Source organism: Squalius cephalus, assembly GCF_949319135.1.
Source record: "Squalius cephalus genome assembly, chromosome: 1".
Taxonomy (NCBI): domain Eukaryota; kingdom Metazoa; phylum Chordata; class Actinopteri; order Cypriniformes; family Leuciscidae; genus Squalius; species Squalius cephalus.
Genome location: NC_137122.1, coordinates 63665988 through 63738076, shown reverse-complemented (window position 1 = coordinate 63738076; position 72089 = coordinate 63665988). Strand labels below are relative to the sequence as shown.

General features: G+C 40.5%; 2 protein-coding genes across 2 annotated transcripts in view; both read right to left on the bottom strand.

Annotated features, from left to right (window-relative positions):
• Window positions 1–14293: 14293 nt before the first annotated feature.
• LOC307169844 (sterile alpha motif domain-containing protein 9-like) lies at window positions 14294–55425 on the bottom strand. Its single transcript, XM_079890686.1, has 4 exons — window positions 55301–55425; window positions 55140–55222; window positions 21083–21146; window positions 14294–19901 (listed from the first exon to the last, which is right to left on the bottom strand). The coding sequence occupies exons 3-4, from the start codon at window positions 21084–21086 to the stop codon at window positions 15319–15321; spliced, it is 4587 nt and encodes a 1528-aa protein (XP_079746812.1). The 5' UTR covers window positions 21087–21146; window positions 55140–55222; window positions 55301–55425; the 3' UTR covers window positions 14294–15318.
• A 5976-nt stretch (window positions 55426–61401) lies between these two features.
• Window positions 61402–72089, bottom strand: part of ern1 (endoplasmic reticulum to nucleus signaling 1) — a 41204-nt gene continuing 30516 nt past the window's right edge. Inside the window, exons 16-22 of the mRNA XM_079892218.1 lie at window positions 70856–70955; window positions 69686–69885; window positions 68133–68280; window positions 67752–67879; window positions 64847–64970; window positions 64600–64667; window positions 61402–63941 (exon numbers count right to left, since the gene is read on the bottom strand). Coding sequence (XP_079748344.1) covers window positions 63084–63941; window positions 64600–64667; window positions 64847–64970; window positions 67752–67879; window positions 68133–68280; window positions 69686–69885; window positions 70856–70955 — 1626 coding nt within the window. The 3' untranslated portion in view covers window positions 61402–63083. The remainder of the gene's footprint in view (window positions 63942–64599; window positions 64668–64846; window positions 64971–67751; window positions 67880–68132; window positions 68281–69685; window positions 69886–70855; window positions 70956–72089) is intronic.

Sequence of the window (72089 nt, the reverse complement as noted above, 5' to 3'; positions counted from 1 at the left end):
AGGAATTTGCTGTAACTCAGGCATGGAATGTCCAATCTGCCCCAAACTTCACACTTTTGATAAGAGTCATGGCCTGAACACATCTACATGAGAATGTTCAGTTATAGTAATAGCGCCACCAACTGGCAACAGGAAGTGACATGTTTAACACGTTGATGCCGTTCTAGCAACATGTTAAAACATGCTAACAATGCTTAGCTAAGTTCTAAAGAATGCTAATTCAATGAAACATGACTTTGTTGTTACTCAAGAAGGCAATGTCCAATTTGCACCAAACTTCACATGTTTGATAAGAGTTCTGTCCTGAACACACATCCATGCTCATATTCAGTTATAGTCATAACGCCACCTACTGGCAACAGAAACTGACATGGTTAACACAGTAATGCAGTACTAACCACATAATTATTGTGTACTAAGCATGCTAGAAACAGACTGAACATGCTAGCAACACTTAGCTGAGTCATGAAGCATGCTATTATCACCATTATACAAAACATTTTGTAACTGACTTTGACATACTCTTACTATATATACCTCCTTAAATGTACATTTCCCAACCATGCTCTGCCTTCCTAAAGCCACCGAGTGTTGATGGCACGGGTGCGAGGGCCCTTTCATCGCTGCTTGCAGCTTTAATTATTATTATTATTATTCTTCTCCGCATTTAATTGCATTTTTGATGGCCTAAACATGCTCGAAAACTCACAAAACTTTGCACACGCGTCAGAACTGGCGAAAATTTACATCTGATATAGGTTTCAGAATTGGACGGGGCAAAATGGCTCGATAGCGCCACCTATAAAAGTTCAACGGAGTGCGCCTCCCGCAACGTTCCACGTACGTGCACAAAATTCGGTACATACATGTAATGACCTAATACCTACAAAAAAGTCTCTTGGAGCATAGCCCTAAACACAACAGGAAGTCAGCCATTTTGAACTTCCTCTCAGATTTTTGTGCAGTTTTTGCCATTTTCAGGCCTCGTACTTTAACGAACTCCTCCTACAGTTTTAATCTGATCATCTTCAAATTTGGTGAGTGTAATCTTAAGGCCTTTGTGACGTTAAATTGCGAAGATCTTGAGTTTTCGTCGAAGGGCGGGTCCTCGGCGGCCTGACAAATTTCGATGTTTCGCCATGAAACAGGAAGTTGCTGTAACTCAGGCATGGAATGTCCAATCTGCCCCAAACTTCACACGTTTGATAAGAGTTCTGTCCTGAACACATGGCCATGCTCATATTCAGTTATAGTCATAGCGCCACCTGCTGGCAACAGGAAGTGACATGTTTAACACTGTTATGGACTCCTAATAACATATAAAAAAGTGCCAGCAAGTGCTAAACATGCTAACAACATACTAGAAGCATGCTAAAACATGCTAGCAAACTCTTAGCTAAGTGCTAAAGCATGCTATTATTGCAATTAAATAGGAACTTGCTGTAACTCAGGCATGGAATGTCCAATCTGCCCCAAACTTCACACGTTTGATAAGAGTCATGGCCTGAACACATCTACATGAGAATATTCAGTTATAGTAATAGCGCCACCTGCTGTCAACAGGAAGTGACATGTTTAACACTGTTGTGGTCTCCTAATAACATATAAAAAAAGAGCCAGCAAGTGTTAAACAGGTTAGCAACATACTAGAAACATGCTAGCAAACACTTAGCTAAGTGCTAAAGCATGCTATTACTGCAATTAAATAGGAATTTGCTGTAACTCAGGCATGGAATGTCCAATCTACCCCAAACTTCACACGTTTGATAAGAATCATGGCCTGAACACATGTCTATGCTCAAATTCAGTTATAGTAATAGCGCCACCTACTGGCAACAGGAAGTGACATGTTTAACACGTTGATGCCGTTCTAGCAACATGTTAAAAATGCCATTGAGTTCTAAACATGCTAGAAACATATTAAAACATGCTAGCAATACTTAGCTAAGTGCTAAAGCATGCTAATTCAATGAAACAGGACTTTGTTGTTACTCAAGAAGGCAATGTACAATCTACCCCAAACTTCACACGTTTGATAAGAGTTATCTCTTGAACACATGTCCATGCTCATATTTAGTTATAGTCATAGCGCCACCTGCTGGCAACAGGAAGTGACGTTTAACACTGTTCATGACTCCTAATAACATATAAAAAAATGCCAGTAGGTGCTAAACATCCTACCAACATACTAGAGAAATGCTAAAACATACTAGCAAACACTTAACTAAGTGCTAAAGAATGATATTACTGCAATTAAATATGAATTTGCTGTAACTCAGGCATGGAATGTCCAATCTGCCCCAAACTTCACACTTTTGATAAGCGTTCTGTCCTGAACACATGACCATGCTTATATTCAGTTACAGTCATAGCGCCACCTGCTGGCAACAGGAAGTGACATGTTTAACACTGTTATGGACTCCTAATAACATATAAAAAAGTGCCAGCAAGTGTTAAACATGCTAACAACATACTAGAAACATGCTAAAACATGCTAGCAAACTCTTAGCTAAGTGCTAAAGCATGCTATTATTGCAATTAAATAGGAATTTGCTGTAACTCAGGCATGGAATGTCCAATCTGCCCCAAACTTCACACTTTTAATAAGAGTCATGGCCTGAACACATCTACATGAGAATGTTCAGTTATAGTAATAGCGCCACCTACTGGCAACAGGAAGTGACATGTTTAACACATTGATGCCGTTCTAGCAACATGTTAAAAATGCCATTGAGTTCTAAACATGCTAGAAACATGTTAAAACATGCTAACAATGCTTAGCTAAGTGCTAAAGAATGCTAATTCAATGAAACATGACTTTGTTGTTACTCAAGAAGGCAATGTCCAATTTGCACCAAACTTCACACGTTTGATAAGAGTTCTGTCCTGAACACACATCCATGCTCATATTCAGTTATAGTCATAACGCCACCTACTGGCAACAGAAACTGACATGGTTAACACAGTAATGCAGTACTAACCACATAATTATTGTGTACTAAGCATGCTAGAAACAGACTAAACATGCTAGCAACACTTAGCTGAGTCATGAAGCATGCTATTATCACCATTATACAAAACATTTTGTAACTTACTTTGACATACTCTTACTATATATACCTCCTTAAATGTACATTTCCCAACCATGCTCTGTCTTCCTAAAGCCATTGAGTGTTGATGGCACGGGTGCGAGGGCCCTTTCATCGCTGCTTGCAGCTTTAATTCCTTATGTGATGCAATGGGGAATTGACAGAATCTGATCTTGAATAGGATCCATATTAAATATGTATGACATATTTACCATTCACACCTCACCTTTCTAATGGCGAATATGCAGAAATATTGCAATAATAAAAAAAAACTCTGCTAATCCGGTATTTATGATGACAACTTTATGATTGTGTAACTAATTTTCATGATGCATCATCATGTATTTTCCTTCATAAGAAAATTTCATGTAATTTCACCATAAAAGTGTAATTTCTAGGGCTGGCAATCAATTAAAAACAGGAATTGCATAATACACAGATTAAACAAATCACAAATAATCACATGCATTAAAATTTGCTTGAGAAGGGTCTCCAAATGAAGATAACTCAAAAAAACATTAGATTATTGCAGATAATTGATAGGAAAATGCTTTACTATTGACTCCATTGAATCGCTTATCCTCAAAATGACAAATCCCACAATTACTAAATTCATAAATATGAATCAAGTTACCAGATCATTTCTTTAGGGAAAGCAAAGAAATATTTAGCTATTTTTATACAGAAATAAAATTGCATAAAGTCTCCAAGTATAGTGACGAATAAGTGAATTGATTGGATTGTTTTCCACCACACCAGAATATGGTGCTTTGCGAGTGTATCTATCAGGCTGAATATATACAGTGCCCTCCACAATTATTGGCACCCCTGTTTAAGATGTGGTCGTGGACTTCTAAAAATTCTCCTTTTTTTTTTAAACAACAATGCAAAAAAAGAGAAAAATCCAACCTTTCATTTAAGTACATTACTTTGGTGGTAAAAAAAAAAAAAATCACACATTTAGAAAAAAAAACCTTGAAATCATGTGTCCCACAATTATTGGCACCCCTAACAATTCCTAGACTAAGACAAGACTAAGATTGAGCTTTTTGGCAACAAACACTCTAGTGGGTCTGGTGTAAAAAAAAAGATGAGTATGTCGAAAAAACACCTCAGAGAATTTTTAGAAGTCCTCGACCACATCTTAAACAGGGGTGCCAATAATTGTGAAGGGCACTGTATATTGATCATCATCAGTGATTTCAACTGTTACAACATCTAAAATATGATGTATGTTAATAACATATTTGTAGTAAAATGTCAGCAAATGACTTGACCCTTGTGCAACCTTAAGGACATTTTTGTCTTTTTCAGTTATTTATTTATCATTTTGCCTGTGTTAATGTCAACTGCATAGATTTTGGCACAGGTGTGTATTTTTATTGGAATTTTACTATTTCAACCCCATTTCCTTTAATAAATCTATTTTACACTAGTAACATAAAAGACTTTTGGACAAAAATATCCCCATTGAAGCCCATTAAAACTGCAATTTTGAATCACAGGGCCAATAAACTATAAAATGATGCAATCTTTGTTAACAGGCTTTCATTCTTTTGGCAAGGCTTCAAAATTAAAATTTTTATTATTTTTTTAACAGATGGTGCCATTTTTTCAGGCTTGGCCTATAAAGCAAATTATCGCTTTATTCCTGTTTTCTGTTTATGCATATTATAGAGCCAACTGGATAAATTATGAAGCTATAATTGTGTGTGTGTGTGTGTGTGTGTGTTGGTATGGATGTCAGATTGTGGTTTATATGTGTGTAATAAAAAATTGTGTGTGTGTGTGTGTGTGTGTGTGTGTGTGTGTGTGCATGTAATATTTGAGAGAGAAAAACTCAAACTGTAAATCCCAAATCCGGCCACTGTGTCCCAGTGAGTTTTGCTGCATCTAATGGGGAAAATCTGGTTCTGCGCCAAAACTAAATCTCACTGAAAGCTCATTTTCTGAGATATCAACCTCAAACTTGAAACACAACTTGTTCAGATTTTCTAGCAGTTTTAGAGTTCAACGTGTTTCATAAATTATGTATTTTATATAAAATATTGTTCATAAATCATTTTCATAAACTTAAACCTTTTTTTTTTTTTTGGTTTCACTTTTTAAACTTTTTTTACTTCAACAATAATCTGTCAAGGGTCTTCTTTAAAATTAGACCAAACTTAAGTCTGTGCTCCCGAGCTTCACATTTTGATGACAGTTTTTTGACAGACATTTTTGTCCTCTATGGACCTATGTGTAACTTTTTTTAATTGATGCACAAGGGTTAATTTGTTTCACTATAGTACTTTCTAGATATTTACTTCCCTGCCCTTACCTTCCATTCCCATTGGACAAAGACCAGGGGCCTCATTTATAAAACTGTGCAAAGGAACCTTACTAAAAGTGTACGTGCGCCCAAAAGCCAAAAATGGCGTACGCAAAAAAATATTCAGAATTATAAAACCGTGCGTACGCCAGAACCTGCGCAGAATTCACTTTATAAATCCCAGTCAGCGGAAGATTGTGCGTACATGCGTCTCCACCCGAAATAACCATATATGGAGCTTACAACGCCTAGTTTTACTATGCAGATCCTCATCTACATATCATTTGCATATGATTATTCATCCACGTGATAACTTAAACGTTATCACGTGGATGAATAATCATATGCAAATGATATAAACGGTACAAGAAACATTACATTAATACAAATCAAGTAGTTGTCTATCCTTGCCTTGTTTTTGAATAGCCTACATAAATCAAATAGTGTAAAATACATTTCAGAGAAAGTTTTTCTCAATCTTTTCCACTTGCCGAATTGTATTTTTAATTGATTTATATTTTTAATGGAAACAGATAGGCCTTGGGCATTATTTGCACAAAACTATTTTCTCAGACAATCTGGTATTATCATGATAAGCAATTATCTCTGTGGTTAAAACATTAAAGCACGCCACAGGAAAAGTGTTCAAAAACAATCGCATCCACAACAAATATTTCTAATGATTGAATTTAAAAAAATGTTGTAACTTCAGTAATGATTTCATGTTTAAGTGTTTAACTCCATTAATTTGAATGGCATATTTAATATAAATGTTTATATCAGAAGTATTTTATTTATTTAAACTGTTATTTGCGTCAGTTTCACTAAACGGCTCAACGCGCTCGTTGCCGCGGACATTTAAGAAGGAATGGATATTTGCTTCAAGTGACAGGCTTGGTGATTGAAATTGTATTTGTATAATCTTTCTGTATATGTTTAATTTTCTTTAGATTTTCTGTATAAAAGTGACCAAAAATACATTTAACTCCAGCTCACCATCGGTGTCGCCAAACTGCTCCATCTCCAAAACGTTCGTACGCATGGGTCAGAGTTTGCGTGCAGGTGCGCAAATTTTCCCGTCAAGCTTTTCTTTATAAATCCCACCTTTTGCGCAGGAACTGGCGTACGCATGTTTTCAGCCCCGTTTTGTGCGTATGCAAGCTTTATAAATGAGGCCCCAGAACTGCTCCAGAAGAACTGAACAGAGGAGAAAGAAGGATCCCCATCGAGTCATGTGATCATTTCCAATTTGAAAATGATCAATTCCAATTTGGACAATAAATCTACAGGGCATGTTTCAGAAAACAGGAAAGAATGGGTCACTTGTGTCAGCTTGTTTGTTACCCTCAATGGCATAGTCAACTTATCAACCAGATAACCCATATGTTGTTTGAGTTTTGCTAGAATAAGCTAAATTTTGAAGTTTTGGAGCAAAACTCTGCAGTGATCATAGAAAATGTGGCACCTGTGCTCAGCTAATGAAATCCTTCAACTTTCTTTTGTCTTGGGTTGTCGGCTATTTGTAGTAGTTGTTTTGGTTGAGTGTCTCCCGCCTTATCCTATTCATGGTCTCTGACATTTGATGATGGAAACCAAGGGCTGTTAGAGGGAAGGAGGAGATAGTTCATGTGTGAGATATTTTTTCTCTCATGGACAATCCTTGATCCAATGTTCTCTTTCGAAACTGAAAGGACTGGCGTTGAAATAGCGCAATGGCTGCTTTCATATGCTCATAGTCTCCAAATTATGACCAGAAATGGATAAATATTAAGTCTGCTGTTTAAAACAAATAAAGAACCAATATAGGAGAATAGTTATTATGTGCAATAACAGCAGGGAACTCTGTATATTCGTGCAGTGTGCGCATGTCAAAAAAATCTATTGAAGCTTGTGACATATAAACGTGCACTTCAACCCGATCACGTTTAGCGTTCATGTAAACACTACTTTCGGATTCAGCAATCGGAATGAATTCAGTCCGATTGAAACAAAAGTTGTGCATGTAAACATAGCCTCTGATCGGCAGCAGTTTTCCACTGATATGATGTTCCTTGATGGTCTCTTGGTAATGGCATACTGTCTGTCTTTTTGACTGTTTTTACCTCCGCTTCTTTTCCCAGTCCAGCGAACTCGGCCTTGGCCTTTGACCTCTGTTCCTCTAAGTATCAAGGTTGCTCCACCCATATTTCCTTCTCCAGGAAAACTGAAGCATCGGCAGGTTGAGGGCTTCTTGACTCCCCAGTCTGGCCTTGGATCTTGTTGTTATGTTTCTCATCAAGGTTCCTCACTGTGACTCCTTTTTATCCGAAAAGAATGGATAAAACGAAAGTCTGGACACTTTGATCAGTCAAAAGTCTGTTGGTAGGTGGGCAATGACTTGTGCAGGCCGTATCTTCCTCTTCCTGTTTCTGCTTTGTAGTTTGTACAGCATTAAGGACTGCACTTTCTGTGGAAGATTTTCTTTGCTGTTTTTTTGTTGCTCTGCCCCTCTCTACCACTTGTTGAACAGGATCCACTCTACCCGCTTTTGCTTCTTCGAACTGCTTTCTGGTTACTTCTAGAATTGAAACACTCAGAGAAGCGCATGAGTCAAAATACTCTTTGGTCAATTTTGACCACCATTGTATCTGTTTGTTCATTACTCAAATTCCCACTTTTTTTTCCAGGTTCCCTTCAATTCAGGGACCACATCTGGTTTACCACAGCAATTCCCCATTCTATTTAAGCTATTTTTCTTTGCAGAAAGAAAAAGATAGAAACTCACAATCTTATTTTTTTTCAGAGTGTGAGAGTAAGCAAGTTGTTCTGTGCAAGATGCAGAAAAAGAAAGATACTCACAATTTTAGAATGATTGTGAAAGCAAGTAAATTCTGTTTTGCAAAATGTAGAAAAAACAGTAGCGATAGTGATAATGAAAAGCAAGCAAGTTCTTCTTTGCAGAAAAACAGTAGTGATAGTGATATTATTTTTCAATGCCTCAGTGTATTTCCACAATTCTCCTGGTTCCCATTTGAGTAGGAATTTCTACACATAAGTGTAATATTACAATATTTTATGTTTTTTTTTCCTGGTCACCCAACTTCAGACATTAAATACAATTCATACTCTATGATACATCAATATATAAAACAATATTAAACTATAATTTAGTTAATATTTTCTTAGGATATGTGATATTTCTTACTATATTTAATTCATAAAATCCTATTTCTGAGATCTCAGTTCTGATATTACAGAATTGTTGTTATCATCATTATTATTATTATTATTTTATTCAAACAAAGAGCAAGTTGTAGTCTATCTTACCTTACAAGTACTTTGAGGCTGTGGAAGGATTTGGTATCAGGATGAACAGAGGACCCAATAGCGAATGCAGGTACAAACAGTTTTAATGAAAAGAGAACAAAGGCAGTCAGCCGCCAGACAGGTGCAGAACTGGTTAACAGAAATATTCTTGACTTGGCTTAATGAAACGGAAATAGCAGGAGTCCCTGGGCTAGATAGCAGCGATCAGCGAAGGAAACTCAGTTCTGGACCAGTAGTTGCTGGACGGCAGGTTGAGGAGTAGTCGAAGGCCACAGGCAGCAGGATAGAATAGCAACAATAATCTGGCACTGAAACAGGGAGAAAGGTAGCTAGAAGTAGCAGGCAAAATCAGGAGGAAAGAGAAAACAGGTGTGGAGAAGATCAGCGCAAATGCTGATTGCGATACGGATCAGCTGAGAGAGTGAGTGGGTGTGTGTGTGTGAATATGTGCGCTTGAGCGTGTGAGAGAGAAAAAGGAGAAAGATCAATTCTGGTGCATGACAGTACCCCCCTCCCTCGACGAGTGCCTCCTGGCGCTCCCAAGGGTGGAGTCTGGCCAGTACGGTAGAAATCCTTGATGAGCAAGCGGTCCAGGATGTCCCGGGATGGAATCCAGCTTCTCTCATCAGGACCGTACCTCTCCCAATCGACCAGGAACTGATGCCCACGGCCCCGGGGACGGACATCCAGCAGTCTCCGGATTTTATAAACAGGGGAACCTTCGACAAGAACGGGAGGAGGAGAGGGATGGGAGGGCATCCGAAATCACGGGTTTGATGCATGATACATGAAATACAGGGTGAAGCATCGTAGATCGCAAGACAACTTGACTTCCACAGTAACCGGACTAAGAACCTTAACGATGCGAAAGGGTCTGATAAAACGGGGTGCTAATTAACGGGAACTTGACTGAAGAGGTAAGTTAAGGGTCGAAAGCCACACCTTCTGGCCGCAAACATATCTAGGGGCCTTGACGCGACGTCGATTGGCGGCTAGTCATGTATGTGCTCTGGAGCGACAAAGAGCAGATCTTACGTTGCGTTGGATAAACGCAGGAATCTGGAATTCTCAGGAATTCTGAGACGGGAGTAGGGGAGGTTGGTAACCAAGGCAACAGTGAAACGGGGATAGCCCTGTAGCGGAAGATGGTAGAGAATTATGCGCATACTCAGCCCAAGGTAACTGTTCGGACCAGGATGCGGGATTCTGGAATGCCTGACTACGGAGCATGCGACTCAGAATTTGATTGGCCCGTTCGGCTTGACCGTTGGGTTGTGGGTGGATTCCTGACGACAGACTGGCGGATGCTCCAATCAGCTGACAGAATTCCCTCCAAAACTGAGAGGCAAATTGGGGCCCCCTATCCGAAACAACATCAGAGGGGAGCTCATGGAATTTAAAAACATGATCGAACACAGTCTGAGCCGTTTCTATGGCGGAAGGCAGCTTAGGAAGCGGAATAAAGTAAACTGCTTTAGAGAAACGATCGATGACAGTCAGGATTATAGTATTCCCAACCAACGGAGGAAGTCCTGTAACAAAATCTAGGGCGATGTGAGACCACGGACGAGACCGAATAGGACGAGGTCTGAGAAGAACAGCAGGTGGAGAGTTACTAGACTTGGTCTGAGCACAGATAGAACAGGATGCAACGAAACAACGGATATCACGTTCTCTTGTAGGCCACCAAAAGCTTTGGCAGAAGGTGGCAAGAGTGCCCCTTACCCCGGGATGAGCAACCAATTTAGAGGAATGACCCCACTGGAGGACAGCTGGACGCACAGACTCAGAGACAAATAATAGCTCCTTAGGACAGCGTCGTGGTGTAGTGATATGAGTAAGAGATCGTTTGACTAGTCACTCGACTCCCCAGACAGTCGCTCCAACCACACAACCCCGAGGTAAAATCTCCTCCTTGGTCGAAGCGCCTTCTGATGAGCCAAACTGATGTGAGAGGGCATCAGGTTTAACGTTCTTAGAACCGGGTCTGTATGAAATGGTGAAATTGAAACGACCAAAGAAAAGCACCCAGCGTGCCTGAGCATTCAACCTCTTGCCTGACCGAATATACTCGAGATTTCTATGGTCAGTCCAAACTATGAACTGAATGGACACCCCTTCTAACCACTGATGCCACTGCCACTCCCCCAAGGCCAAGCGGATAGCCAGCAGTTCGTGGTTCCCCACATCATAATTGTGTTCTGAGGCTGAAAGTTAATGAGAGAAGAACGCACAAGGATGAATCTTATCGTCGTACGAAGAGCATTGTGAAAGAACCACCCTCACGCCTACTTCTGAAGCATCCACCTCTACAATGAATTGTCTTTTAGTGTCAGGAGTGGAAATAGGATAGGATAGGATAAAATAGGAGCGGTGGTGAACAGGGTTTTGAGACGCTCAAAAGCAGTCTGGGCTACTTCTGACCAGACAAAACAAGACTTGACTGAAGTGAGTGCTGTCAGGGGGGCGGCGACCTGGCTGGAACTTTGAATAGAAATTGGCAAACCCCACAAATCATTGGAGCGCAACTCGAGACTCAGGAACTGGCCAATCCGTGACAGCTCGTACTTTAGCAGGGTCCATACTGATCCCTTCTGCCGACACGACCGAACAAAGGAACGTAACAGACTGGGCATGGACGGTACATTTCTCCGCTTTAACGAAAAGGCGATTCTCTAAGAGACGTTGAAGAACGCGCCGAACGTGCTGAACGTGCACCTGGAGAGAGGGTGAGAAAATTAGTATGTTTTCTAGGTAAACGAAAATATTAAGCATATACAATATTATACCAATATTAAGCAATACCCCCCAGCTGCATGGGCTCCGATTCCAGACCACTCATTGGAGAAGAAGTAACAGTGGCTGGGGTTGTTTGCTGCTCGGTCATCATGCCCCGAGCGTGACGTTGCAGTTCAAAACGTTTATCGAGGCGAATGGCCAATTCGATCAGTTGATCCAGATGGGCTGGAGTAGGGCTGGATGATTAATCGAAAAGTAATCGAAACCGAAATTCAGAGCCTATAACCGACGTAATTTAACCAAGTCGGTTATTTCGTTTTTTTAATCCTATTAATATTTCCGCCCACTGTGTGTTAATGTACTTTCCCCTTAAAACATATTACTGTGTGTGTAGTCATGTGACTCCACCCCGTCCAGTCTGCGACATTGAAGCAACATGGAGGAGAACTCAAACACAGAAGGTTTGTTCGACTTGAACCGGCGCTGCACAGACCGATCGGTTTATGACATCAAAGAACCGCAAGAGCAATTCAAAAGCATAAGGAGCCGTCTACTTTCTATTCGCTCTCGCAGTACTTTGATGTCATTCACCGATCGGTCTGTGCAGCGCCGGTTCAAGTCGAACAAGCCTAGAGTCAACTCAGCAACAGCCGGAGCCGCTTGTACCAAAGAAACACGCAGTGTCCGTCGTTTGGACACATTTTGGCTTCAATAAAGACGACACCGAACAAACTCAAGTCAAATGCAAACACTGCAGAAAAACTGTTATAGCGACCAAAGGTAATACCACCAATCTGTTTCAACACTTGGAGCACAATCACATTACCGAATATAATTTATTTTGTTTACAAGAGATACAAGTTATATTTTACTTTTAAGATGGCATGGCAATATTTACAATAATTTATTTTGTTTACAAAAATAACTATTTTTAAAAGTTCTTTATTTTCTACATTTTTAGGAAAGTTTCTTTTTACATTAAAACTTAAATTACTTTTTTATAAGACGTTTTTATTTCAAGCATTTTTTTTTTTAATAAAAAAGCATTAATAGCTATCTGTGTGTTTCCTTATTTTAGAATCACAAAGATAGGATTATGCAATCTTTCATTAGAAAAAATAACCGCAAACATATTTACAGTATAAGACTTGCCAGTGACATATGAGAAAGAAAAAAGAAAGAAAAATAATCGTTCAATAATCGTAATCGAGGTAACTTGTTAGATTAATTGCGATTATGATTTTAGCCAAAATCGTCCAGCCCTAGGCTGGAGGTTCGCGGGAGAAAATCTCATCCTTGAAATCCGCATTCAGCCCTTCGAGGAAACGTGTGACTAAAGCCGGTTCATTCCAGCTGCATGTAGTAGCTAGAGTGCGGAATTCAATGGAGAAGTCAGCAACAGTCTGCTTCCCCTGACGCAGCACAGCGAGAAGGCGTGAAGCTTCGCGACCGTAGACCAATGGTCGAACACCCTGATCATCTCCTCCTTAAACAGTACATATTGGTCACAGCAGTCAACCCGCGAATTCCAGATGGCCGTTCCCCACTCACGTGTTCGACCAAACCACAAAAGCAACTCTGGCGCAATCCTCAGCGTAGGTGATGGGCTGAAGAGAAAACACAACCTCAAATTGTGTTAACAAAGAGCGGCATTCGGTGGGCTCACCGGCATAACAAGGTGGATTATTGATCCTGGGTTCGGGGATACTGTGAGTCTTCTGGGAGGACGGTGGATCCAGGCGAAAGTGATAAAGCTGCGTGGACAAGTCAGTCACCTGGGCAGACTCTCCATAGCATGTCTGGCCGGAGACAATTCCTCCTCGTGTCTGTCCAGCATGGCTCCCTGAACTTCGACCGCTGAATGGAAAGGTGCCTCCTTCGCTGGGTCCATGATGGCCAGATTATTCTGTCAGGATGAACAGAGGACCCAAGAGCGAATGCAGGTACAAACAGAGTTTTAATGAAAAGAGAACAAAGGCAGTCAGCCGCCAGACAGGCGCAGAACTGGTTAACAGGAATATTCCTGACTTGGCTTAATGAAATAGAAATAGCAGGAGTCCCTGGGCTAGATAACAGTGATCAGTGAGGGAAACTCAGTTCTGGACCAGTAGTTGCTGGACGGCAGGTTGAGGAGTAGTCGAAGGCCTTGGGGAGCAGGATAGAATAGCAACAATAATCTGTCACTGAAACAGGGAGAAAGGTAGCTAGAAGTAGCAGGCAAAATCAGGAGGAAAGAGAAAACAGGTGTGGAGAAGATCAGCGTGAACGCTGATTGCGATATGGATCAGCTGAGAGAGCGAGTGGGTGTGTGTGTGTGTATGTGTGTGAATGTGTGCATGAGCGTGTGAGAGAGAGAAAAAGGAGAAAGATCAATTCTGGTTCATGACATTTGGTCAAATTGAAATGGAAGGAAAATGTCTCCTCTTGGGATTTTAAATCAATGATAAGAGAGGAAAAAAAAAAGTCCCTTTCCCACCGATAAAGGGAGGAGATCCTTATGCCTCCTGGCTAGGCTCACCAAAACTGTTGTGGAAATCCTCAATAAGAATACAACCAACTAAATCTGAATTCTTTAACATGGACAATTCAAACAACTTCCAGTTGTTAATATAATAAAATAATATAATATACTACAGTACCTTGAGGTAATTCCCTGAATGCTTACTATATAATACAATATTCCCCTGAAGTATGGTGACGGCATCCTGATAAGAAGCTACTATCACTACCTCAATCACACATCAGGTCTTTAGCATCTATACACTCTCCGTCCTTTTTAGGTGTACGCTGGGCCGACACAGGATCATTAATACTAACTAAGAGTTTTACAGCCTCACCCCAAGGGCTTCTCTATAGTCTTCCAACACTATCACTGTCTCTGCGGTGGTCTTTTGAGCGTAAGAACATTAGTACTTCTATTCCTCAGCTGCGCAGCATATACCTGACACGACTCCCAAGTTGCTCTTTGCAGGAATGAAGTTTTATTCACGGCCGGGAGATCACTGGTCACAACAACCAAGTGAGTCTCCCTGAACAGAAAGATACATGAACATTTGTCATTTGTTCAAAATCAATGTCACAAAATTCTTCTTCACTGTGATTTTTTCTGGTGTTTGGTTTGTTATGATCTAATCATATGTCTGGTAGTTCTACTGTGTTAAGCTATTTTTGGGTAAGTCTACATGGTCTCTGACCTGAGCATCCTTAGTCTGCATTATTTTTTGTTTTGTTTACATTTTATGTTGAAAATACCTTTTTGACCACTTGTGAGGCCATTACATAAAACATTTCTACCACAATCCCTTTAACATTTAAGGCATGCAACACTTCCTGAACTTTTAAATATAAAATCCTTTATTCTTATACAAAGCACCATCATTCATGAGATACAATAACATCTTAAATTTAAAACAAAAGTTAAAAAATAACATTACAATTTTTTAAACAAATACCTGCACAGATGAAAACAAACAGTAAAATCAACTGCCCTCAATCCTTATTAGTAGGTTTTTAATTTCCCCAGAAACAATTCCATACAATATCAAAAAAGAGCTACAATAAATATTGCAATAAATCAACAACATCTTGCATTTAAAGTTTCACTTTGGAATACAAATCTCAGTGTATTTATGATATCTGTGAGGGAAATACAGTAAATTATACACAAAATATATCAAGTTACCAATCACATTGAATAATTGAATAACAAACTAATTCTCACTATCAATGTACAGTGCTGATGTTAATATACCAGGGAAAATGGCTTTTCAGCTACTCAGGACTTAAACATCTTCTCAAACTTAGATGTAATTTGCACCTAAAGACAGATATTGGGCCATCTGCCTTGTTTATCCCAAACTTACATACGTTTGTCTATGTTTGTACGGTAATGTTGTATGCAACAGGTCCTTTAAAAGTGAAGCCCAGGTAAAATGTGACATTCTCATTGTTATGGGGTACTAAGGATGACTTGAGAACTGGGATATGAAATTTCATTCCTTTGGGACCCTCTAGAAAAACCTTCTCATCCTCCGTCCAGCCTGTGACACATCTCAGCAATTTAGAGATTTCTGCCATTTTCCATACCTCTCCACTAAACCATTTCTGGCGTTTTTCTGAAACAGACAATAGTTTTGTGATTGTTTCAACCTTGCTCTTGTGGACAAACTTATCAAATCCAGTTCCATTGCTCAGGAAGAAATGAGTGTAGATCCTCTTTTTCCTTGGAGGGATGTCCTTCAGTTTCTCGTTGTAGTTTCTCTGGAGATGTTTAACAGCAGAGAGAACAGTTTCATACTTGTGTTCTTTCTCCACTTCTGTGTCATGCTCTTCTGGCCAGAAAAGTAAGACAAGTAAGAAAAGAGCACTTGGCAAGCATCTCAGTTTCTCTTTAGGAAATTGGTGACTCAGTCTTTGCAGATCCTGAAATGCAGCCAGCTTAGAAGACTGAGCTGAGAGGCAACTTAAAGCAAAGTGCGATGCTATGTAGTTGACAAGGTCCGCTTGTGGCATTTGTGCCCTCATAGGATTGCTTGGGTAAAGTGAAATAATGTGCTCCAGAACGCTCACAGGGTTGCTATCTTTCTGGTTTGTTAGGAGGGAAAAAATTGTTGTGAAGTTTCCCCCACCATGATTATAAATCAACATGCGTTTCATGAGAGGATTTAACTTCTCTTGGTTTTGATCTGTACCAAGAGAAGCACCACTGAAGTATTTGCCATAATCAGAAGACTTATTCACAAGCCAGTGCATGGAATTCTTTATGGCCCTCTCAACAGTGTCAGATGTCTTCTCCTCATCGGTTTTCAGGTCAGTCTGGAAGTAACTCAAGTCTTCCGAAATCCATTCCAGTGCTTCCAGCATTATTTTTTTGAGGTTTTTCAATGTACAATGAAAATGTTCCCATGGTTTTTCTATCTCAACAGGAATGTAATCTGTAAGGAGGTATTTAATTAATTCTGAAGACTTTCTTCTTGAGAACACATGAAGAGTGCGCATTAGATTCAGCAATGCACATCCTACCTCTACTATTCCAACAAATCCAGCATTGTTGATGGTGTCATTGTCCTCAACTGCTGCTTTCTTGCATTCCTGGAAACATTCAATGGCTTTTAGTGCCGTTTCCAAAGCATCTACTGTGTTTTCAGGTGTTTTTTCATTCTGCTCCATGGCTTTACATTTCGCTGCGAACCACTGCCTGTACACCTGACCTCTGGTATCAAGAATGTAGGAATTCTTTGGCCTTTTCTCTACTGCTGTTTTAGCCCACTTTGCCGCTTCTTCAAATCTGTCATGTTTGTAATTGAGTCGAGCCAGATGTTGAGCAAAAAATGCATCCTCATTAAAACGTTTGTAAGCCGCTTTTAGAAGCTCAATGGCTTTATCTGGACACTCTTTCTCTCTCACATGCTCAATTAGGGGAGAGAAAAAGCTGTCAAATTGATCACCTTTGCTGATCCTGTGACGTGTCATGAACAGATCTCGCAAGAACTTCATGTACTGATCTTTACCAAACCTGTGCTCAAACAGCATATCGTTGTTGAGAAGATCCAATGCAAGATCACTTTGTTGTTGTTTGTCACCCAGAAATTGTTGAAGGATTTCCTTTGCGACCAGTGGATGAATGATTCTGATGGAGTTAATGTAGGTGTTTTCATCCCTCAAGTGTATCAAGACCAATTTAGCTTGCTCACTTAGAGAAGTCTCAAAGGCATGTCGTTGAAACCTATCCACACAGATGGACAGAGCCAGGAGAGCTTCGCAATGTGACTGAGAGATGAATGAGTTCTGCACATAAGTGTTGAGCAATGCCACATACAGAACAAGCTTAGTAACCACAGACTTGTGGTCAATGTCTTGCAGTAAATGCTTGACAAACTTCTTCACATATTCAGCAATTTTGTGGCTCTCGAATTCCTCACTCATCAGGACAAATGTTAGAATGAATTCTGGCTTGAACTGCTTTTCAAGACTTTGTCGTTTTTTGGAAAACTGCTTTTTTTCGGTCTCTGAAAGTTTATGAGTAATAGAAACATTCTGTTGAGGTGATTCCTTGCACATCTTCTCTGGATTGTGCGATCGCCTACAACTTAGCAGAATGAAGCAGAGAGTTCCACGTGCTATTTTCTTGGTATTGACAGCCACTTCCAATTCATGCTTTACATCTTCTAAATACTCTTGATCACAGTCTTCAAACAGCAGGAGAACAGGGAGGCATTTTTGGGGATCTTTTTCTTCGTGTTCCCGAAGCCAAACTGCATCTTCTGAAACAACCGATACTGAGTATGAAGGTTTTACAACGGCACACCTTAGATCCCTTCGGTTATTCCATAATACCTGCCTTGCCACTGTACTGCCACCACTGCCAGGATGATGGTATATGTTGATGCAGCTGATGGGTGCCCGATCCAAACTCCAAAAAAGACAGTCTTTCACCATATTGTTGACTTCATTGTAAGCATCTCTTTGAATAACCTCCCCAATGATTTTTTTATCCGCAAGCCAGAGATTCATCCAAGTTACTTTTCCTCCATGGTAAAACTGCTGCTCAATCTTCTCCTTTTCAGATTCCATGTCATCGGGACTAGTTTCTTCGCAGTGGTTTAGACTCAGAATCTCCAATGAACATCTTGTTTCCTCCTCTCGAGTCTCAAGGAAACACTCCCCTTTGGCATAGATCGGTAATCGTTTGGTGACCCGTGTAGTAGTAGGCTGGACCTGTTGGAGGGTTGCGTTTACCTGACTTATTGTCATCCCAACAACACTTGAACTGTTTACTATTTCCATGTCACAAGATCCTAAAGCAAACCTCTGCCAGTCCTTGAAATTCTCCTCTGATTCAGCAAGGCAGATAATGTCCTCATGTCCTTCCATGTCAGTGAAGAACTCATAGAACGTGTTTAGGAATGGTGTGTCAACAGGGGAAGTAAGAAGGAAGATCACTTGAAAGATTCCTTTTGGCAAGATATCTTTGCAGATCAGTGACACACAATCTTTTAGAAGGGTTCTTTTTGTTTTGACCCAGGTCTTCTCATCACAGGGAGGCTCGTTGCCTTTGAAATCACTCCGGCCATTGCAAAATATCCAGCTGGTTTGATCAAACAGACGCAGATGACTCTCGAAGTCTCGGATGCTCAAGCCACTGGGAATTTTGTAGTTCTGCATGAAATGGCGATTTACTACATGGTGCTTATTGTATTCATGGCATAACCCTGACACATTGGAATCTGGATCAAAGTCAAATACACAGAAGATCTTCATGTTCAGCAAAAAATCAATGTGTTGCAGATCCTTCTCCTGAAATCGATTGGTGACAAGTATGTGCCATTTTTCCTTGTCCATTGTTTTCTTTCCACCTGTTATGAGTATTTTGAGCTTTTTTCCCAGGTTCTGGCACAGTTTTGGTGCTGTGAAATTATGCGTTTTCTCTGCCTCTTCTCTCTGAGCATCCCTAAAATTGATCTGTTGGTAGAACTCATTCAGGTCAGCCACTGGTTCTGTTTTAGAACCCACTCTCCGATAAGCAGTTTTCTTCTCAAGCTGAACTTTGTTTGCCTTCTCATTAAAATTTGGCAGGCTAACAGAGAACACCTCATTTTTCACTATGCTCACTGCTGGCTTAATATCAACCTCCACAACATAGTTTTCCACGTTGCTGTTTGAACAAACTACTTTAACAAACTGAGGTTCACCAATACATAGTCGTACAAGTTCGCTATTACTAGAGAAACTCCTCTCAATGTAATCTAATGAATCATAGTATACATCTTTTTCCTTGACAGGAACACCAATGATTTCACCATGTTCATAACAAGTGTCACCTCTACTGTCCATGACACCAAAATGTATTGTGCCATTTGTACGAACATTCATACAACCAGTAGCAAACTTCAGAACTTCCTTTGCAAACTTGGCCTGTAGTCTTTGACGGTCCAGTGTTGCAGCAGTGGCAAATGACTTGTACTCATGACATGGACTAATAAAATCACTAACCCCTGATTCTGGTAAGAGTACACTGTTCTTAACATATGTAAAATCAACACCTTTCATATCAAAAGGTCGTGGTTTGGAATCTCTCTTTGTTGTTACCCCAAGTACAGAATCTTCTTCCCTGTTATTCTCTTCATTGACATCGGCTCTTGTGTCAATACTTTTAATTGCACTTGCTCCATGGTCATTTTTTCCAGAAGACTCTTTGTGTACATTATCATGTTGTCGTTGGGCTTTTTGTGAATTAATTAATAACTCATCTCTTGTTTTGATTATCAAAAGCGCAGGCCCAAATTTCATTCCAGTCTCTTTTTTCAGATTATCTTCTGATAGTTCACGTAGGATCCGACCATCTACTTCCTCTTCATGAAGTTTTTCGATGTATTTTTCTTTAATTCCTATTGATCTTAACCAGATGCTCACCATAGACTCAGTCCATGTCTCCAGTGGATAATCCTCTGGCTTTTCTGCAAACCAAAAAAATAGCTCAAGGTGAGATATTTTACTTTAAAGGGGACATATCATGCTAAATCCACTTTTTTTAGCCCTTAAATGCATTTAGTTGTATATTTGGAGTGTTTAGAAGTACAGAAAAGTTGAAATTATTCTCTTCAGGTGCTTCGTTGATATCTTTATATTCAGTTTTGGCCTTATTTTTCAACCTGTTCCGAATTTTTCTGTTCTCTATGACGTTTTTTGAACTATTACGTCACAGTATTTGCAGCGGAACTGCCAAATAAGGACATTGACTTCCAGCCCAACACTTCGAGCAATCCGCCATTTTTATTTCTCGCTGCAATTTTGTAGTCCAAGCTAAAGGATGCAGAAGTTACGAGAGGGTAAGTTAAAATGTTCGGTTGTTGGATGTAGTAACCCACACGCTTCATTACACCGTCTAATGTAGATGAACTGCCGTGCTTGTGACAGGGCGCATGTTTAACTGAAAGAACGAGCAGAGAGAGAGAGACCCGGTCGCGCGCACGCACTCTCTCTCTCTCTTCGGAGCCAGGCGAAAGTGTAAACAAGACTTCACCGTCTCCAAACTAGACGCTGTCTTGCTCTCTCTCCCTCGCACATATTAATCAAAATAAATCGACACGGTGGTAAAAGGTCGGAAGACCAAAGTTTCATGTGTAAATACAGTAATACACCATTGCGATACATCCATATGAAGACGTTGTTCTGCAGGTTCGTCGTCTTCATTTTCATCTCGCTCCTGCTCCGACTCTGGCTCGAACATGTAAGGCTGACTGGACAAGTCTTCCGTTGTTGACATTTTGTTAATAACGTGTGAATAAAAAGTTTCTGTGCCGCTAGATAATCGTATCTCTGCTATCAAACTACAAAAATGGCCGAACGGGATGGAGTTGAACCTCTACAACCTGGAGAGGGGGCGGGGTATGAAGTGTCTCAATTGTATTTAAAGAGACCGCACCAAAACGAGTTGCTCTCAGATGCACATCAGAAAAGGGGTAGAAAAGGGGCCTGTGGAGCTATAATAATGAGGAATTCAGACCCAAGCATTGCAGTTCTGCTTTATATAGACTACAAATGTATGATTTATATGTAAAAAGGAACGATTTAAAAGCATGATATGTCTCCTTTAAAACAATGGCTGGTAAGTGCTGTAAAACAACATTATACTTGCCCATTGTTTAATGGCTTCTAATGATCATTCACAGGACAAATGTAGACACCTTTACATTGAAGACCTTGAAGAATAGAAATGACATTGTTAAAGCAGAGACACTTTTAAGCAGTCAACAATACACTCATCTGAATTTTGAATTTCAGATTGATTTCATCATTAAATAAATGTACAATAAGGGGAGTGAGTAAACAAAAAGTTGCATTAATTTATTTAACATGCTATTGTCATGATTTGGTCTTGTCTTGTCTTGGTCACGTTTCATGTCATTGTCATGTTGCTGTGTCTTGTCATGTGATTCCCCTGTTAGCACTGGGCTGCATGAGCTCTGATGACGACACAGCTGTTCCACGATTGGCCGGATTCACCGCATGACAACGATCATGTGTGTTTCTTGTTTTTTATAACAGTTTTTTATAACAGTAAACACTCTTTTCATGTAGTTGCGATGTTATATTGTGTCATGTTTATCAAATTAAAACTGATTAAAAAACATAGACTCCACTTCATTGATAGTAGCTTATGTTTAACTTTATTCTTGTTCAAACAGACGCTGTATGAAACAGTACATAAAGTATTAAATGAAAATGTCTCTGCAAAATCTGTGTATTATTTGTCAAATATTGCATTTATTTCACTTCAGCTGTGGTAAAGTATGCAAACACCACGTGAGCGGTCACTACGGGAACCAGAAAGTGTCCGACTTCACGTCTCCATTTGCAGCTCCTCCTGCTTGCACACGGCTACTCTCGCCGATCGGTTACATCCAGCCGCAGCCGATGTCGAACACACCTTCAGTCATGTTGTCATTGGTTCATTGTCTTGTCATTAGTCTGTGTATTTAAGCCCTCATGTTTGCCATGTGTCTTTGTCAAATATTGTTTCCTGTAGTCTGTTGTGTAAATTCATGTCTTTATTTTTTGTTTTCATGTCACGCCATGTTTTTGTTTCATGTTTTGTTTTATTTGTAATAAAACTGCACTTGGGTTCATTACAACTTGTCTCCAGTGGAATCCCTTTTACAGCTACAGATTCATAAATAGTCCATAAACAATAAATCATAAACAAAGTATGAACATCATATATCAATTATTCAGGTGATTGCATGGACATGCACAGGAGCATGGATAACTTCTGTCTGAGATGCTACTTCAAGTAGTGAAATATATAAGTATTGGTAATGGCTAGACGAGTCAGAGCATCTCCAAAACGGCAAGTCTTGTGGGTTTTCCAGTGGTTAGTACCTACTCTTCCGTTCCGATTACCATAACAAATCGATTTGCCCCGCTCAGTGAAACACCCACTGAGAATGATTGTGCCCTAGTTATTTGCGATTCTATTACACGGAACGTGAAAATAGAGACACCAACCACTATAGTCACATGTTTGCCGGGAGCCAGAGCGCCTGACATCAAAGCAAATTTAAAAGTGCTGGCTAATGCTAATCGTAAATTCTCTAAGATCATTATTCACGTCGGCACTAATGATGTTCGACTCCGCCAGTCGGAGATCACCAAAATTAATATTAAAGAGGTGTGTGAACTCGCAAGTACGATGTCAAGCACTGTAATTTGCTCTGGCCCCCTTCCTGTTCGCAGGAGTGATGAGATAGTTAGTAGATTGTGTTCGCTTAACGGTTGGCTGTCTCGGTGGTGTCCGCTTAATAATATAGAATTCATAGACAATTGGAAAAGTTTTTGGGGCAAACCTGACCTGTTGAAAAGAGATGGTATTCATCCCTCCTGGGATGGTGCTGCTCTTCTCTCTAGTAATATGGCACATAGTCTTAGAGCTCAAACATGACAATCTGGGGCTCAGGTCAGGACGCAGACAGACTGGCTAAACCGACCGTCTGCTAGCGGCCTCGCGTCACCAAGGTCAGATAAATCCCATCACATAGAGCCTCTTTCACCTAGATATCATCATATAGAGACTGTGTCTGTTCCCCGAATTTGGAAATCCAAAAAAACGTTTAAACCCATCTAAGGTTAAAAATTTAATTGATGTTCAACAAATAAAAAACAGCTATAATACAGATGAGCAAATGCTAAAGCTTGGGTTGCTGAATATTCAATCGCTTACTTCAAAAGCACTCATTGTTAATGATATGATTTCAGATAATAACCTAGATATGCTGTGTTTGACAGAAACCTGGCTAAAACCAAACGATTACATTACTTTAAATGAGTCCACCCCGCAAGATTACTGTTATAAACATGAGCCTCTTCTGAAACGCAAAGGGGGAGGAGTTGCTGTAATTTATAGTAATAGTTTCAAAACCACTAAGAAATCAAGTTTTAAATATAATTCTTTTGAAGTGTTAGTACTTAAAGCTAGGGTAGGTAATCCTGTTCAGAAACACTTTTTTTTATACTGGGTGAAATGGTCCTTCCATCCTGAGAGTAGTCAATACATTATGTGTTCAGAAAAAGGAATGAAAACAATCAGACCTCTGTAGCAGCTGCAGGACAGTAAAAACTGACCAATCACTGCCACTCGGTCCGAGGGTAAAGAACCAATCAGATGCCTTCAGAGCCAGGAGGAGTGTCTTAGCAGTGTCAATCAAGTTCGCGTATGCGTGACGCGTACCGTCATTCAAAATCAAGATTGCCGGTGTGCCGAGCAGCTGTGCTAATGGCGGACAAACAACCAAAACTACCAATTTCTCGAGTGGAACCTGCTCATACAACAAAGACAGGTAAACGGGAAAAGACCGATGACGATAAACAAGCCCGTCGGAGCCCATTGACTCAGTGTTAAAACTCTAGCCGCATAACATACAGATAAAATGTCACGCACTGTGCAAAGCAACAATTGAAACCTGCTAATTCACTGGCTTGTCATGTTGCTAAAATAATGTACTAGCAAACCTTATTTAGAATTACATATCGCTAGAATAATTATTTACATAGCCTACTGCAACGTTAGTTACCGTTATATTATCTTACTGGCTATTTATAACTCATAGAAAGAGTGCAACATTATAAAGTTACATTACATGTGATTCTGACATGATACTACATGCACTGCGCTCCTTCCTCTCCGCTTGTCTCAGGTAAATAATGCGTCTTCGGTCGGAGTCGCACGTTCATGTGTTTTGGGGGCGTGGCTTTGAAAGGACCCCAGAAGGGAGAGGGTGGACTGAATGGAAATAATGAGCTGTCTTTAAAACAGTCGTTAGAGGTCTACATACACTCGATTTTTATACTTTCTTTTTCAGAATACTTACATTTTAATTATGTATTGATATATACATAAAGTTTAAACAAATTTGAAAAATAAGTTTTTTAGACCATTCTTACCTACCCCAGCTTTAATGTAAAAATATATAGTATAAATGATAAATCACGTTTGAGATTTGTGCTGGCTACTGTATACAGGCCACCAGGGCACCATAAAGATTTTATCAAAGAATTTGTGGACTTTCTATCAGAATTAATATTGACTGCAGATAAAGTACTAATTGTTGGTGATTTTAATATACATATAGATAATGAAAAAGATGCATTGGGATTGGCATTTAAAGACATTGTAAACTCTATTGGAGTTAGACAGCATGTGTCAGGACCTACTCATTGTCGTAATCATACTCTAGATCTAATATTATCACATGGAATAGATGTGGATGCCGTTGAAATTCTGCAGCAGAGCGATGACATCTCAGATCATCATCTAGTCTCGTGTAAACTTCATTTAGCCAAGGCTGCAAAGCCAACTCCGTGTTTCAAATATGTGAGACCTATCACTTCTGCTACTAAAGATTGCTTTATTAATAATCTTCCTAATCAGTTTCACCATCTCAGCATCCCAGATAGCTTAGAAGAACTCGATATTGCAACAGAAACTTTTAACTCTCTCTTTTCCAGCACTTTAGACACAGTTGCTCCATTGCGCTTAAAGAAGATTAAAGAAAATAGTCCAACGCCGTGGTACAATGAGCAACGAGAGCAGAGAGAGCAGCCAGAAAAATGGAGCGCAACTGGAAGAAAACAAAACTAGAGGTATTTCACATTTCATGGAAAGAGAGCTCAATTGCTTACAGAGAGGCCTTTAAAGCTGCTAGATCTGCTTATTTTTCAAACCTATTAGAAGAAAATAAACATAATCCTCCTAGGTATTTATTTGAAACGGTGGCTAAACTAACGAAAAATAAAGCTTCAAGCACCGAAGTTTCCAAGCAACACAGCAGTAATGACTTCATGAACTTCTTCACTTATAAGACTGATAATATCAGGGAGAAAATTATAACTATGCAACCGTCTACTACAGTATCACATCAGGCAGTGCATTGTAGTCTCCCTGAGGAAAAATTTGATTCGTTCGTTGTTATAGAAGAGGAAGAATTTACTAAACTCGTTAAATCATCTAAATCTACAACATGTATGTTAGACCCTATACCGACTAAGCTACTGAAAGAAATACTTCCAGAGGTCATAGATCCTCTTCTTAATATCATTAATTCATCTTTGTCTCCAGGATACGTACCAAAAACCTTTAAGCTGGCTATGATTAAACCGCTGGTTAAAAAAACGCAACTTGATCCTACAGAATTAGGCCACATTTACACATAGCCGGGTATTTAGAGAAACGAATATTTCTCCCCCTCCGTTTTTAAAAATAACATCGTGCACACAACATCGTTTTCAAAAAAAGTTGTCGTTTACATCAACCCGCATAAATACAATGGGCGGCAGTGTAGGGAGAAGGATAAAGCCATGCAAGCCAATCAGAATCCTCAAAATCGACAACAACGAATAGCACGAACGACTTCCTGTTCCTTTCAAAACAACAGGCAAGGTTCGTTCGTGTGAACAGACAGCGAAGCAAATGCAAACAGGCCAAAAGCGTTTGCACAAAAGTAAAAATGAGTACCACCTTAACAGAATCCATGATCAAATAGTAGCCAAACAAACTCTAAACATAGGGCACTCACATGACGTAAGCATTTTCTGGCGCATAATGTGACGTTTGAGAACCTAAAACCCCGTTTCTCCCAGTTGACACGGCAACACATAACCGGCGTTTTCAGAAATCTCCACTTTGGCCGGAGTTTTTAGAAATAATCGTTTTCTGGGATAAAAACGGCGTTTTCGTGTAAATGACAGGCCAAAACGCAGGGAAATATCTGCGTTTTCCCATCGTGTAAACGGGGCCTTAGTCAATTACAGGCCGATCTCGAATCTACCTTTTCTGTCAAAGATATTAGAAAAAGCAGTATCTTCACAACTGTGTTCCTTTCTTGAAAGAAATGATATCTGCGAGGATTTCCAGTCCGGATTTAGACCGTACCATAGTACCGAGACAGCTCTCGTTAGAGTCACAAATGATTTGCTCTTATCATCCGATCGTGGTTGTATCTCTCTATTAGTGTTACTCGATCTTAGTGCTGCATTTGACACTATCGACCACAACATTCTTTTAAATAGACTCGAAAACTATGTTGGCATTAGTGGAATTGCACTAGCATGGTTTAAATCATACTTATCTGACCGTTATCAATTTGTAGCAGTAAATGAAGAGCTGTCTCATCGATCAAGTTCAGTATGGCGTACCACAAAGCTCAGTACTAGGACCGCTGCTGTTCACTCTGTACATGCTACCCTTAGGAGATATCATTAGGAAACATGGCATTAGCTTTCACTGTTATGCCGATGATACTCAGCTCTATATTTCTTCAAAACCTAACGAAACTTACCAATTCACAAAATTAACGGAATGCATAGCGGATATAAAAAATTGGATGACTCGTAATTTCCTACTTCTAAATTCTGAAAAAACAGAGTTTCTAATTATTGGACAAAAAACTTCCTCACGTAATAACCTAGAATACTGTCTAACACTTGATGGCTGCTCTGTTAAGTCTTCGTCATCGGTTATGAACCTGGGTGTGCTCTTTGATACCAGTTTTTCATTTGAAAGTCACGTGTCCAGTACCTGTAAAACTGCATTTTTCCATCTTAAAAATATATCTAAATTACGTCATATGCTCTCATTGACAAATGCGGAACAATTAGTTCATGCGTTCATGACCTCAAGGCTAGATTATTGTAATGCTCTACTGGGTGATTGCCCTACACGCTTAATAAACAAACTACAGCTAGTTCAAAACGCAGCAGCTCGAGTTCTTACCAGAACCAGGAAGTATGACCATATTAGCCCAGTTCTGTCAACACTGCACTGGCTCCCTATTAAACATCGCATAAATTTTAAAATATTGCTGATCACTTACAAAGCACTAAATGGTTTAGCTCTGCAGTACTTGAGCGAGCTCTTAACGCATTATAGTCCTTCACGTCTATTGCGATCTCAAAATTCCGGCCAGTTGATAATACCTAGAATATCAAAATCGACTGCTGGCGGTAGATCCTTCTCCTATTTAGCACCAAAACTTTGGAACAGCCTTCCTACCATTGTCAAGGAAGCAGACACACTCTGTCAGTTCAAAGCTAGACTAAAAACACATCTCTTTGACCTAGCATTCACATAATACATTATAGACTTCTATAATTTAATGTTAGGCTGCATAGATTAGGTCAGCTGGAACCGGGAACACTTCCCATAAATCCTGATGTACTCGTTACATCATAAGAAGAATGGCATCTACGCTAATTTTAGTGTCTTTGTTTATCCCAAGGTTTTCCCGCAGCCTGCCGGATCCAGGCCGTATTCACCTGGACCCGATGACAACGCAGTGCTGAAGTGCCAACTAGTCTCTCCATATGGAGGATCCCTTTACCACTCTACAGATAAAGCGTTGTCGGGAAACTCAATTTGCGTATCTACCCCGAATTGATAAAATAAAATAAAATTCTGTATCAAAAATTATAAGGAAACACCAGTACTTTGTTTAGGCTTGGTTTGTAGGGAATTACAAACCTGCGTACATATATTCAAACGCACATAACTATAGAACCGATTCTTAATGCGCATGTGAACGCCATCAGCGTTTCTCACAGGTTCGCGTTTAAAAACTATGTAGAGAATGGTGTCGTCTTAGCGGCCCCTAATTTAATAACAAATGATTGTTGCGACGGAAGCGAATCAATCAAAACTAACCTTAGCTGGAAAATAACTTTACTAAAGAACTGCTATAAAGCTAAAACAATCTCTGTTACCATAAATTATATGTTTATCTCTGTAAAGCTGCTTTGAAACAATCTACATTGTTAAAAGCGCTATATAAATGAAGATGACTTGACTTGACTTGACTAAAAGTGGAGCAAGGAAGGACAACTGGTGAACCATTGTCAGGGTCATAGGTCATACTGATGCATGTGGGGAGCAAAGGCTCACCTGTCTGGTCCGATCACACAGAAGAGCTACTGTAGCTAAAATTGCTGAAAAATTGAATGCTGCCCACACTCTTAAGAAAAATGTTTCTAAACAGTACCAAATTAGGGTTCTTCGGCTTGTAACAATAGCAGAACCCTTTTTACATGGTTCCATAAAGAACCATACTTTGAAAGTGCTATATAAGACCTTAATAGTTGTATAAATAACCTTTTCAACAATATTTATTTTCATGAATAAATATTTATATTAGTATCTTCATATTATTAAAATTACTATGATTATTATTATTTTTAATAAATTATTTATTAACATTGTTTTTTTAGCCCTCTATCTGCCTGGTCTTAAATCTTGTTGCCTCTATTTGGGTTTTACATTTTTTTTTTTTAAAAACAGCATGTTGTTTCAATTAGCTACTTTAATTTTTTATTGACATGGAAGATTGTAGCAAAAATTACAGTGCTCTTAACAACAGGGGTTAGCTGAATATATTAATAAATAACAATTGACATTGAACACAATTTAGATGTAATGAAGACCGTCTAAATCGTGTGAATTTTCCAGTGAAATATCTTCACAATCCCATATGATGTCTTTACGTCCTTCATTATGTGTGCATTCTGAGAGGCAGTTGCTCTCTGCAGATGATGAGGTTATGGTACTGTATTTGACAGCATCTGAAATAAACAATTGAGTTTAGTTATATTGTGTCTCTTCCATTTGTTCATGAAGGCCAAAATTAGCAAAAACGGACAGCCCTTTACCATATTAAAAGGAAAAAGTGATATAAAGTCAAGATTTTTTTGTGTGATTTTTGCAATTAAAATGACTGATTTTGTGGTGGTAATTTCCAGAAATTTGTGAAAAAATTTGCAATTTTTATCTTTTATAATTAGGACATCACATTTACCATAATAGTATTATGTCAGATGCACAATAGTCATACATGACACAAATCACAAACAAAATGCATAAAGCTTGTTTATTTTGGTCTAATAAAATTATCATCAAATTAACTTTTAAAACAACCTATGGGAAATTTTTCTACCTGACCTATGTAAATATTAACAGCAGGTAAAGTAATATATACTGTAGAACTGTGTGTAAATCCTGAGTTGAGGGGTCCAGAGCTGCAGAAGGCAACCACTTACTTATAGTGCGGCGTTTTGCATGGCATCCCCACTGCGTATAGCTACGCAATACGAAGTGACCGTTCGAAAGGTAACTACTCGGTGAGTCGGTTACTATCGTAACCTCAGTTCCTTGAGAGTAGGGAACGAGTATTGCGTAGCCGGCCGCATTATAGTAACCTGGCAAGTTGTCGCTTCAGTCGTTAAACCTGCTAAAATGGCGTTTTTGGGGACTAGTATAATAGACAGTAAAATAATAATATAGGCTAAGGCCGCACCCCCTTGGCGGGCTCTGACGTGTAATGGCGTGATGTTAGCTCATTGGCGCACACGTCAGAGGCGCCCGCGCCATTGGATGTGCAGTTGCCGCAGCACAGCCAATGAGTGAGCCAGACACTCGCTGTGTTAGCTGTGCAGCTGCAACAATGCGTTTTACATTATGGGCTTCAGTAAATCGAGGAAAAGGAGTTTCCCCTTTTCCCGCAACATCTGTATCCACGTAAAAATGCCTTGAAACTTTAATTAAACTAGAGATATTTCAATTGGGTGATTATAATTTCATGTTTTGTGAGGTATTTTTCATTTTTGCGATTATTTTGCGGTTAAATTAGGAATTATGCAGGATCGCAAAAAAATTCGACATTTTGTTGATTTTGCGTTGTATTCAGCGATCGCTGAATCGCGAAAAACTGGAGGGACTGTTTAATGTTTTTTTTTTTTTGACTGGGTATGTGTCAGGCTTCCGGGTAGATGAAGTAGGAGACGAACACGAAGATTATGAATTCCAAGATTTTAATTCTCAATATAAACAAATACAAACACAAAGGGAGCGTGTGCTCAGAACATAGATAACCTAACATTAAACATTGACCGACCCAGAAGACTGAAAGACAGGAACTTAAATACACAGATGACAACGAGTGAAGACAGGTGACGGTGATGAAGAACAATGGCTAATAACTAAACACAGGTGACAGATGATGATGATGATGAAGACCAGGTGCAGGTGATGATGACTGGGAATTCTGGGAAGTGTAGTGCAGACAGGACGATGACAGACGGTGAATGTGACATTACTCCCCCCTCCCGGTAGGCGCGTCCTCGCGCCGTAGAAAGACCAAAGGGGTGGGAGGGTGGGCGCCCTGGAGGCTGACGGGGAAGACAAGGCAAGGGAGACAAGGCAGGAAGCCTCCAGGGCGGAGCAGACTGTGGGTGTGGTCACGGTGGAGCAGGCTGTGGGCGTGGCCAGGACGGAGACGACCCCTCGGGCGGCCACGGCGGTGAGGACCCCTCGGGCGGCCACGGCGGAGCGGACCCTTCGGGTGGCCAGGGCGGTGATGTCCCCTCAGGCAACCACGGCAGTGAGGACCCTTCGGGTGGCCATGGCGGTCCGGACCCTTCGGGTGGCCATGGCGGAGAAGACCCTTCAGGTGGCCACGGCGGAGAAGACCCTTCAGGTGGCCACGGCGGAGAAGACCCTTCAGGTGGCCACGGCGGGACCCTTCAGGTGGCCATGGCGGAGAGGAGACCCTTCAGGTGGCCATGGCGGAAAAGACCCTTCAGGTGGCCACGGCGGAGAAGACCCTTCAGGTGGCCATAGTGGTGAGGACCCCTCAGGTGGCCATGGCCCCTCGAGTGGCCAGGACGGAGCCCTATGGCCCCCCCCCCCAAAAAATACTTGGGAAAAGTCCCGGGTACCAGAGAGGGCTCGGTGCTGGGCAGTGATGAGGGCTCGATGCTGGGCAGATCCAGCGACGAGGGCTCGGTACTGGGCAGATCCAGCGACGAGGGCTCGGTGCTGGGCAGATCCAGCGACGAGGGCTCGGTGCTGGGCAGATCCAGCGACGAGGGCTCGGTGCTGGGCAGATCCAGCGACGAGGGCTCGGTGCTGGGCAGATCCAGCGACAAGGGCTCGGTGCTGGGCAGATCCAGCGACAAGGGCTCGGTGCTGGGCAGATCCAGCGATGAGGGCTTTGTGCTGGGCAGATCCAGCGGTGAAGAAGGCTCAGTGCTGGACGGGACCAGCGGTGAAGAGGGCTCTGGGCTGGACGGGACCAGCGGTGAAGGCTCTGGGCTGGACGGGACCAGCGGTGAAGGCTCTGGGCTGGATGGGACCAGCGGCGAAAAGGGCTTTAAGCTGGACGGAACCAGCTGTGAAGTGGGCTTTGAACTGGACGGAACCAGCTGTGAAGAGGGCTTTGAACTGGACGGAACCAGCTGTGAAGAGGGCTTTGAGCTGGACGGAACCAGCGGTGAAGAGGGCTTTGTGCTGGACGGGACCAGCGGTGAAGATGGCTTTGTGCTGGACAGGACCAGCGGCGAAGAAGGCTCTGAGCTGGGCAGGACCAGCGGCGAAGAAGGCTCTGAGCTGGGCAGGACCAGCGGCGAAGAAGGCTCTGAGCTGGGCAGGACCAGCGGCGAAGAAGGCTCTGAGCTGGGCAGGACCAGCGGCGAAGAAGGCTCTGAGCTGGGCAGGACCAGCGGCGAAGAAGGCTCTGAGCTGGGCAGGACCAGCGGCGTAGAGGGCTCTGAGCTGGGCAGGACCAGCGGCGAAGAGGGCTCTGAGCTGGGCAGGACCAGCGGCGAAGGAAGCTCTGAAAAAAGGTCAATTAAGTCCTTCTCGTCCGGACTCTGGCTGAGGACAGGAACAGGAGACACTGGGCGGACAGTCTCTGGCTTGGCGGGCACGGCGCATACTGCTTTGGACTCGGCAGATCTAGCGTGAAGTGCGGGCTCGGCTGGACTGGCGTGAAGTGCTGGGTTGGGTGGTGTTCTGGACCGGGTCGCAACACTCTCCAGACACCGGGTTACCGTCTCCTTCCAACTCAGTCCGGTGGTGTCTGGGAGGTTGAGAGGACGATGGAAAGAGGCCCCGATCCAGAACAGGGTGCTGAGGGTTTCGTCCTTCAAAGAGCTTAAGAGGGCGAGCTGCCAAAACTCCTTGGCAAAGCTCAGGATGTCGTGGTTCTCCTGAGCCACGAGGATGAATTTGAGGTGTTCATCCATTACCTTGGTCGGTCAATCTGTCAGGCTTCCGGGTAGATGAAGTAGGAGACGAACACGAAGATTATGAATTCCAAGATTTTAATTCTCAATATAAACAAATACAAACAAAAAGGGAGCGTGTGCTCAGAACATAGATAACCTAACATTAAACATTGACCAAGACTGAAAGACAGGAACTTAAATACACAGATGACAACGAGTGAAGACAGGTGACGGTGGTGAAGAACAATGGCTAATAACTAAACACAGGTGACAGATGATGATGATGATGAAGACCAGGTGCAGGTGATGATGACTGGGAATTCTGGGAAGTGTAGTGCAGACAGGACGATGACAGACGGTGAATGTGACAGTATGTTTAGGCATAAAGTCATAATTTAAATTTTTTTTAACAATATGGATCATAAAATATATCCATATCCCTGTCCACTTACTTTGTGAATAAGAGAAGATGAGTATCCTTTAACTGAACAGAGCTGCTTACTCATACATGCTTTGTTTAATTAAAAAGAGAAAAATACATGATTGTTAGGAAATTATTGTTACAGTTTTTAAAAAGTTATATTTTATAGACATTTTAAGAAAGAAATCATTTACCTGTTGAGAGTATGTTGACTGTGTAGGAACTGTAGTTGTTTAGCTGAGCTCCAGAAAATCAGTATTGAGGTGGATTTGACAGTTGTAGATTTGAAAAACAAAAAGGCGAGAATAAAGAACCCTAAACTCTAACACAAAGAACCATTTCAGGTCCAGTTGCAAGGTGTTCAGAACCATTGAGGGAGGTAGACAAGGTGTAGTTGAGGTGGTTTGTGAGATCATCAGGTGATATGAGAGTTGAGTCCAGGTGGAGAGTGGTGGAGAGCAGGTCAGAGAGATGGTGGGGATCGATAGATTTAAGATTGCAGAAGGTGATTTCTCTGAGGAGGCTGGGGCGTGGGGTTGGAGAAGGGATGGTGAACTGTCCCAGTGCATGCTGAAGGTCCTGGTCTGAAGGGGCCAACACGACAACATCATCTGCAAAGAGCAGAGACGAGATCGTGTTGTCCCCAAACCTGACACCCTCCGGCCCCTGGCTGCGCCTAGAAATTCTGTTCATAAAAATTATGAACAGAACCGGCGACAAAGGGCAGCCCTGACGGAGTCCAACATGCACCGGGAAGAAATCTGACTTACTGCCGGCAATGTGAACCAAGCTCCTGCTCCGGTCGTTCAGGGACCGGACAGCCCTTAGCAAAGGACCCCGGACCCCATACTCCCAGAGCACCCTCCACAGGCCGCCGCAAGGGACACAGTCGAATGCCTTCTCCAGATCCACAAAGCACATGTGGACTGGTTGTGCAAACTCCCATGAACCCTCCAGCACCCTGGAGAGGGTATAGAGCTGGTCCAATGTTCCACTAACCCGGACGAAAACCACACTGTTCCTCCTGAATCCGAGGTTCTACTATCGGCCGTATTCTCCTCTCCAGTACCCTGGCATAGACTTTCCCAGGGAGGCTGAGAAGTGTGATCCCCCTGTAGTTGGAACACACCCTCCGGTCCCCCTTCTTAAAAAGAGGGACCACCACCCCGGTCTGCCATCCCAGAGGCACTGTCCCCGACCGCCATGCGATGCTGCAGAGGCGTGTCAGCCAAAACAGCCCCACAACATCCAGAGACTTGAGGTACTCAGGGCGGATCTCATCCACCCCCGGTGCCTTGCCACCGAGGAGTTTCTTGACTACCTCGGTGACTTCAGCTTGGGTGATGGACGAGTCCACCTCTGAGCTCTCAGCCTCTGCTTCCTCAACGGAAGACGTGACGGCGGGATTGAGGAGATCCTCGAAGTATTCCTTCCACCGTCTAACGACATCCCCAGTTGAGGTCAACAGCTGCCCACCTCCACTGTAAACAGCGTTGGTAGGGCACTGTCGGCAGAACCAAGCGTACTGTGAGGGTCTGCTGGGAACGTTTGGCCGTTGGGCCTGGGAGGAGTTTGGTGAGGCCCTGGAGAAGGACTATCGGCTGGCCTCGAAGAGATTCTGGCAACCGTCCGGCGTCTCATGAGAGGGAAGCAGTGCCCTACCAACGCTGTTTTGAGATCGGTCTATAGTTGCCTAATATGGTATTATCCAGATTGCTCTTTTTCAGGAGGGGCTTGACAACTGCAGTTTTTAGGGAGTTTGGAAAACTCCCAGAGAGAAGAGTTCACCACTTCTAGGAGATCTGCTTCTCAACAGTTTAACACACTTTTGAAAAAAAATGTGGGATGATCCAGAATGATCCAGAATGCTGCAGCTCGTCTTGTCTTCAACGAGCCCAAGAGGGCCCACGTCACTCCTCTGTTCATCTCTCTGCACTGGCTACCTCTCGCTGCTCGCATCAAGTTCAAGGCACTGACGCTTGCTTACAGATCTATCACAGGCTCAGCTCCCTCCTACCTTCACTCACTACTACGAGTCTACATCCCTACCAGACACCTACGATCGGTCAACGAGCGACGTCTCGTGGTTCCATCACAGAAAGCCACAAAATCACTTTGCAGAACATTCTCATTCACAGTTCCATGCTGGTGGAACGCTCTCCCCACCCTCTTTCGGAATGCAGAATCCCTGACAACATTCAAAAGACAGCTGAAAACCTATCTATTCCATGAGCACTTAACCTCATAATAAAAAAATAAAAAAAAATAAAAAATCCTTTCCCTTTGAAACATCACTTATCAGGCTTATGCTACTCTGAATAATGCCTGAACTTCGTATTTTGAGCACTTCTTGCGTTGTTTTTGTTTTTGCCTCTTCATGATGACTTGCTTAATTTAGTCCTAATTTGTAAGTCGCTTTGGATAAAAGCGTCTGCTAAATGACTAAATGTAAATGTAAATGTAAGTGCGTCAAGGGCATAAGTTGATTTAAGGTGCTGTACGGTTTCTTCCAAATTGTTGCCATCAATTTCTTTTGAAATCAGACATAGTGACTACTTTCTCAGGTTGTGGTCTGATCTGTCTGACATTTAAGCATCTCTTCTTGACAGACACAGATCTAGCTTCAATGGCAGGAGAGATCAATATATCAAAGAAAATACAGAAATTATCAGACAGTGCTACATCCTTAAACCTAAAACTGGCAATGTGATCTGGGTGTAACATAGTTTTTGTCATCTTTTTTGGGGCGTAAGAATGATTTTTTCATCAAATCTTTTTATCATTTATCACAGCCTGGTCTGTCTTGAGTATGCTGGTCACATGATTTGTTTAAAAAAAATTGTGATTAACCCTCTGGGCTTCTTCGCCCGAAAACGAATTTGTTTTATTACCTATATGAACACACAAAAAAATCAAGGAGATGATTCTGATATGTTAAAGGGTCGTAAAAAAAAAAGTCACACTTAGCTTCCTCCCGCCCGAAAACGGGCGACATAGGAAATGAATGGGAAATACGAAAAAATAGGAAAACTCAGAGAAACTTTTGGTGGTACAAGCTACAGATCAGCCACTGTGCTGAAAAAAAGTGTACAGCAATGAAGGGGTGACACTCTAAAACATCAAGGGCCCTATTTTAACGATCTGAAACGCAAGTGTCAACGCGCAAAGCGCAAGTAACTTTGTGGGCGGGTCTTGGCGCTGTTGCTATTTTCCCGGCGGGATAAATGACTCTTGCGCCAGGCGCAAATCTAAAATGGGTTGGTCTGAAGAGCTTCATTATTCATAGGTGTGGTTTGGGCGTAACGTGAAATAAACCAATCAGAGCGTCATCTCACATTCCCTTTAAGAGCAGGCGCGCTTGTTCTAAAGCGGATTCCTATTATAACGGCGGGTTTGCCAGACGCACGCGAGGAGCGGTTCACAGCCGAGGAGAGCAACGCTCTCGTCAGGGACGTTGGGGATGGAGAAACCCACCCAAATTAACTTCGGTTAAAAAGGCGTATGATAATTTGGGTAAATGTGTAAGCTAGATGTATGCTTTTATAATAAATTATCTATCTATCTATCTATCTATCTATCTATCGTAATAATGTATGATTTGCAAAAATGAAAACTGCTGCTTCTGTGTAGATGAGAGAATCAAAGTGTATGCGCGTTGTGCACACGCTACATTGATTATGGCCAAGCATGCGCCCTTAAAATAGCATATGAATAACATGCGCAACGCGCCACTGACTTTAAACCATTTTTTCCTGGTTAGTGGCGCAACTGTTTTCTAAACCTGCAAAATAGCATGAAGGAACGTTTGCGCTGGAACACGCCTCCTTTTTTGCGCTGAACCGCCCAGGGAGCGCAAGTTCATTCCCTAGTTTAGCGACGTGCTTCTGTGGAGGAAAAAACGAGCTTTGCGCGGGTGCAAAATAGGAATGATACATGTGTCGGTGTACAAAGTCAATTGCGCTGGGTGCAAGATAGGGCCCCAAGAGTGCAAATAAGACCCCCCCCCCCCCCCACACACACACACACCCACACACACAAACAGACAAATGAACTGGTAAGACTGAAACAGCAAATTTTGCCCCAAACTATATAAAAATTATATAATCATAATAACTCCAAAACTATAGCAAGGAGAGTCAAAAGGTAGGTATCGTTTGAAAGAACTCTTTTTAAATTTTTTGAAAATATAAATTACATTACATTTGGACATTGTCCTGCCAAGAAACAGCGGATAAAAGACAATATATATATATATAATTTTTATTATGATTTTGCATATCTTTCTTATTTGTCATGGAATAACTCAGGAAGGAAATAAGGTAGGAGGACAATTCTTTTTTAGTGAAGTCCCCCTACATGTTAGCTGCATCTGGATAAAAACAAAATAATTTTTGGATAAAGGAATCAAAAGTTACAGCATTTGGAAAAGAGACAGCCTTTTTGTACAGTCTTTGACACCCCCTCATGGGCAATTTTTTCTCCATGAAGAATATCTTGTCATAAAAGCAATAGATTATGTTAATTTTGGGCTCATTTTAATTGTAATAATATGCTGTAAAAAATGAAGTCCCATTTTCAATTATCTGAGAATGTTTCATGAGCTGTATGATGTTTTTGACACATTGCAGTACATTATTTTATAGATTATGAAAAAAAAGAAATTCTATTTATCAGCAAATAACTCAGCAATACTTAAGAGTTTTTCAAAGTGGATACATTCACTGTAAAGTTCAGACTCTAAGCTTTCAAATGACATCAACTTTGTGTTAATCAAGGCAAGATTTTTTAAAAATATGGTAAAGAATATTTTCGCAGCTAGGTGGCGCCTGCTGGCGGTACACTCGGTTTTAGAGGGATTACTCAGCACTCGTTAGGAGTTAGTAAATGTAATTAGATGCATTAAAAAGCTGAGATCCTAAGCTTTAAAATTATAATTTGTGTTGTTCCATTCAGTGGTTGCTTAGTAATATTTTTTTTTCTTTCTGAATGGGAATAAATCAAATAAATAAATAAAAAAGCTATAGGCCGCCTATAGGCGGTTATAGGACATGACACAAATTAATACATTTTGAAGCCACTAGATGGCGCTCTTCTCACTTGAAATTTTTTTTTTTTTAGGCCTGCACTCTATTTTGATGTGAAATGTTGCATTTATTGAAAAATAAAATAAAATAAATAAAATAAATATATATATATTAATTCTAATGGAAAAAATAGCTCATAAAAATTATATAATTAATGCAAAGTATCATAAAAAATTCAAAAAATTCTAAATAATAATCAGAAAACATTATAGAACAAAAATATATTTGATTGGTTATCCTGGGAAAAAGTAAAGTAAAATTTTGAGGCTTCGCCTGTTTTCGGGCAGGAGGAAGCTAAGTGTGACTATTTTACGAAGAAGCCCAGAGGGTTAATTAGTCAGCCTGACCTAAATCCAACATGGCTGCCAGTGGTGCAAGACATTCAGATTTTGAGATAATTAAATATATTTTTAACTTACTTTTCTTTTGAAAAAATAATCCTAACACTGCTAACATTAATTATGAACATTGTCTTAAGGTGCTGAAAAAGAAAATTTATAAAAATGTTGTTCATGTTGTTATTTAGCACGTTTTGAAATATATGTTACACCTGAGTCACATTGACACTTTTGGGTATAAAAAAGGGATTAACTTTGTATTCATTTTTGTAACAATCTTTGTATTCTGAGGTATTTTTTTTTTTACAAATTATAAAATTTACAGGTTAAACTGATATAGCCTGTCTGTCTTGAGTATGCTGGTTACATGATTTTCTTCAAGTTATCTGTGATCAATTAGTCAGCCTGACCTAAATCCAACATTTTTTACCATTTTACCAATTTTTTTGTTGCATTTTTATTAGTGGTCGACCGATATGGGATTTTTAATGGCCGATGCCGATGCCGATATTGAGAAAGCAATCTGGCCGATTGGCCGATATGAGGCCGATACAATACAAGTGAATACAGTAAATGAGAGACATAAAGAATATTGGTGAAACTAAATGAACATTTATTGTACTTACTATTTATGCAAAATTCTTTTTGCAATAAAAAATATTTACTAAGAAATTAAAATGTAAACAAAAAGGTAAGGTAACACTTCAATAAATAAAGTTTTAGTGCAACTTCTTGTCTGCTTTAATATTTAGTCATTTTTTCAGTCACATAAATAATTACTGCTGCTTACTGCAGGTTACAAATAACATTTATCATTAATGAACCAATCTAAACAATATTCATAAATTAATGACAAAATAGTATGTGAGATTACATACATTGTATGTACAACATAGTTAAATATAAATCTCACATTTACACTATTTACTTTAAAATAGTTTAAATAGTTCAACCTTTTTTTTAAGGTTGTTTTACTTAAAGTATATTTAAATAATAATTATTTATGTGTTTAGTTTTGCTTGTTTGTTTCTTTAAAACGTTGCAAGCCGTCACATGTATTTGCATGACATACATGAACATATGAAAATGTATACTACACACGATATTACGCCAATCATGGATAAATAAATACAGTAGATAGTGAATAACATTTTCAAGGATTTATTTTCAAACGTAATGTTATTACATAGTGTTCTCCTCTCATCCACCTCACGCGACCAACTGATCTGTAATGCACGCGACCCAGATTTTCCGTGCACGCGAGTCCGTTGGAAAACAGCGTCTAGTTTAAATGTAACCCGAGAACAACGCGCGTATCTGAGGAACAGCCAGTCACAGGATTTTTGACTGTTTGTGAGGTAAAATGTTTTCAGTTTTGTTTTAATTCGTTTATATCACATCTGTGACCCCCACTGGAGCTACCGCTGGGCTGCGGATCTGACATATCATGGTACTGTTTGAATAGACTCTGCTGCACGCCGGAGTGTTTTTGTGTGTAACACAATGTAGCGTCAGGTTAGAAAGCGAATGCGAATGGTCATTTACTGTGTCTGTCAGATGTCTGCTTCTCTTCTGAGTGGCTTGTCTTACGTGCTGGGCGGAGCAGAGCGAGTGTATTCAGTTCATTCACGCTTGCTCTGTTCGCGGAAAAAAGCGCTAATGCACAGTCACAAACTGTTTTGAAATATATCGGCCTAACGGAAAGATTTATCGGCCGATGCCGATATCTAAAAAATTCCAAATATCGGCCGATATATCGGCCTCGGCGATATATCGGTCGACCACTAATTTTTATAGTAACGCAAGGTCCGATTTCAAAACGGTTTTCACAGGCTGAATCTTGAGTTTGTAAGTTTTGCAATGATAATACACATAATATGTCAACATTATATGAGTTGAAGTATAGGATATAATTGTTTTAAACATGCAATGGCAGTTACAGTTATAGATTTGGTCCTTTTTTTATACCCTAAACAGGCAATGTGATCTGGAAGTCACAACTCATAAAATCCAAAATACATAACATTTTTCAAAAATTCTTTTGGATATGATTTACTTAAGTCCAGATGATATAAAAAAATGACATGAAATGATTTGTTGCTTATCATTTTCTACTCTTGCCTGTTTAAGGGTTAATAACAGTCGATAAAATATTTAGACCCTTACTGATAAGTAAATCTAGAGTGTGTCCACGATTGTGTGTACAAGCTGAGTCAGATCAAAAGTTTTTAAAACAGTTTCGATTTCTTTTACCATATTGTTTTCTGCATTATCTATGTGAATGTTAAAATCTCCAGCAATGGCAAAACAGTCAAACTCTGAGGTAATTGTTGATAACAGTTCTGTAAAGTCCTCAGCAAAGGCTGGAGAGTACTTTGGAGGCCTGTAAATAATGTAATAAGTACCTCATAAGTAAATAATGTAATAAGACAAGGTACTGTAATAAGTAAAATGCGTGGAGCACCTTTTAACACAATACCCAGATATTCGAAAGACGGGTAATTCCCAAATGATATTTGCTTACATTGATACGCATCTTTAAAAAAAGCAGCTACACCCCCACCTCTCTTAACAGCTCTGCAGACACTAATAAAAGTAAAATTAGGAGGGGATGTTTCATTGAGGACTGTTGCACTGCAGCTGTCTTCTAGCTAGCCTGGAAATCCAGAGTTCTCGCGAGAGCACAAGTTGAATTTGCTCAGCGAGTTACTCTGGTGTCGAGTAATGATGCTCATTAAAAATGCCTCCCGATCTGAGCTGCACCAATCACATAAGGTTATTTGATATAGGCGGGCCAGAGGCGAGCTAAACAGATGACGACAGCGCTGTGACGTTGAAGTCATTAGTAAACATTGCAAGATGGCTATGGATGAATACCAGTTGTTTGAAACGGCTTTGGCCCCTACAATGAACGAGTTAGACTTGGCTTTTTTATCAAAAACAGGAACAGAAGACGCCGCTCGAATCGTTCTTTTGCAAGAAGGACGTTTTTGCTGTTTTGCCGACCGGATATGGTCAGAGTATAATCTACCAGTTAGCTCCGCTGGTAGCTAAGCGTATGGGGTTTATTGTTGTGATTGGTCATAGTGTTATCCAACTGCGTGCAGTGAGATTTTCAAATGCATGCTTGGTGCCGCCCCTCGAGCTGGGCGTTTTTCATTAGTCGATGCCAGACCATTAATCTTTTAGATTTAGGTCTGGATTTCCAGGCTAACTTTTAGCCATGTTTCATTTAGAAACATAAAATCCAGGTTGCTTGTGGTTATTAAGTCATTGACTGGAAGTGATTTTTTTTTTTTAAAGTGAGCGGATGTTTAAGAGTGCTAACTTAACAGTCTTACTTTTTGTCACTGAGAGCTGGTATCAGTTGTTTTTGGTTCACCTCGAGCAGATGGAGGAGGGTGTGGGCCCTGGCGTTGTGGCATAGGCCGAAGTTTGGTTCCAGCATACAGTGCTATGCATAAGTTTAGACACCCATGCTAAAGTTGACTAAAACGAGGAATAAAAAATCATCTTTGGAAACTGAACTTAATGCCTTAATTAAAAAAATTAGGAAAAATCCAACCTTTAAGGACCCCAATTTTCTTTGTGAATGAATAATGTATCGTAAATAAATAAATGTTCTTCCTTAAAATACAGGGTGCATAAGTCTGGACACCCCTATGTTAAATTCCCATAGAGGCAGGCAGATTTTTTTTTTTAAAGGCCAGTTACTTCATGGATCCAGGATACTATGCATCCTGATAAAGTTCCCTTGGCCTTTGGAATTAAAATAGCCCCACATCATCACATAGCCTTCACCATACCTAGAGATTGGCATGGTGTACTTTCCATAAGATCATCTCTCAATGCAAATCAAACCAGCTTTTAGGCTAACTGAAATAAAACCATGCCAATTTCTAGGTATGGTGAAGGCTATGTGATGATGTGGGGCTATTTTAATTCCAAAGGCCAAGGGAACTTTATCAGGATGCATAGTATCCTGGATCCATGGAGTAACTGGCCTTTAAAAATTTAAATCTGCCTGCCTCTATGGGATTTTAACATAGGGGTGTCCAGACTTATGCACCCTGTATTATAAGGAAGAACATTTATTTATTTACGATACATTATTCATTCACAAAGAAAATTGGTGTCCTTAAAGGTTGGATTTTTCCTCTTTTTTTTAATTAAGGCATTAAGTTCAATTTCCAAAAGATGATTTTTTATTCCTCTTTTTAGTCAACTTTAGCATGGGTGTCTAAACTTATGCATAGCACTGTACACCAGTTCTTCCATTTTCTCTGAGAAGCACAGAAGTGGAGATGCTGGAGAGAGGGATAACGTGTCTGGTGAGAGGGACTGTTGCTCTGGTGTTATCGAGAGGCTGTTATATGCTGCCCTGGCTTCCCTGGCTGTTTTCCAGGAAGTTGTCCTTGGGTGCTGAATCTTGGAGCAGTTCTAATATGTCACAGTCTGTCTGTGGTGAGCTCTGTGGGCAGGACTCAGCTTAGATTGTGTCCGTGAGCAGAGGTTGTTGTGGCTGCATGGTGTTATCATTGTCCTTGTGTGATTTGTCCACAGCATGTCCATTCAGGTGCTGAAGTGAAGTCCTGTGGTCATTCATACTGTGTCCAGGTGTGTGTGTGCCATTCAGGTTGAGTGGATTGGCACACAGTGCAGAAGGATGATGGAGGGAGAAGTAGATATTGTCCTTTAGCACTCTTGAACCAAGTTTGTTTGGGTGGTGCCCATCCTGTTGAAACAGTTGTCAATGAAGTTCACTCTTTTTATATTGGAGTTTTTTTGCAGCCATGTATTAATCCCAAACCACCGTGAAAACCTGTTTGTTCCTCTTGCTGGGAGTGGTCCACTGATGAATGTCTGAACTTTCAGTTTTTTTAAGTGTTTCAAAAAGTTCATTGAAATCCTTCTTAATGAGTTCTGACTGCTCTTTATGAACATCATTCTTCCCCACATGAATGATAAGTCGATTTGCAGTCTTAAGTTTCAACATAATGTTCTGAAGTTCCCTGTTTATATCAGAAGTTGTTGCTTGTGGAAGGCAGCACATAGTTGTATCCCTGCTGCTAATGTTTCTGATTATGGAGTCACCCACTATCAGAGTCCTGTGCTCGGCTGCGCTCTGAGATTCCTCATCTACATTCATCAATACTTCAAATCTGTTCTCAAGATGTATAGGCGGTGGTAGGAAACCAGTGTTTGCAATCCTTGTCAGAGCCGTATCTGGGGTAGAGGATGCTACTGCGGCAATATGTGATGCTTATGACAATCTGATGTCTCGAGTGCCTTTGGGTCTCTCTCCGTTTGTGCCATCGGCTTGTTTCTCTACACTAAATGGCTGGCATCCCGGTACTCCCAGCCCTTTCAAGTCTGGTGGTTCCAGAGTTCCTACCACTGTCGTTTGCATTGCCGGTGATGGCAACTGCCATAATGTGCATTTGGGCCACACACTGCGACTGCAGAGGTTCTTCAAGGTTCAGACTGTGAATGTTCTGTCATTACTGTGGATGTTGTTCCTGAATACCTTACCCATCCTGACACGACCAAGGAAGTCGTCCCTGCGCTCTCTATTGGCCCTGATACGATCCCGGAGGTCACTCCTGAACTTACTGTATGCCCTGACACAACCACAGCGGTTGTCCCTGAATTTCCAGTCTGTCCTGTCACGAGGTTGGAATGGAACTCCCTGCTTGTCTTGTCTCAGCCAGAGACTCTGTTCTAAGTTCACCAGTCTTGGCCAAGAAGGCTGTGATTGAAGACTCTGCTTGCAATGTCACAGACATCTCTTCTGAATGTCCTTCCTGCTCTTTTATGGCCTCAGAGGCCATTATGGAACTCTCTGCCTGTTTTACCATGGCCCCAGAGGCCAACCCTAACCTCTCTGCGCCCTTTGTTCCAGTTCCGCCTGATCTGCCCAGGTGGTCTTCAGCTCCACCATGGTGGTCCTCAGCTACACCTTGGTGATCTTCTGCTCCACTGTGATGGTCACTAGTGATCCTCAGCTACGCCTTAGTGGTCTTCTGCCCTGCCATGGTGGTCCTCAGCTACACCTTGGTGGTCTTCTGCCCCACTGTGGAGGTCACTAGCTCCGCCTTGGTGGTCCTCAGCTACACCTTGGTGGTCTTCAGCTCCGCCTTGGGGGTCTTCAGCTCCGCCCTGGTGGTCGTCAGCTACACCTTGGTGGTCTTCAGCTCCGCCATGGTGGTCTTCAGCTCCGCCCTGGTGGACCTCAGCTACATCTTGGTGGTCTTCAGCTCCACCGTGGTGGTCCTCAGCTACACCTTGGTGGTCTTCTGCTCTGCGCTGGTGGTCCTTAGCTACACCTTGATGGTCTTCTGCTCTGCCAAGGTGGTCCTCAGTTTCACCTCAGGTCTTCTGTTCTGCCCTGGTTGTCACTAGCTCTGCCTTGGTAGTCCTCAGCTACACCTTGGTGGTCTTCAGCTCTGCCATGGTGGCCACCAGCTCTGCCTGCTCCACCGTGGTGGTCATCAGATACGCTTTGGTGGTCTTCAGTGCCTCCAGCTTCACCAGCCCTGTCTGCTCAACTATGGGCATCTTCAGTCCTGTATGCTCTGCTGTAGTGGTATTCTGCTCCAACGTGGGGGTCTTCAGACCCCTCTGCTCAACTGTGCTGGACTTTTGCTCTGCCGTGGGGGTCTTTTAGACCTGTCTGCTCAACTGTGCTGGACTTATGTTCTGCCGCTGGGGTCTTCAGACCCGTCTGTTCAACTGTGCTGGACTTTTGCTCTGCTGTGGGGGTCTTCAGACCCGTCTGTTCAACTGTGCTGGACTTTTGCTCTGCTGTGGGGGTCTTCAGACCCCTCTGCTCAACTGTGCTGGACTTATTTTCTGCCGTGGGGGTCTTCAGACCTGTCTGCTCAACTGTGCTGGACTTTTGCGCTGCCTTTGGGGTCTTCAGACCTGTCTGCTCAACTGTGCTGGACTTATGTTCTGCCATGGGGGTCTTCAGACCCGTCTGTTCAACTGTGTAGGACTTTTGCTCCACCTTGGGGTCTTCAGACCAGTCTGCTAAACTGTGCTGGACTTCTGCTCCATCATGGGGGTCTTCAGATCAGTCTTCTCAACTGTGCTGGACTTCTGCTCCACCATGGGGGTCTTCAACTCAACTCAACTCAACTTTATTTATATAGCACCACTAAAAACAACGATTGTTGACCAAGGTGCTGTACATTATTGCACAAAACATTGGCATTAACATCATTTACTACATAAGAAAACATGACAAAACACAGAACATACCAGACACCGCACAAATCAGCTACAATTATAAGCCAGAGAAAAATAATAGGTTTTGAGTTTAGCTTTAAACTCATGTAGTGTAGAGGCAGTTCTAATAAAAACAGGTAAGCTGTTCCAAAGTTTTGGTGCAGCAACGGCAAAGGCTCGATCTCCTCTCGTTTTTAATCTGACATTTTTCGGAACATTTAACAGTCTCTGGTTGGATGACCTAAGAGACCTTCCAGGATTGTGGATGGAAAGTAAATCAGAGACGTATACAGGAGCCAATCCATTCAAGGATTTAAAAACCAGCATCACAACTTTAAAATCAATTCTGTAACGGATTGGGAGCCAATGCAGAGATTTAAGAACAGGGGTAATGTGCTCTCGTTTGCGCACACCAGTAAGGAGCCTGGCAGCTGCATTCTGCACCATTTGCAGACGGTTAAGAGTTGCTTGATTAGTGCCCAGATACAGGGAATTACAATAGTCAAGCCTTGTCGAAATAAAAGCATGAATCACCCTTTCAAAGTCCTTAAAAGAAAGAAATGATTTCACTTTGGCTAAAACTCTAAGATGAAAAAAACTGGTTTTGACTACCGTATTAATCTGTTTGTCAAATTTGAGAGCACTATCAAAAACCACGCCCAGATTCTTCACTAATGGTTTCACACATGGAGATAAAGAGCCAAAATTTGGGCAAAGGGAGCTAGCAGCTTCTGATGGTTCAAAAACTATGATCTCAGTTTTACCATCATTAAGGTGAAGGAAATTTAGCGACATCCAGGCCTTTACCTCTGCTAGACAAGCCAACAGACTATCTAAACCCAAGTTATTTGATCCCAGGGGCAGATAAACTTGGGTATCGTCAGCATAACTATGGAAGGAGATGCCATGCTTCCTAAAAATCGACCCCAGGGGAAGCATATATAAGGAAAATAAAATCGGAGCAAGGATAGAACCTTGAGGGACCCCATACGTAAGCGGCGCTGCATTTGAAGTAAACTCACCAATATTAACAGAAAAACTTCTGTTACTCAAATAGGATTGAAACCATTTAAGGGCATTTCCCCGAATGCCCACCCAATGCTCCAGCCGTGAAATTAGAACAGAGTGGTCAATAGTGTCAAACGCCGCACTCAAATCTAACAGCACCAACACTGCAGACTTGCCGGAATCAAGGGTCAATAAAATATCATTTAAAACTTTAACCAATGCTGTTTCTATAGAATGGTATTTCTTAAAACCCGATTGGAACACCTCAAATATCTTGTTTTCATTAAGAAAGTTCTGTAATTGATGAAACACTATTTTCTCTAAAATCTTAGATATAAAAGAAAGATTTGAGACTGGCCTAAAATTTGTCAGAACTGCCGGATCTAAATTTGGCTTTTTGAGAAGTGGATGTACAATTGCATGCTTCATGTCATCTGGTACCGTTGCTGCTACAAGACAGCTGTTCACGATCTTTTGAACAATGGGCCCAATCACCTCAAAAATTTGTTTAAAAAACCGTGGGGGAAGAGCGTCATAGGGAGATCCTGAGGGTTTGAGCTTGGCTACAATATCTTGTAAATCGGGCAGAGTTACAGGCTCAAAATAACTCAAAAGACCCGTGCAAACTGGCGGGACAGAAAACTCAAGAGATACAGTGGAGATATTTTGCCTAATATTACTTATCTTATCCACAAAGAATTTTAAAAATGTGTCACACATAGCCAGAGACTCTGTGGGGAAAAGACCAACAGAGGGGTTAACAGCAGCATTTATGATGGAAAAAAGAGCTCTTGGGTTGTGATTATGTTTTTCAATCAAATCTGAAAAATACTTAGACTTTGCCATTTTCACCACCTTCTGATATTGTATCAGGTTGTCCCTAAGTATTTCATATGAGACTTGCAGCTTGTCTTTTTTCCACCTTCTTTCGGCCCTTCTGCAGACCTACCGAAGAGCACAGGTATCATCATTGAGCCAGGGCTCAGACTTTGGTTTGTGTTGTTTGGCTTTTAAGGGAGCCAAAGAGTTTAAAATATTAGTGGAGGTGGTATAAAAATGATTAAGAAAATCTGCACCACTCCAGTTATCACAAAATAAGTCAGATGATTGAAACACCTCCTTAAAAACAGCTGTAAATTCAGTACAAGTAGTCGGCGTGATTTTACGAGACAATCGAACAGCCTTAGTGGGTCTTGTGATATTAAAACAAATGGGCACTCTGAAAGTACTGTAATAGGCTTGTGATCAGAAATAGCATGATCTTCTATTTCTAATTTCTACTGTCAAGCCATGTGAAAGCACCAAATCAAGAGTGTGACCCTGTTTATGAGTAGGAGAATTCACAAGCTGTACCAAATCGAAAGAGTCAATAAGGCTCAAAAATTCTTTGGCTAATAAATTAGCTGGACAACACACATGTATGTTGAAATCCCCAATAATTAACAGTCTATCAAAATTGGGGATAATTCCCCCTAGAAAGTCAGAAAACTCATTGATAAAATCTTTATGAGGTTTAGGCGGACGATAAATAACAGAGATCGCCACTGGGTTATCCAATTCCAAGACAAATGATTGCAATTCAAAACTCGAGTAAACATCAGTCGCTAACATCCGACAGCAATAGTTCTGTTTAAAAATAGAGACCAGTCCTCCCCCTCGGCCCACAGAACGAGGAGAGTTAAAAAATGAACAGTCAGTTGGTACCAGTTCAGAAAGAGGGCTCCTATCCCCTGGAGTAAGCCAAGTTTCCGTGATAAATAGAAAATCTAGGCTGCGTGAAGTAAAAAAGTCATTGAGGATCACCGTCTTATTAGCCACTGACCTGGCATTGATCAAAGACATCCTGATCTGCCGCGACTCGACGGTCCGTTCTGTAGCCCGGCATAACGAACGAAGGTGACTGGCGCAAACGCCGCCGCGGCGCAGACGGGGTGAGCGGCTCTTTGGACGTTGATCCAGCGGATCACCTACAATCGGTGTATTCCATACACGCAGTCGTTCCAGCGAATGCCCTACAACGTAGCGGCCGCACCCTGCCATGTAAGCGCGAAGGCCAGCGCGATGCAGGAAATCCGATTCAGACATCAGATGGAGCTTGAACTTGACCGCAACACCTCCGCGCCTTCCCCGTCTTTTGCGGCGCTTTCTTCCAGGCAAAGGACAGTGGAGGCAGCGCAGATAGTCAGGTATAGTCACCAAAGTAGAGTCAAACTGAGTACCACACTGAACGTCATGGCATAGCTCTTCAGTGATGTCTTTGATATCAAGCAGCGTTTGACGATCGTATGTTAAAAGTGATGAAACATTTTGTAAAATAGCGGACACAAAACACGTTAAAACAAAAAGACGAGAAAGTATAACAGATAACGGACGGCAAGCCACACACACCGGCGCCATCATCATCATTGAAGCTGAATCACAATCAGTGGCAAGATGGCTCATAGATTAGAATCCTTCAGAACTGTCTGCTCAATTGTGGTGGTCGCCTGCTCCACCGTGGAGATATGTTACATCCACCAGCTGGAGTGCCTTGATTTCCACCAGAGGGCACTCTTCTCGACTCCTGTAGTATCTCATCCCAATTTTTATTTCCCATTACCAAATGCCCGCACTCATTATGTGTGATTAGATTCAGCTGTGTTTCATTATCCTTGTTAACCCGGCCAATATAAGCCCTGTGTTTTCCGCCATTCTTTGTAAAGTCTTGTATGTTCAATGTTACACTGCAATTCTGAGCACGTATCCTGGTTCCTCATGTCTTAGTTTTGATATTCTGGCTGTTGTCCTGGATTTCCCTGTTTGCCTGTGCTTTCTGCCCTGGTGTGTTGCATGTTACATGGACTAGGCTTCTGGATTGCCCAATAAAGCAGCATTTGGATCTTTATCTCGGAACAGTTCGTAACAGCAGGATTCTCATCTGTGGTACGTACACACGCACACACACTTACCAGGGAACTACACTGCGACCAAAATGGTCACATATGCGACCTTTTGAAATGCCATTGCAACCCTAATTTTTAATGGGTCGCAAATGTATCACTGATTATTTTTGTACCTACCTTATGTTTTAGGCAATATGCTATGATTTACTATGAGCATTTATTAAAACAGAAATGTGTATTTTAAGAATACGTTTTATAACGAGCTCTGAGCATTCAACACATCAAGTTGGCTTCAGCCCCGCGAAACAAGAAGGCATGTGGTTTAAAAGATGGCAAGTAAAATAAAAAGCACATCTGTATGCAATACAGTTTCATTATTGTTCATTATTATCCAGAGCGGCTTATTATAAATAATTTGTGCGACCAAATCATGTTTTGCGCCAGTAACTGAAAAAGTTAGTAGCACAAGTGCACCTAGTGGAAAAGGTTAGTGCAGTTCCCTGCTTACATATAATTAGATGGAGTAAAGCTTTATGCGTATTTGGCGTGCTGTCCAGGGAGGGGCTCCGAGCTCGGAATTTGACCCGAACCCAAAGTACTCCCCCGTGTATAGAAGTGATTCGATCTAGAAGTGTGGAGAAGGGGTGGTGGAGGGATGCTGATAAACTGTCAACAAACGGAGATAGGTCTGCGGTATATATACCTCTTATGGTTGATTAACTGAATGCTTTCCACCAGTGTTAATTATCTGAACGTGCTCCTCCCGAACTTTATTAATAAAACATAATTCAATTTTTTTCCAGTGTTCCTCTCTCTGGATTATAATAATTTTGTTTTTTAGAATAAAATTAAAGTACTGCAATTGAATCTACCTCTTCATCTTTCTCGCCTAGCTGCCGTAAGAGTTAAAGAGAGACTGTTATTACATTCTCATTGAATCACAGCAAAAACAACGATGGCAAGGTAAAAGTCACCCAGAGTTAAAAAAAAGAAAGAAAAAGTTTGGCAAATGATTACTTACATTCATTATCTAGAAATGACATTACAGAATTCGTTTTCGTTTTTTGTTTAAAGGAGTCATAACCTGCAATTTTCACTTTTCCACGAGAATCAATGTATGTTATGATTGCCTAACGATTATACACTGGCCGGGAAGCCGATATTTAAAAGTGAAGCGTTTGTTTACCTCAGGGTAAATAAACCAGCGCACGTGCACGCGCACTCAAATACGAGATTTTGATTTCAGCCCCGTCTTGACGTCATGACGGGGCAGGATATACCATATATGGACACAGCAAACCTATGCCGCGGGAAACCCGCCCCTCTCCCCCTCATATTCAGTTCAGTCGAGAAAGATGGAGAAACGAATACACACCTGAGTTGCTCTGTGGTTGACTGCCACAAACAACATGTAAATGTGTTTTCTCTACCAAAAATGGACCAAACTATCAGGGACCAGTGGATGAAATTCATTTTTAATGACGCTGTCCCAACAACCCTTTCAACTGGCTTATCGTTAGGAGTCTGTGCTAAACATTTCACACAGGAATCATACACAAATTTGGGGCAATATCAGGCGAAGTTGGCCTCGAAGCTCTGTTTGGAAAAAGGTGCAATTCCAACCATCAGAGACTTGCCTGAAATTGAAACGGTAAGACTGAGTTTTTATTGCTCTACTGTGTGTAACAAACAGCAGCTAACTGCTAATGCGGCTATTGTATGCTAGCGGGAGTATTAGCTTCGAGGTAAACATGGGGAATGGCTGTTAACGTTACTTTGCAAACAACAAATGACTGAGATCATCATGAATTCGGCTATTGTATATTGATTGCCTAACGCTTATACACTGGCCGGGAAGCCGGTCGCGGCCAGGTCGGGTTCATTCATAACTTGCGCCATGATGTCATTTTGGAATGATATGCTAAAGCGTTACCTGCGTTGTCAACCCCCCTCCTTCCTGCCACCAATCAATGCGCCCCTCATTTGCATTAGTAAAATGACCGTCCACGACAGCCAAAATATCGCATCAGATCTTGCGAGACAATAATGCCTTCAGAAATAAGGGTCTGAGGAGCTCTGTGTTTATTTTTTTTCCACTTTTCTTTTTTAGAAGGGCCTGAAAGACTATAATACAGCAGTAGGTATCCAAGGTAATACTAGGTTATGACTCCTTTAAAATAGGGATCACGATTCTAAATAGACAACTAAACAAAATTACATGTAATTCACTGGAGGCTCTGACAAAATGTTAATTGCTGCAATCTGTAAAAAAAAACATTTGATTAATTTGAATGAATTATTTGGAAAATTATTGGTTTGAATAATTGGTTTGAATAAATGATCCAATGACTCAATCCTAAAGACTTCAATTCAGGGGAAATTCTAGGATTTCAATATAATGTGGGCTCAGCACCCAATGAGGGTATGATTTAAAAATAATATTTTTATATATTGTTTGTATAGGGTAGGCATGAACAATACAGTCGTTTTTACATAACTGAAGTGAAATAAATGCAATATTAGCCAAATACACAGATGTTTCATGAACATTTTCATTCAATAGGCCCTACTTTATGTATTGCTTAATTCAACATCTGTTTGTACAAGAATAAAGTTGTTGAACTTTAGCACTGCTACTTCTGCGCCCAACTACTATCACTCTGCCCAAGTAGCAGTGCTTCGCCTTCTGAGAATATAGTTCCCAGTATGTATACGGTTAGAAGATGGCTGTGTCTCATGTGACCTTGTTATTTGTACACGCTGTGACTATACAAATCACAACATGTAAATAGGAAAATGTTGGCGTTATTTTGTCACTTATTGGGAGCAGTATGCTAGCTGGAGCCATTTACCTCCAGTCTTTGTGCTAAGCTAGGCTAGCGGTGGGGGCGTCAGACAGAGTTACGGCACGCACGAAGATGAGAAGGGTATGTGTGGACTTATCTAACTCTGGGGGATACGGGGAATAAGCTAAAGCCCCAAAAAGTCAGCGTGTTCCTTTAAGCACCAAAAGCAGCCCATAGCTTACTTCTGAAAAATATGCATTTTCATTTATTCATGTCATAGCATAGGCCTGGTTGCAACAACATTTAGTTAAAAATCTTAAGTGCCATTGTTTAAAAAAGTCTTTATTGGCTAAAATTTCAAAGACGTTCAGTTATGCTTTCAAATTTTATGCCATCTATGTATCTTCCTGACTAAGTTTTATCGTTTTAAATAGAGGTTGAGAACATTTAATATCCGTTGGTGTAGAAAATTACCCTGGTAATCCAGAGTTCTCGTGAATTTGAGTTGAATTTGCTCAGTGAGTTACTCTGGTGTCGAGTAATGAAGCTCATTAAATATGCCCCTCGATCTGAGCTGCACCAATCACATCGGGTTACGTGATATAGGCGGCAGAGGCGAGCTAAACAGATGACGACAGCGCTGCGACGTCAAAGTCATTAGTAAACATTGCAAGATGGCTATGGATGAACACCAGTTGTTTGAAACGGCTTTGGCCCCTACAATGAACGAGTTAGACTTGGCTTTTTATCTAAAACAGGAACAGAAGACGCCGCTCGAATCGCTCCTTTGCAAGAAGGACGTTTTTGCTGTTTTGCCGACCGGATACGGCAAGAGTCTAATCTACCAGGTAGCTCCGCTGATAGCTGAGCGTGTTGTTGTGATTGGTCGTAGTGTTATCCAATTGCGTGCAGTGAGATTTTCAAATGGTTGGCTCGCCCCTCGAGCTGGCCGATTTTCATTAGTCGACGCCAGACCATTAATCTAACAGATTTAGGTCTGGATTTCCAAGCTAGTAGAAAATAGGTAAAATTCAACAACCTTAACATTATATGGGATTGAACCATATAGGGCCTTTACAATTATTACAAAACAAAAGTTTATTAAGAATGAGAATAAAGAAGGCTATTGAGATATCTTTAATACTTTTATCGGGCATTTTGTGACAATTTTTTAATGACGGATGGAAATTTCGGTGGCAGTGTGCAAAGCGTCAAGTCAAGTCAAGTCATCTTCATTTATACAATGTAGATTGTTTCAAAGCAGCTTTTGTTTCAAAGCAGCTTTTAATTTTTTGATGATTGACATAACATGAGGTCGTATTTATTTTTTAACGTGCGAAAATTTCGGATGCAAATTTCGGACTCAGTGTGCAAGGGCCTTAACAGTCACACAAACTTTGGAAAAATACTTTTTATGGCACTCAGGTATGTTCAATTGTGTTGAAAAACAAGATACATTTTCAACATTATTTGTTCTTCAGAAAATGTGCGACCATTGAAAATGTTTACTAATTTTCTCATGGAGCCACATTGTCATTGAGATTCCTTTATCTCTGGAAATTAAGCACATTGGGCATTAAAAATGAAGAAACAAAAAGAAAAGTTAAGAATTAGAATCTTAAAGGATATTAAGATATATTTAATGCGAGTTACAGGCATGCATCTTGTTTTTTGCTTTGCACATTTTTTGAACTTTCACCGTTGCAATATAATGAATCAAAGATTGCTAAAGTCAAAAGGTTTCATTAATAGATCTACCAATCTCTGTGTAAAAATAAAATAATGATGCTGGTATAAAGTCATTTTTAAACTCCAAATCTCAGGTGAAAACAGATGATCATTCTGACCCCCTTCAACAAAACAGTAAATTACTGTTATACATCCATCACATTTAGGCTAATATTTTGGCTTTCTTTCATTTTGGCTTTTCTTTCTTTCATTGTCTTTTCTTCAGAATTTTTCTTTTAACAAAATAAAAAATTTGAGCCGAGAAAACTTCTGAAATTTGTTTGATTTTGACACGGAATGACCCAAATGTGTTTATGTCTGAGAACCTTTACACATACTTGACCGCAGATACTTAAATGACATGCACTATAGTGGTTCTTTATATGAAATTAAGGGACAAAAAATATTTGTTCTGTATCACACAGAGCATGCAATTTAAGTATTTGCGGTTAAGTATGTGAGTATGTGTGTATTTTTTCTATATATTTTTTATATATTGTCCCTTATTTTCCTTTCCAGAAGTTGGCAACCCTAATTTTAAGTCCACAAGACTGTAGGTTACTGTAAGAGCATAGGAAGTTTGCCATTTGGTACAAGGACCAAAAACAAATCAGGAGAGAGAGATCCAACCCAAATCCTGATAACAACCATATTAGGAAGAGAAATCACAATGAGTCCTGTATCTACAACCTGAGATTAGAGTTAATTCTCTGTCAAACCACAAAAGTGTCAAGTTGTTACGGCGTCCTGTCATCTCTGTTTAGACGTGTTTCTTTCTTAAATGCGTCATAGATAGCGATTTAACCATTTTTGTAATAACATAAAAAGGGTGCAGCTAGTTGGAATCCAGATATTTGGCGCGAAGAAAAAGTTAAATGTTAGAAATTTGTATTATTTGAAATAAATAAATAATGTATTTCCCTGGGTCTGACGGTGTGCAAGCTGTCAATAGCTATTGTAAGACAGAAATAACGACTGTGTGGTTGAAAAGCCTGTTTGTGAAGCTAACGGTAACTTAGCAAAATGCATATCTGAAAGTTTGAATGTGTGATCATCGGCCTACTTGTCAAAGGTTTAATAGACACAGTTGAATTGTTGTCATTTAGGAATAATATCGTGTGTATTTGAGTAGTACGGAGATTGCGATCTTGGGATTAAACAAACAAACTCACAGTTGTCGAGTTTCTTCTGCACTGTCTGGGGTTCAGCCGCCGCCCTTGCATCGAGAAAAGACCAATCTTCCAAAGGGACAAACCTTTGAACAATGTAAATACCATGTAAATCAAATGTATTATACAAAAATGTTAGATTATTTGCATATCACAAGTTTTACCCGATAAATGAAGAGTGTCACAGTGTGTGCGTGCGCAGCAGTAAATGCGAGACTCTCTGCTTCAGCTCCCAGCAGCAGCAGCAGCAATGTGTGATATACAAGTAATAACAGCCTCCCTGTTACGCAAGGTCTTAACTTTCAATTTCCTGAAAATGAGAGGAAAGGTTTCCTAAAGCTATAGGCTTTGTAAATTAACATCAATGTAAATATAATAAAGATGATATTTAAGTAACCGGACAGATCATTGAACATAGTTTATTTTACGGTAATATTAATTAACAACAGCATGCAGGCCTTACTATAGGGTTAGGTTTGAGGTTCTGTTTAGGCTAGTTGCATATAATTATGCATAATTTACTGTTATTAGGCTACTACAGTAAGCAGCGTTGGGGAAACTTATATTATTGTGAAACTTATATTATTATTGTAAAATATTGTGTCACTCCCTAAAAAGTAAGTAAGTGCGTCACTTAGTAACTTTTTATTGAAAGCAATGTTGTTTTGTGTTACTTGCTTATTTTTTTTTATTTTTTTTTGAACTTTTCTTTTATTTCCTATTATCAAGTGCAGTCATACAGTATGTCATGAATTAACATTTTGATGGTACAGTATTGATGGTGCAGTAAAGTGTCAAGGGCAAGTCTACAACTAGAATAGCAGTCCATAGATGTCTTCCACTTATTTGTTTTTTAATAACAAAAATATATATATTTTGGCAAATGAATAAGCCTCAGACTGAAAGAAATGCAAATTCACAGCACGCCTATACAGGCACTGTTGTTTTAAAAAAACCTTTGCTTGTTAGTATGGTTAAATTGGATCATCGAAGGTCAGCAGCAAAGACATTGATTTATAAAAGAAGATTAAAATCATATTATATTTGTATTATATTATCAAGTATATTTGTGTAATTAAATATATTTTATTATTGCAGGTTTGCATAATATTCTGAGATTGCATTGCACTGTTTTTATTAATTGTGAGGAATTTTGAATCTTTTTTTTTTTTTTTTTTTTTTTTTGCAAGCCCGCTTTTAGCATTCGGAAATGTCAACAGCATGAGTGCATCAGCGCGCACGGAGCAACAAGCTCACTTAACACAGACGCGCATGCACGCGTTTCGTTGTCACGGCTACATAAAAAAATTTCCGCACACAGGAAGACGGATGTTATGGTAATATTTTACGTGTATTTTAAATCACAAAAACGAACGTTTGCATCAAGTGAAAGCATCAGGCACATTGGCTATAGTATACCTACATAATAAGCTGTTTTAAATCTAAAATGTTCAATGCCTTATCGCGCTGATGTGACCGAAGCCGACCCGAACCTGAACATAATTTCTAAATATCTGTCTGAACCCGGCCCGGCCCGTCGGGTACCGGAGGGTCCCGTCGGGCTCAGGTCGGGTATCCATCCTCTATTGCCTAGGGGCAGAAAGCTCTAAATAGACCCTGAGAGCCCTGACAGGGCAGAGTAGATTCGCGTCTCTTTCGTCCCCTGGCGAGGGAAGAGCTGATAGCGAAATGATCTGCGCTCTGAACGGAGAGGAGAGCACCTTAGGAACATTCCTGTACTTCGGCTTAAGGACGACTCTGGAGTCGTTTGGCCTGAATTCCAAAATTTTGGTTTTCAGCACCCTTTCTGGGAGGTACCCGGATACCTGTTGAGGGGCCATACATGGAGGGCCCACAAGTCGGTCGGGGATGCCAGATCGTCCCCTTCGCCTGTGTGAGGAGGTCTCTCCTCAGCGGAATCGGCCATGGGGCTGTTTCCAGCAGCTGAGTCAACTCGGAGAACCATAGCTGGTTTCTTCCAGAGAGGGGTTATCAAGAGCACCTCACTCTTGCTCTCCCTGATCCGTTCGATGACCTGAGGTAGTGACCGGAGGGAATGCATACAGTGGGCGACTTGGCCAGTCGTGGGCTAGCACATCCCTGTCGTTGGAGAAAAATGTTTGGCAACGAGTGTTGTCTTCTGAGGTGAAGAGGTCGATCTCTGCCTCGCCGAAGATGCTCCATATCAGCTGAACCTTTCGTGGGTGAAGTGGCCATTCCCCTGGGGGAACTTTGTGGATAGCATATCCGCACCCTGGTTTAGAATGCCTGGCACGTGCGCCGCACTCATCGAGTGCTGGTTGTGCTGAGCCCATATAACGAGGTTTTTGGCCATGGTGTGCAGGTTGCTCGACCTGAGTCCACCTTGGCGATTTATATAGGACACCACTAGCCGCGTTTCCATTACCCTTCAAATTGCGCAAATTGAAATTGCGAATTGAAAATACGCTTAATGGAAACACGTCAATTTCGCAAAAACTCCCATTTATCGCAAAAAAGTTTTTACGCTCTCATGAGGAGGTTTTTCAGACAATTCGAAAAAGGAATATTTCGCAAAACTGCAATGGAAACAGTTTTTGCGCATTTACAGTCACCTGACTTAGAAGACGCAGTGTGTTTGAAGTCCATGTATAGCTACGCAAATAATAATAATTTTATATTATTTTATTATAACATTTAATTGGCTATATTTAGAAGACGCTTTTATGCAAAAAAGGAACAAAGCGGAGCGTGGAGCGCGCACTGCATGACACGGAGGCGTGGCCGCGAACACTTGCATTTTCCTATCAACAGTGGAAACAACTTAAAATACTCTATCATTTCTGGTCAGACAGAAAATAATAATACATTATTCTCCACCACTTTTATTTGTGTAAACTCACAATAACAAGAAAACGCTGTGCTTTTGTAAAATTAAAGAAACAATCAAACGCACTTTCATGATCTCCGTAAACTGGAGCGCGAGAACTGAAACAAAATACAGCCTATGTAGGCTAAAGCTTGAAATGTCCACTTTAAAACGAACAAATTCGAATCAAAAGCTAATACCTTCTGATTATGTAGGCTAATCCGTATGAAAGTTGCATTTCTCTCTAAAAGCGCATATGTTTAACAGCGGAGATGGAGATGTGATTTTAGCCGACACTTAGAAAACAATAGTTTATTAATTATATTAATGGCTCTTCTCTTGCGAGAAAGACATCAATTCCAGTTTCTAATTTGGCCTTAGAAAACCAGTAAAATCGACATGTTTTCCATATTAATTTGTGAATATTTTAAATGTTTAATAAAGGAGCAAAAAGTTATAAACAAAGCACAGCAGTTGTGTGTAGCCAGTTCAAATGAAAATTTTGGTGTTCAACTTTGCGTTTTAAAAAGACAACAACCGTTCATTTTTCGTTTTTCAATTAGGGGTTAAAAAATGAAAAACAAATAGACACAAAAGTAGCCTACATGGATCGTTTGGACAGAATACGAGACAGAATTCTTTATTAAATTCATAAAAGAAACAATAATTAGCCTATAGGAATACTGGATTCTAAATCTCAAAGAAATGCCACAATCGGAGCAGAAATGAGGGCGAAACACCCAGAAACTCCTTATATGTGTCGTTCGGGGGTCTTTCCCTGCCATTAATGCTTGATAACACGCCACGTCTCCTTCCATTAATAATAATAATAATGTCTAATGTGGTGGCTGTGATATTATAACCAACGTCCGTTGCCGTGATTTTTGGAATGACTTATCGCGAGAGAAAAAAAGACGTTTTAGTCGCATAACATCGGTTAATGGAAACGCCGTCATTTCGCAATAGTTTTTTATCGATATTTAGATAATAGCGCAAAACATTTGCGCAAATCTGTAATGGAAACGCGGCTACTGACATGTTGTCCGTCCGGACGAAAGCAAACCTTCCTTCTTTGGACCGAGGAAGTAGCGACTGTAAAACCCTGACTCGCTTTGTGATAAAGGAACTGGCTCTACAGACCCCTTTGCTAACAGTTTCGACACTTCGGTGCGCAGGATGTGAGCCACGTCGCTTCTCACTGTTGTCTCGACCATGGCTATAAAGCGCGGAGGTCTGCGAGCAAAGTGTAGCGAGTAGCCTTGTTTTATTATATTCAACACCCATTCTGATATCCCGGGGATGGCCTTCCAGGCCATGGCCCGCATAACTAGGAGTTGAATGATGTCTGGGGACGGGCCGCTTTGTGATAGGGACCTGGCCGCCCAGCTGCTCTGTGCTTATGATACTTCGGGAACAGCGTTTCTGTGCAGAGGTGCGTACTTTATAGTGGGCACACAACCTACATTTATTACACCTCCAGCGTGAGCTGGAGGGAAAGCTGATACTGTGGGGACAGTGCTTTTGGAACAGACAGAAAAGTGCTCTTTTGGGTCTCCTTTAAAATGGTGTTTGTTTGCAGACTCATTGACTTGCAATGCTGGTATCTCCAGCCGCCTGAACCAGAGAGGGGACTGGGAGATGTGTAAATGGCTTTTTGGAGGGCGGTCCGGCCACGGCGGGACTCAACCACTGTCTTTTTCTTCCTGTCACAGTAATAGGAAGGCTTCCGAGGCTCAGGGTCCAACGCAATCTTTGGTCAGGGTCCCTGGCGTTCTAGGAACTGAAGTCGTCTCTTAGAACGAGAGTCAGCATGCGGAGTCAAGAGTCGAGGCTGGTTCTCACGCTGGCTTCGCCATCTCATCGCACTCCGGGCAGCCTTCAATATTCTCGAGAAAAGGAGTTTTCCCATAGCATAAGCTACTTGCGCAATACGAGACCTCTCGAAAGGGAACTTAAGTTACATATTTGAAAAAGTAACAGATATTTTGTTGTAAATTTAAAAGTAATGCGTTACTGTACTAGTTACTTGAAAAAAGTAATCTGATTACGTGACTCATGTTACTTGTAATGCATTACCCACAACACTGATAGTAAATGCATGTAACCTGCAACAAGGGCACTTGCAAAATAAAGTGTTACCCAAGCTTTAATCACAATAATTTTTTATCTTTCGAATGTGTGCATTACCGTGGATTAAAATACCAGATTAAAAACGAATTAACAAAATGGTATAAAGGTGTACATTAGACCAGTGCTCCCTTATTTATACTTTCAAGAATTATTTATGCAGGATATGTCAAGTAATCAAGAATATTATTCAAAACTTTGAGAGTAATCTGTTTATCCCAAGCATAGAAAGTTGATTATATGCACTGCATGTACACACAAGGTCCATCATCATTGGGGAAACCAGGGAAGCTGGAAAATCTGACCAAGTTTATCCTGTATAAATATATTATCAAAATAAAATATTGGGAAGTATTTAGAAACTTAAAGTAATCATGCTGTGCTCTATGAGAATAAACATTATTTACAAGAGCCTTTTACCAATACTCTGACTCATTTGTAATTTCAAATTTGTTGCCTTGAATCATGTCAATTCAATTTCATGTGTATCATGGGGATCTTGGCTTATGTTAAAAACTCGCAGAGAAGACCAGGTGACTAGACGCATGAAATTGTCTAGATATGACTTCTCGTTTCACAGGAGTATAAATATCAGGAAACTCAAAGGCCAAGTTCCCTTAATCATCCATCATAGTGAGAAAAAACACAATCACAATCACCATGCCCACGGTTAAATCTACTGCTGGATCTTTAATGTTGTGGCCCTATTTCTTTGCTGGAGGTCCTGGACTTCTTGTTCAGACACATGGCATCACAGATTCTAGCAAATAGCAACAGATAAAAAAAAACCAAAACCTGTCTGCCTCTTATAATGGGCCGTGTTTGGATCTTCCATCAGGACAATGGTCCAAAACAAACATTAAAATCAAACACAAAAATGTGTCAATAAGCACAAAATGAAGCTTGAATATATATGATGAATTGATAATAACAATTGAAGAAAATACATAAAATCCAGCAAACATGAAATGGTTAGTGCATCATTCTGCTGCATGTGAGTGGACTTTAAGTCCTTTTCTGACATTTCACTTGTATACCATGTCCCATGTACAGTACTATAGTGAAATAACTGAATATTTACTAATACTTCCCTGTCCTTCCATTCCCACTGGACAAAGACCAGAACTGCTCCAGCAGAACTGAACAGAAGAGAAAGAAGGATCCCCATCGAGTCATGTGATCATTTCAGTCTATTACATGCAAGAACTTGTGCCTGGAAAACAACAGAAATCCATCTCTACATTACGATTCGATGTTTTGTCAAAAACGACCGATTGGTTCAGCCTCGTTTTGCTGTTGGATGATAAAGTACATCTAAATAATGGTCTTGAGAATTGAAATGAAATTCAGAGTTTTGTGTAAATTCGCTGTATCTAACCACTTTAAAAACGTCCAGGTTAATAAGCTCTGTGTATTTTCAGGATCAATGTTTTGTGCTAATCATTCTGTTTTACTTTACTAGTGAATTGCAATGAGGTAATGCGTACTAGTTCTCCACAATTACATTATACACAGTGTAAACAGAACATGTCATTTAAACTAAAGGTCCAATATCTGAGCGGAGTGAATAAGGTTGGCTATTTGCACTCGTATCTATTCCCGAGGATGGTAAAAACTCACTTGCCATTGCACAATAGCAGCTTTTATTAACACTACATGTAAAAAGGCATTGCATTTGGATCATTTCCCCCTCAAAATGTGCCATTTAAAAATATATACTGAACATTAAAAAACATGTAACATTATAAAAGCTCCATCTGGAATATTTCAGCTCAAAACGGCATGCATTTTATCTCCCAAATGCCGTATATGCACTGTACATCTGCAGGAGAGACATCTTCATAGTACTGTGAAACAAAATAAAGTCTTTCCTGGCATTTCCTAACAAAAAGCCCACAGTTTTTACATCAGGAGTCCACTAAAACCAAGAAAAATAGTTTTCCATTATAATAACCATTTAAGAAAATCAACTGAAAGCTAAAAAAAACGTATCCGCACTATCCAGAATCCACGGGAATGAATTCATAGTTTACCATGTTTTGTTAAAAAATGCCAACATATAAAAGTGGATGACTGAAGTTATGAGCACAATACAGGATAATTACCTTGAGTTTTTCATGAAAGTATACATCCAGAACTTTTGAAAGCGTAATACCTGTAATGTCATACAGTTGGTTTTATGTTAGAGACATTGAAGGAATAGCTCATAACCAGTAGTATCATAGAAGAAGTTGCGAAAGTTTTCTGAAGCCATACGATAGCTTTATGATACGGATTATCTAGCCTTGTTCGTCGATCACAAACATGATTCACGCTTCCATATATTCTAGACACGCTGTGATGTGATTGATCACATGATGTGTGAGAACCAATGCTCTTTGGCTTTACTGGTGTCAAATCAGGTGTGACGTCTTTTCACTTTGAATGAGAATTAAGAAATGCAGTGAATAATGACTTAACTTTGGGATTTAACACCCAACGTTTATGATGGAGGCTCTATGGAAACTGTGAATTTTCATTTCTGGCTGAACTATTCCTTTAACATCTCTCAGCAGCAAAAGCATAAAGCAAAACTCACAAACATCAGACTCTCTTCAGAACCGAGACACAGTGTCATTTAAAAACAAGGCACAATCAATGGCCACTTCAACCGATTATCAGTGATCAAAATATGTACAAAAATATATATATATATATTCAATAACACGTTCTCTCTCAACATTGCACAGTAGAATTTCTTGCGTTCACTTCAAGTGTTCAACAACAAAACAATCCCTCCACGTAAAGAAGGAAGGAATGACTACAGGGTTTCTCTTCCTCCGGCGAATGATCTCGGCTCATCTGAAATGAGCACGTAAGGCACTGAAAGATGTGATGGCGATGCGAGACACAGCCCAGACACTGCAGGCCCAGACCACGCACACACACACACACACTCATCCCAGAAACGTGTGTGAACGGGTCATGTGACTCTACGGATCTACAGCCTCCTGTGGGTCTGTCTGTATGAGCATCTCTGTGCTGAGCTCAGGCTGAGTGGGAGGAGTCTCTGTGGGCCAGCTCAGAGTAGGTGGAGTCTGAGTGGGAGGAGTCTCTGTGGGCAGGGTCTGAGTGGGAGGAGTCTCTGTGGGCCGGCTCAGAGTAGGCGGGGTCTGAGAGGGAGGAGTCTCTGTGGGCAGGGTCTGAGTGGGAGGAATCTCTGTGGGCCGGCTCAGAGTAGGCGGGATCTGAGTGGGAGGAGTCTGAATGGGAGGAGTCTCTGTGGGAGGAGTCTGAGTGGGCAGGGTCTCTGTGGGCGGGGTCTGAGTGGGAGGAATCTCTGTGGGCCGGCTCAGAGTAGGTGGGGTCTGAGTGGGAGGAATCTCTGTGGGCCGGCTCAGAGTAGGCGGGGTATGAGTGGGAGGAGTCTCTGTGGGAGGAGTCTGAGTGGGAGGAGTCTCTGTGGGAGGAGTCTGAGTGGGCAGGGTCTCTGTGGGCGGGGTCTGAGTGGGAGGAATCTCTGTGGGCCGGCTCAGAGTAGGTGGGGTCTGAGTGGGAGGAATCTCTGTGGGCCGGCTCAGAGTAGGCGGGGTATGAGTGGGAGGAGTCTCTGTGGGAGGAGTCTGAGTGGGCAGGGTCTCTGTGGGAGGAGTCTGAGTGGCCGGAATCTGAGTCAGTTCAGAAGAGTGATAGTAAGGCAGGAACAGTCGCTCCGCTGCACAGGAACGCATTGCCAGATGTGTGTGTTGCAGGAGAAGAGGGAATCGGGAGGTGAAGTAGGAGACAAATTCATCAGGAATGGATCCCAGCGTTTCCTGGACTTCACTAGGTAACTCTCGGTAATGGTGTTTCTATAGGAGAAAAGAGATTAAAGAATTCAGATGACGCTGAAGAGAGAATGTTTTTGTGAAATGGTTTGCAAATGTTGTTGTTTTTTGCAACATGGATGTAAATTGTAAGTTTAGTTGTGTATTCAAATCAATTAATAGAACAAAACGTGTTACAGTATTTACTAATCTCTGTTAATGTTATTTAATTAAAATCCAGCTGTTCATTGTTTGTTCATGTTGGTTCACTGTGTATTAAATAATGTTAATAAATACAACCTTTGATTTTAATAATGTATTAGTAAATGTTGAAATTAATATTAACTAAGATTAATAAATGCTGTAGAAGTATTGTTCATTCTTAGTTCATGTTAACTAAGGTAACTAATGAACCGTATAGTAAAGTGTTACAGTAATTAATATAACTGATGGTTTATTAGCAGCGATTTGAAAAAAAGCTTAAATTCAAAAAAGTTCAAACATGTAAAATATGTGATAACCAACAAAACAATTAGATACAATGTATTGAAAAAAACACATAACTCTTTAATGCTACATTTCTTTCACATCATATAAATAAAATGTAGAAGTTAGTTGTTGAAACTCAAAAAAATCATTTCACGCGCTGTAAAGTGAGTTGCTATAAACACAAGATATTTGTGGTCTTGGTAAACTCATGTACCTTATTCCTCATGGCACGTAACAGATCTCTGACCGATCCGCCTTTGTACGAACGAAATCTGCGTAGATCTGTGAAAAGAACACTATAATTTAATGGTTTGCAGAGCAAAATGTTCAAATTTAAGATTCAAAGAAGAATTAAAACTAGACAATCATGGCAGAATTGCATGTGGTTAATCTATGTACACAAACTCTTAGAATTAAAAAACTAATATTAAATCCAGTAATCCAGATGCATTAGTGCTCACCGGTCTGTAGAGGAACGGTGATATGATCCCTCCAATCAGCTTTGACCACGACCCGCCCCCCTCTCTCCAGCTGCCTCACGATTGGTCCATCTAACGGCTCCTTCTCGATCCTATCGCTCACATCCTGCGAAACAACACCATATATGCCATTTACTGCCCACTCTAGGAGAATCTGCTGCTGAAAAGTATTTTATAGCTTATGAAAAAAAGAAATTATATTTATTAGCAAATAACTCAGCACTACTTAGAGTCTTTACAATGAATGTAGCCAATTTGATTAACTCCTAAGCTTTCAAATGACACCTATTTTGTGTTGATCAAGGCAGTATTTTTGAAAAATATGATTATTAATTTTTTCGCAGCTAGGTGGCGCCCATGGGCGGTCCAGAGGGACTACTCTGCACTCTGAGACTTGAGATTCTAAGCTTTAAGATGATACATATTTAGTGTTATTCCACGTTTGAAAACGAGCACGGACGGTTCCGGGAACATTGGAAAACACACTGCATCCCGGAAAGATGAGAGACATGTTTTTTAGCAAGTATGCATCACTTTGTGAGGAATATCTCGTGATCAACGCAATGGATTATGTTGTGTTTGGACTTTTTCCACAATTCATGCATGTTTAATGGAGATATGATCTAAAACGTCACATCAATGCATCTATACATTGGATGTGCGCCTGTGTTAGAAGTCCATGAGAAATATCTTTAGATCTGAGAGATGGATTATGGTGAGTTTGGGCTCTTTTTAATTGTAACAATCTGTAAATAATGATATGCCATTTTCCACAATTTATGCATGCTTCATTGAGTTATGAGTGAAAATGAGACATCAGTGCTCCATCTATACACAAGGCTCTGTGTGCGCCTGTGCGGGTTTGTGTGTGACAACTCCATGAGGAATATCTTTAGATCTGAGAGATGAATTATGCTGACTCTTTTTAATGGTGAGAGTCTTCTGTAAATAGTTGTGTCTGTGTCATGTTCTACAATCTGTGCATGCGTCAAGAAGTTATGAGCGAAAACGCAACGCGAGTGCTTCATCAGTATATACTTGGCTACGTGTGTCTGTGGGATTTTCTGTGATAGAACTCCATGATGAATATCTTTAGATCTGATTGATGGATTATATGAGTTTGGGCTGTTTTTAATCGTGAGCTCCTGCTGTAGATAACGATGTTCCATTTTTCAAGATTGATGTACAGTACAGGCCAAAAGTTTGGACACATTACTATTTTTACTGTTTTTGAAAGAAGTTTCTTCTGCTCATCAAGCCTGCATTTATTTGATCAAAAATACAGAAAAAAATGTAATATTGTGATATATTATTACAATTTAAAATAATTGGTTTTCAATTAGAATTAACTTTAAATTATCATTTATTTCGGTGATGCAAAGATGAATTTTCAGGATCATTACTCCAGTCTTCAGTGTCACATGTGACATCCAGATCACATGATCCTTTAGAAATCATTCTAATGTTCTGATTTATTATGAGTGTTGGAAACAGTTCTGCTGCCTAATATATTTGATGAATAAAAGGTTAAAAAGAACTGCATTTATTCAAAATATATATATATATTTTTTTAATATAAATCTTCCTTATTATCACTTTTTATCAATTTAACACATCCTTGCTGAATAAAATTATTGATTTATTTAAAAAAAAAATAAAGAAAAAAATTACTGACCCCAAATTACTGACCAGTAGTGTATATTGTTGTTATAAAAGATTTCTATCTTGAAAACATTTGCTTCTTTTTTTTCTTTTCTTTTTTCTTTTTCTTTTTTTTATTCATCAAAGTATCCTAAAAAAGTATCACAGGTTATGAAAAAATATTAAGCAGCAGAACTGTTTCCAACTTTGATAATGAATCCTCATATTAGAGTGATTTCTAAAGGATCATTTGATAGACTGGAGTAATGATCCTGAAAATTCAGCTTTGCATCACCGAAATAAATGATAATTTAAAGTATAATAAATTGAAAACCAATTATTTTAAATTGTAATAATATATCACAATATTACATTTTTTTCTGTATTTTTGATCAAATAAATGCAGGCTTGATGAGCAGAAGAAACTTCTTTCAAAAACATTAAAAATAGTAATGTGTCTAAACTTTTGGCCTTTGTACTGTATGTTTCATGAAGATACGAGCGAAAAGGCCAAGTCAAAGCTACCTTGCTTGGCTCCGTGCGTCTGTGGGATTTCTGTGTTAGAACTCCATGATGAATATCTTTAGTTCTGAGTGATGGATTATGTTGAGCTTGGACTCATTTCATCTGCTGTAAATAACAATGTGCCATTTTCCACAATCGGAGCATGTTTCATGAAGTTACGAGTGAAAATGTGTCATAAATGCAGCATCCGTATATGATTTACATATGGGTCTTGAGAAGCTTCATGTGCAAAAACTCGCTGAAGTTTAGTAGAAAGCCCGAAACAGTTATTCTTGTTGTATTAGACCCGTAGACCTTTTAAAATGACAAATGACACACGACTATCTGAGCTGTATGATGTATTTGACATATTGCAGTGTGTAGTACAAAAAAGTTTTTCATAAATTAGGAAAACATTTTTTTCTTCTATTTATCAGCAAATAACTCTTCACTATTTAGGAGTTTATCAAATACATTCATTGTAAAGTCCAGACGCTTTCAAATGACACCTATTTTAAAGTTGATTATGGTAGTAGTTTTGAAAAATATGATTATTAATTTTTGATTAGGAGTTGATCAAAGTGGTTAGATGCATTAAAAAGCTGAGATTCTAAGATTCATATTTTGTGTTGTTCGCACAACAACACCTGGTGGGTTCGAGAGTTTGTAGTGCCATCTTGGCAAGGCATTGACTCCGAAAGATGTGTTTTCCTGGATAAATAAGTCTGTCTGACTATCAAACCTGGAAGAAGTGCAGCTGTTTCTCCAGACTCCAGAAGAAGGGGTGTTTCAGCACTCGCTCAGACGAGGGTCTCTTCTCCGGATCATGGCTCAACATCTGCTCGATCAGGTTTCGGCTCACAATATCCTCTGCATCAAACAGCATGGACAATCACATGATCAGAAACCTGTCTGTGATATACATTCTGCCCCAAAATGAGCAGGTGTGTGTTGGTCAGGGTGTGATATGAATGTGTGTGTGTGTGGTGGTACCGTGTGTGTTGGGCTGGTGTGTGTAGTTCAGGGTGTTATACGAGTGTGTGTGTGGTGGTACCGTGTGTGTTGGGCTGGTGTGTGTTGTTCAGGGTGTGATACGAGTGTGTGTGTGTGTGTGTGGTGGTACCGTGTGTGTTGGGCTGTAAGAGCTCGAGGGAATAGGCTCCCAGCAGAATGTTAGCCTGTCGCTGCAAGGACTTCCCGAACGGGTGTTGTCCTCCAGAAAGCACATAGTAGAACACACATCCTGCAGAGAAGATGTCCACCGTGCACGTCTGACGAGAAGAGACAAGACAATACATATATAAAACAAAGCTTTATCAGCTTTTCCATATACAGTCAAACCAAAAATTATTCAGACATATTCAGATATCATTTTTGATATAGTTTTCACTAGTGTGTGCAGGACACTATAGTTCATTTATGTAAGTGAGGAGAGCAAAATCAAGTAACATTATACCCAAAAACTCTTCATACAGTGACTACCAGTAACATTTATACAAATTTGGGACCAAAAATGATTCAGACACTTTGACCTGATCATGTTTTGCTGAAGTGTTTTTTCTTCAATTGCTAATTCGACATTTTTACACACAGACTGAACAAAATGAAGCATTGCTTGGTAATCGGTTGAGCTAAACTGGTATTATCTAATTGTGTAGTTAAATTTAACAGCTGACAGATATTCAACATAATTCATCTGTGAGACAGTCTAACAGAAGGAAAACGGATGTGCAATGTTCAATTTTCTGTCGAATTTGAACCACTGAATTTGTAAAGCGAAATAAAATGGACCGAAAATTTCCTGTCAAATATAATAGGTTGTGTTTTTAAACAGACGTTGGAAGTGAAATCTGAAAGGTGAATATGGATTATTGAATTTTTAATAAATTAAAATGTATGTGGAATGTTTTGAATTGAAATATTTACAGCTTAAATATTCAACCATGTTGAATTTCAGCCCATAAAAATGCAAGCCCTAAAAAACCCATTAAAAGGCAAGCATGGTTAATGCAATGCATTTTTCTTTCAATTAGTGCAATTCAACAGGCTTTTTTTTGTTTCAAATTATATTTAGTTTGGTATTTTTACTATTTGCAATGGGAACTACAAAGGGCACAGAATATGGATTCCTGAATTATTGAGAATTTGGTCAAAGTAGAATATTGGTGACACTGCAGCATGAGACTAAATTAGTTAATTACATATCATGAACTAACAATGAATACTTTTATTGCACTTACTAATCTAACGTTTATGATTTTTCAATGTGTATTATTGCATTATGGTACGTACACACACCAATTTGAGTTTGAGGAAGCGAAATTGTAAAGTGAAATAAAAAAATTGCCGGTCGAATATAATAGGTTGTATTTTTAAAAAAGACCTAATATTTTGGAAGTGAAATCTGAATTTCAGCCCATTAAAATGCAAGCCCTAAAAATACAATGCATTAAAAGGCAAGCATGGTTAGTTGCATGTAATTCTGCATAATTTACTGTTATTACTACGGCAAGTACATGTAACATATGTAACAAGGACACTGTAAAATAATAAAGTGTTACCCAGTTTTTTGACAGGGACATTTTTGTCCACAATGCACCTGTGTAACTTTTTTAAACTGATGCACGAGGGTTAACCCGTATCAAACGCGACGCACGGGATGTGTTGAGCTCTCACCGGGTTGTGCTTGGCGTCCTCACTGAGCACTTCGGGAGCGATCCAGCCCTCAGTTCCCGGGACGCCTGACTTCCTGCTGAAGCTGTGTCGGCCCACCGCCAGCTTCTTACACAGCCCGAAGTCTGAGATCATGGCCTTCGCGCGCCCGTGTGAGTTCGGCATCGACACCAGGATGTTGTGCGGCTTCAGATCTCGGTGGACTATCAACCCACGAGAGACACACGAGTGTTACCAACAGATTTATACTGATTATTCGGCCTAAAAAAGCAGACTAGTTAAAGGAGTAGTTCACTTCAGAATTAAAATGTCCTGATCATTTACTCTCCCCCACGTCATCCAAGATGTTCATGTCTTTATTTCTTCAGTCGGAAAGAAATGAAGGTTTTTGAGGAAAACATTTCAGGATGTTTCTCCATATAGTGACTTCAATGGGGTCCAACGGGTTGAAGGTCCAAATGTGAGTTTCAGTGCAGCTTCAAAGTCTCGACACGATCCAGCCGAGGAATAAGAGTCTTATCTAGACAAACCAGCGGCCATTTTATAAAATAAATAAACATTTATATACTTTTTAACCACAAATGCTCATCTTGCACGTCCACGACGTCACACATTACGTAATCAGTTTGAAAGGTCACGCGTGTTCCGGTTTAAAAATGCAGGGAAGGGCGAAAAACTTCATCTCATTTTCTCCTCCAACTTCAAAATCGTCCGATGTTTTAACTTTTATTTATGCTTTTTTTTTGTAAATGGCGTTTGACTGGGTCGGTTCTTCCGCCTATGTCACGCTTGACCTTTCAACGTGATTACGTAATGTGTGGCGCATCACAAGGCGAGCATTTGTGGTTAAAAAGTATATAAATGTTTATTTCTGTTATAAAATGGCTGCTGGTTTGTCTAGATAAGACTCTTATTCCTCGGCTGGGATCGTGTCGAGACTTTGAAGCTGCACTGAAACTCACATTTGGACCTTCAACCCGTTGGACCCCATTGAAGTCACTATATGGAGAAAAATCCTGGAACATTTTCCTCAAAAACCATAATATCTTTATCGATTGAAGAAAGTAAGACATGAACATCTTGGATGATGTAGAGTAAATTATCAGGACACTATAATTCTGAAGTGAACTAATCATTTAAACACGCATCACTGATGTCACAGATAATGGTTACCTATATTCAGGGAATGTAAATGAGCCAGTCCAGACATGGTTTGCTCTAGCAGTGTCACTGGCTCCAGTCCGTGCCGGTCAAAATCCTTCCGTTCCACATACTAAAATAGAACAAAATAAGTAAATAAGTAATAAGGCATTATTTAAATATAAACAACAATATATTGCATTGCATGACTTAAAAACAGAAAACTAAACTGAGCATTTTAGGCAAGATTTAAGGCTCTGATATACTCGTGACGATGCTCTTCTTCATTCTTTGCTTATGGGTAAAACGAAGTTCGAAATACGTGACTGTTAACAAACATCCGACGATAGATTGCTTTAAAGCAGCATCTTTACTGTATTAAACATGAAAAAATAATAACAATCCACTGTCAGAGTCTCTTTCAGTTAGAATTACAACTTCAGTTTCTACTATAAAGTGGCTCTCCAGTTCATGCTTTTGCTTGTGGACGTCCTCAACAGACTCAACAGAAGAACTGAACCAGAGAAGATTTACACCTTAAAGAAGGCGGGGCCTCAAAAGCCACACCCACCTATTACATAAAAGAAGGTGGAGCCTCAGAGCCACACCCACCTACTACATAAAAGAAGGCGGAGCCTCAGAGCCACATATTACATAAAAGACGGAGCCTCAGAGCCACACCCACATATTAGATCAAAGAAGGTGGAGCCTCAGAGCCACACCCACATATTAGATCAAAGAAGGTGGAGCCTCAGAGCCACATATTACATAAAAGGTGTTTATCAGTCAGTCAAAAGTTTCCAAAAGATCTCGCTGTCGCAAGCCGTTTCTCAACTCCCTAAACGAACTTCGCTTTGGCCTGATTTTGTTCGAAACGACGTCACAACAGTTTGTTCTTCGATTTCGTTTTAAAGTATATCAAGGCCTCAAGGCTGCTTGGGAAATTTCAAACAGCAAGGTTAAACTTAAACGAAGAAGAAAACTCTAAGATCCTGCCTGAAGTAAAGGAACGACACACCTGTGGAAAAGATGGACTCGTTTGTGTCTTTCTGCTTCCATTGAATTACGACTTTCTACGAATTACGACTTGAACTTTCTCAAATCATGCTGGATAACGTGATCATCAGGCTCTTCCATGTCAGTTTAAGGCGAGACACCCCCGGTGAATAGGGTAAAAAAATATTACAGTCAAAGGTTTTTACAGAGGGGATTTTGGATTTATCTATTTATCAGAAAATACTGTCAACAGCCAAAAATATATACAATT